Here is a 68,720-nt window from a genome sequence, read left to right as displayed (position 1 = left end):
CCTCAAACCAAGGCTCTGATACCAACTTGTAACGTCCCAATATTCAAGACTAAAAATTTCATTTAATAAAACATTACATAAAGCAAATTCATCGTTTTCAAACATAAACAAAGTATTAGTTTCCAAAATACATATTCGTTATCAGAGTAAACATTCCTAGGCTGTCTAAGCTATGGTGTGTGCCATGCGATCATCCCGAGCTCCATCATCCACTACCGGAAGTACCTGAAACCAAAACTGAAAACCGTAAGCACGAAGCTTAGTGAGTTCCCCACCCTACCACATACCATGCATAACCACATACTGCACATACTGGGCCGCGCCCGCTATCCTGGGCCTCGCCCCCTACCTCGGGCCTCGCCCGCTACAACGGCCCCGCCGTTCCAGGCCCCGCCTGGCTTCGAGCCCCGCTCGGATACAGATCTGTTTCACGTAGGCCTCGCATATCACAGGGCCTCGCCCACTAACATATAATAGCACATAAACATCTCACATAAGCTAAACACATACTAACGGATCTTGTCCTAAGGCCTCGCCTATCTCTGGGCCCCACCCCTGACCTGCTACTGATGAGTCACGGAACCCCGTCCATGCTCCTACTGGTAGTGAGATACGGGCCCAGCCCACACTCACTCCTTTCCTGACTTGGGCCTCGCCCCTGCTCTGCTGCTACTGAGATATGGAACACCATCCACACTCTACTATTGGTGAGATACGTGACCTTGCCCACACTCACCTCCCTACCAGGCACATACAAGTATCACACAGACAACAAGTATAAACTATCACATAAACCATTCCTTGGGCACCCGCCCTCTATCATTGGACCTCGTCCCGAATATCATACTAGCATACTGGGCCTAGGGCTAACCCCTGGGTCTTCTACTCATAACTACATGGGCCGGCATTATGGTCGTAGACCCATTCATACACAGGGAAACTCACCTGATACTGCTGAACTGCTGCTGCTAATTCCTTTGACCGCTACCTGACCACTGACTCCGGACTGCTGCTCCACTAGCTCCTCGAGCTACCAATATCAACATAACACTTAGTCTAACTGACCTTCAAAGGTCAACTAAGTCAACTCTTGTCAAAGTCAAAGTCCTGGTCAAAGTCAACCTTCCAGGTCAACCCTACTCGCCAAGTCTACTTACTGACTCGCCGAGTCCCTATGCTCAAGGTCCTTCCAATCATGACTTGACTCGCCGAGTCAGCTCCTGACTCGCCGAGTCTACTGATTCCCGAATCCTATCCTGTCCAACTCACTGAGTCCTTGCTCGACTCGCTGACTCGACTCTTAACTCGAAGGGTTTGGGACTGCGCGACCTGACTCGCTGAGTCTAAGAACAGACTCGCCGAGCACAAGTCAATCTTCATCCAACTCGCCGAGTTGTTCATCCAACTCGCCGAGTTCATGCCCATCTTCATCCGACTCGACGAGCTGTTCATCCCACTCGTCGAGTTCCTCCTCATCTTCAAGCTACTCGCCGAGTCCACTCGAAGGACTCGCCGAGTCCATTCAGATCTACATACATGCAGAGGACTTTCGAGTCATGCATGGACTCCAAACTGTAGATCTACCCTTCCCAAGCCTATCCCCCACGTAAAGTTGCAAACTTTACGTGTAGAGAGGGAGATCTAGGCAAAAAGCACCATAAACTAGGGTTTAAGGCTAAGGGGGCTTCAAAATCGACTCAAGGGCTGATACTTTATGCTTCCCTAGCTCATAACACACTTGGATCTGAAGTAGCAACTCCAGATCCGGCTCCTAACTCAACATAATATCATTATGGCTAAAGAGCCCCAACAACCACACATAAATCTAGATGCAAAAAGGGTCCAGGAACTAGTTTATACCTCCAAAAGCTCAGAAATGTCTTCCCAATCCCGGATCTACAGCCCCCTTCTTGCACTCTCAAGATTCTTCTTCTTCCTCCAAGCTAAATGCACTCTTGAAGGCAATAAATGGTTTAAATAGAGGATATGGCGGCTAGGGTTTAATATCCAGGGCTTAAGAGGCAGTAAGGAGCCCTAGGAAGAAGATTAAGACGTTTATATAGGCTCCAAGTCCTGAATTTAGGGTTTTCCACGCACAGGCCAGACTCGCCGAGTCCACTTGGCCGACTCGCCGAGTCAGTCACTTACTCCTCGACTCGGATCCCGCTCGGACTCGCCGAGTCCCTCCTTGGACTCGCCGAGTCGACCCTTAAACTTAGGGTTTTCTTTCCGTTCTTGGCCTTCAAAACTTTGGGTGTTACAAGTTTGGCATTAATTATATTTATTTTTTGGATTTATTAAGACAAAAATTGTAGTGGACTAGTTAAAAAAAATAAAGTTTTAATATTGAAATAATACATAATCGTTTTTTTCTTTGTCAAAGTAGCATAATGTGTACGAAATTGTAAAAGCGGGTGTAGCGTCGCTATAGCGCTGATGAGGTTCACGGTAAGTAGCGTTCAATAGCGCCGCTAATAGTGTCATAGCTATTCGTAAATGGTATTTCAAAATAGCGGTTTGTTAACACCGCAAAACGCTATAACGCTGCTATAGCACCGCTATAGCGCGCTATTGATAACATAGCTGATAACCCATAGGGCGTGTTGTTTGCCCAGTGAGACTGCGGGTAGTCTCCAGGGCAGCTGATAACACATAGTTGTATTATGTGTTGTGAAATTTGTGATATTTTAGGGAACTTATGAAGCTTTGTGCTGACAGTTATTGATTATATGTGTTTCAGGTATTTCTAATGATCGTAAGAAATCGAAGGTCTGATTGTACACACTTGTTTGGAGATTATGTTATTGGACATTTTGGGATACTCTGATATTTAATGTGAAATTGTATTTGACATTATGACTTTTCTTGGGATGGTTTTTATGAAAATTGTTTTCTATGTGTGACAACCCAAAAATTTCCGTTAGTTTTAACGTCGAAATTAATTACGTCAAAAATTAGCCAAATTTATCCTGAAAATATTTTTGACCGGATTTAAACCCGTTGGAATATTTTAATTAATATTCGTCAAGCGAAAATAAAAACACGAAAATTATCTTTCCATTTATTTGGAAAAAGTTTATTTTTATTTGCGGCCATTTAACCGGGTAAAATTTTAAACCTCGTTAAACATAAGTATCGGGTAGTCGTATACCGGGTACAACAACCAAGCCCTATATAAGGGTGGGTGGACACTCCTTAGAAGCCTTTTCCCACCTTAGACTCTCTCTCTCTCTCTACTTTCTCTCTTTACAAATGGGTTTTGGTCAAAAATCGCCCCTCCGAGCCTCAAATCGGTAAGTAAACATTCCTAGCATGTTATCTAACTTATCTAGCTTGCAAATTCGTGACTTAATCATCCAAGAACCCAAAGAACATGAGTTTACGGTCTTGGGAGCATCCCAAAACCGTAAACCCCTTGGATGTGGCTTTTAATGCTCAAAAACCTTCCCAAACACTTCTCATGCTTAGCAATGGCTTAGAGGCTTACCCGAAAGGACTTAGAACACCAAAATCGGACCAAATGGGGAGTAAACATGAGTTTATGGTCTAAGGATGTTCTTAGACCGTAAAACCATCTTCATGGACCATAAACACTTGTTTAAGTGTTAAACTACCCCTCAAACACCTCCAAGGTCTTCCATGAACTTCCTTGAGTGCATATAGCCTTATTTTCCTTCATGATATGCACCAAAGCATACAAATATGTGTCACACTTGATTTTACAGCCCAAGAAGGTTCTTGGACCGTAAACACCTATTCTTAGACCATAAACAGCCCCAAAGGGTGTTAGAGTGCCCTTAACACTTTGTATGGCTTAGAATTGGACCTAGAACTTCGTATGCTTAACCTACAACCACCAAAACATAGGATTCATGGACAAAATGAGTTTACTACCGTAAACTCATGTATTTAAGGTAGTAAACTCCCCAAGAACATTTCCTTAGACCGTAAACACCTTTCCAAGGTGTTTAAGTGCCCTAAAAACCTTCCTATGCTCATAAAAGTGACTAGAACCTTACATGCATGAGTTAGAACAACCAAACAACAAAATAAATGGACCAACATGAGTTTACTACCGTAAACTCATGTGTTTACGGTCGTAAACTCCTCAAGGAGTAGTCTTAGGCCGTAAACTCCTTAAATGGCCCATTTTGAAGCCTTAAACCCTTCATAAGCCCTAGAATTGAACCTAGCCTAATTCCACAGGTGTTATAAGACCTTAATGCATCAAAGAACACACCATCCATGAGTTTACGGCCGTAAACTCATGGGGATAAGGTCTTAGGGCCGTAAACTCTATAAAGAGTTTACTCTTGAAGAGTAAACTCCCTAACTAGGCGATACACACCCTTAGATGTTACCCAGGACACTCCTAGCACTTGACCAAAGTGTTTTCCACATTTTAGGATGCGTATACATGTTTAATTAGTATTATATTTACTAATTGTATGTAAACATATGTCAACATATGTTAATAGGTCACTAAGTGTGTTCAAGTCTTTACTTGACACCGAGCGCCCAACAGGCACCTTCGTCAGATCCACTTACAACAGGTGAGTTCATACCCCTGAATTAACCTTTTAAATGTTTTTACATGATTTTATGGGGGGATACAAGTTAAAACATGCCAGTTATCATATCAATAACATGTGATTGATAACCCGCATGCACAAGGATTTACTACACTGTCAGCTGTTTTACAAGTATGATACTAAATGGTTTTCCAAAACGTTTTTACTTGTTTAAGTCTTTTCTCAAATAATTTCTCGTGCTGTTTTAAACCAAAGTTTTCTCTACCTATATTGTTTTATCAAGATTACAGTCAAAACGTGTTTATGAAAGGTTTTCAAAGGATTCTAAAGGTTTTCAAACTTATTTTACAAAGGAATACCACGTCATGATTTTCTTACGTATAAAGGTTTTCCAAAGTTTTCATCAAGGATTTCTTTCATGTTTTTATACTTCTACTTCGTTAGATACTACTACTTGTCTATACCTCTACTCCGTTAAATACTCCTACTTAGTTGAATGCTACTACTTTATTAAACGCTTCTACTTCGTGGAACGCTCCTACTTGGTTAATGCTACTACTTCGTAAACGCTCCTACTTGGTTAATGCTACTACTTCGTGAACGCTCCTACTTTGTTAATGCTACTACTTCGTAAATGCTTCTACTTTATTAATACTACTACTTCGTAAACACTTCTACTTTATTGACGCTTCTACTTCGTAAACGCTCCTACTTTGTTAATGCTACTGCTTCGTAAACGCTTCTACTTTATTAATACTACTACTTCGTAAACAATTCTACTTTATTGACGCTTCTACTTTGTGAAACGCTCCTACTTTGTTAACGCTTCTACTTAGTTAAATGCATGTCCGTACATGTATAGTTATATAAATAATGTTTAAAGGACTTAAGAAGGCTAGCTCGCCCTATTTCCTTTTCCTCGTTTGGATGTGGTCTGGTGGGATCGGATATCCGTCTGAAGGTCGTTTAATCATTAATTATATATCATGTATACATGTATAGACATGAAGGTTTACATCGGTCCGTTCAATTGTGAGTCTCTATCAATAGTCTAGTATTTTACATCAGAACTCACTATACGAGATGCATCTTCAGGACACGACCTTCTCCATTGTCTAGTTGGTAACCAGAGTCTCCTGTAGGGAGAGCATGCATTGTGTGTATAGATCTATACGGGATTGACACCCCACACCCTGACTGCTAGCTACAGTCCACGGCCTACCAAGCCACGGGGTGACAAATGTCACATTCTTTCCGACGCTTGCAGGGCGTCAAGTTCTCTAGTGTCTATCAGTATGGTTACGAGTATCTCGGGGTTACCTTATAATTCATGGCCTTAAGGTAACGGGAATTAACACTGTACTCATTGTTTTTAGACCTTGCTAGACGTATCATTCATTTGATACTGTTTGGGGTCTGTATTCACTATTTTTAGACCTTGCTAGACGTATCATTCATTTGATACTGTCTGGGGTCTGTATTCACTGTTTTTAGACCTTGCTAGACATATCATTCATTTGATACTTTATGGGGTCTGTGTCTCCTTTCGTTAGACTGAGTCAGGCGTGTTGTTCATTCGATACTCTCCTGGAGTCTATGATTTCTTTTGCCTTAGTCAGCAGTATTTCTTGCTGAGGCCTATGTTATTTTCCCTAATGCTTTTACTTGTGATATCCTTCTGCTTTCTTTAAAGTCAAATACCGTATGTTGGTAATGATAATATTTTAGGGAAATTCTCTTTAAAACATAACACTGTCGGGTCTTGGTAGAAAACTACTTTTATTTAGAAAATATAGGATTTTCTGGAAAGGACGCTAATACACTGTAAACTCTAAACTAGTACTTACTATAAAATTATTTTGAATAAAATGCTTACTTACACAAATGACACTAAATACTTATGAACTCACCAACATTTATAAAAATGCTGATACTCGCTTTCAAAATAACTTGTATTCTCAGGTTAGCTATAGATAGGTACATTCCAGGAGCTTTTGGCGAAGACAGTTTTGTACCAAGTTGCACCTATATTACTACTTTGTATTACTTTGATGTTTCTATGTAATGTAAACCATGTAAAACTATTACTATTAATGCAATGGTTGTTGTACTTTGATTACTATACTGCATATGTTGTGATACTTGACATGACGTCATCCACCCCAGAACGTTTCCGCTGTTCCGGTTTTGGGGTGTGACACTATGGAATTAGAAATGACAAAAAATTGGTTTGAAAATTTGGATGTTACAAAACCTTATAAAATGGGGTCTGAGCGCGGTGCGCTCTTCAAAAGCGCGAGGCGCTTTAGGGTTTTCAGCAAAGCGTTGGTTTTAGAGTATGGGACCGACTTTTTCATCCTATAATGAGCGCATAGCGCCCACAAAAAGCGCAAGGTGCTTGTTTGACTAGAATTTGACTTTGTTGACTTCTGACTAGGTTTGACTTTAGGTCAAACTTTAGGGTTGGGTCATTGACTGATGATTCATCTCTTTTGGTGTTAGTTGGTTAGCGAGATTGATCAGTGCAAGGGGTGAGATTGTTGATGTGCTTCTCTGGTTCTTCAGTCCAAGTGAGTTTCTTACTATGCCACATATCTCATTGTATATCCTTTGCATGGAAGGATATAGGTACTATCAAAGTACAAGCATGCTAGTTATGCATATGCAGTTAGAATACTCAGTGTCTTGGTATTCTAGATGAAACGTCCCAAAAATAATGACATAAAATTTTCGTTTTTAAATTAATAAATAGTTATTACATGTCATTTCCATGAAACCATGGTAATCAAGATTCAACAAAACATCATCAAATCAGAGTAATTCACAAAATGCGGAAACATGTGGTGTGTGCTCTGCAATCATCCCGAGCTCTTCTATTTGAAAACCGAAGTACCTGAAACATAAACTAAAACCGTGAGCACAAAGCTTAGTGAGTTTCCCAAGATACGACATATCAAAGATAAACTAATACCTCCTTGACTTATCTCGATGCCCCCTGGCTGCTTTCCAAAAGCAACCGAGACCTCCCAGGTCCCAATTTATCTGACACTAACTGAACACCAGATTCCCGCCCAAATGTTGAGTCAAAAGACACACACAGTTGCCCCACACGACTTCTGAATGAAAGTCTCATCCGACAATAATTACCCAATCTATCTTGCCACTAATGGCTACAACCGATCATAGCATCCCTAAAACCTGACGCCACCTAAACCAGTGCTAAAAGCGAATGCCACAAGACCAACTGAAGTTTTTTATTACAACCAGAAACTAACGACCTACCACTTCCTGGTTCCATACATGTTGTGGTCTTCCCACAGCCTTACGAACTGACCCACCTTGGTCTAAACCATTTGAAGAAATCCATGACCAATCATATAACGAAATCCATCCGAAAATCCAAAACCCATACTTGCCTGACCCCACATAGATAGATCCAAATCAAAACACAAGAGCTTGATCTGCCAATAAAATTGAAACTATCTCTTAACACTGAACCCTTCCATTCATATTCCTTAACTCATACCCTACAGAAGAGAAGGCCTTACACATAAACACCCTTGATTCCTAACGCAAATTCCCACCAAGAACCATCTCGGTACCCAACTCATAATCTGAGACCCAAAGATCTACACTTACATTTCATCCAAAACTATCACAACTAGCATTTTTAGCTAGGAAATTTCTTCGTGTGAAAATCAACTCTTGTATAACTTGTAATCTAAGTTGCTATCATGTACTATGCTTATTCAAAATCAACCATTTGAACCAAAATTTCTTGAGTGAAGTTCAAAACCTAATTCAATGCATTTCATATACTTAAATATGGGTTTGAAACCTTAATATACCGGTTCAAACTCATAATGGACCAGGATCCTATTTTTGGGCCTAATGGGCCAATAAACTCTCAATTTGGTTATTTTGGGTTAAGGAACCCTATTTGGGCCTTAAATAGACCTATATTCATTAAATAATTACATTTTGGGCCATAAGACTTCTCATGGGCCTTATTGGGCCTAAATTGTCTCATTTTGTCATCATGGGTCTTAATGGGATATAAATGGTTTCTTGAACCCTAATGGGCCGTAAACCCCTTTTTCCTTATCAATACTGGGTCGTAAACCCTTATATGGGCCCCTTGGGCCAAAAAGTTTCAATTTGGGCCTCATGATTTTGAAAATAAGCAAACAAGGCCCAAACCCTTTCCCTTCTCTTTACCTTCCCCCTTATTCTCGGTTTTGATATAAAAAAGGGAAAAGTCCATGGATATGAAAACTTGATACCTCATGTTTGTCTAGTGGATTCCCATGCATTACACAAAAAATATTTAAGCATTCTCATACTCTCATACAACCATCTTGTCACAACTTCTCTCTTCTCTCCCTCTTATCTATATCTTGGCCAAGGTTCTTCCCACCACCACCTTCATTTTAATTTCTAGTCACTACATTCCTCCAAGAACTCCAGGCAAAAATCCATCCATTTCTTCCAAATTTTGTGAGTTTGAGTGTATACAAAAAGATATCTCCAAGCTTCATACTTAGGTAAGATCATGTAAACTCAAAGTGATTTATTTCATTTTATGGTAGATCCATCCTCATGAACACATGTTTTCATGATCATGCTCTTAAAACTTCCTAGAATTTGAAGATCTCTTCAACGAAGTGAGCTAGGCCAAAAATTCTTCCAAATCTCCTTCCAAAACCGAAATCTCCAAAGCAAAGTGAGTTCATACCCCCTATTTTTCGGTTTTTACTATGTTTTAGGGGAGAATACAAGTTGTTTTATGTAGATCTATGTGTGTATGGGTGATTTTGTGTGTTTTCATTATATAAGTGTGTTTATGTGTTAGAAACTTCATAATCTTGAAGATATGTTAAAATATGCTGATATTTGTATAACATAACATTTATTGCAACTTATTATGCAAAGAAAAAGTTTTAAACACTTCAAAGTTACTTAAAACTAAGAAAATTGCATAAGAGGGCGGCAAAAAATTACAATATAACCAAAAATGAGGTATTTATATGTAACTCACGGTTTTAAGGGACCAAAAAGGATTTATTTTGATAAATATGAATCTTTATGGTATTTGTGATTTTAAAAGGGCTAAAAGTGTAAATTTTCACAAATGGGCCTCATCTTGGGCTTTCACGGCTTTTGGGCCAAAATTGCAAATTTTTGGACTTTTGGTGGGCTTAAGTGTCACTTTAAACAAAGTTGTGCCGAAAATGTAAATTTTCGATAAGAAGGACTAAAAATGTAAATTTATTAAAACTTGGGCCAAAAAGATAAATTTATTTATAAATGGGCCGAGAATGCACATTTTCATAAAACTAAGCCAAAAATGTTATTTTGACAAAAGTGAGTTAAAAATGTTATTTATACTTACAACAGCCTTAATTGCAAATCTTTGGTCTTAAAGGACCTAAAGTGTCATTTTTACCAAAAGTGTGCCTTAATTGTAAACTTTCGGTTTTAGGACTAAAAATGCCCTTTTACAAAAATCAGGCATATTTATGTCATTTTAATAAACAACGTAGCTTAAAACAACCAAAGTAACAACCCACGAATCGATTACGTCATTTATACTTTTATTGGGCCTGAAATATAATTTACATGCTTTGTGGGCCTTGGTTGTCCACGTACATGTTTATTGGGCATGGAATATACCTTATATGCTTATTGGGCCTGTAATATAATTTACATGCTTAGTGGGCCTTGGTTGTTGTGACAACCCGAAATTTCCAATTGTTTTGACTCCACAGTCAAGCACTTCAAAAATTAGCCAAATTTATCTCAAAACATTTTTGGCCGGATTTAAACCCGTTTGAATATTTTTAATTATATTCGCCAAGCGATCAAAAATAAGGAACTATAATTTAGAGTTTGCCGTGTGTCACATAAATTGCGAAACTCCAAAAGTTTGGAGTTTACGGACGTAAACCCCAAAGAGTATAAATATGACACTTAGTCATTTTTAGCTCATTTTTCACTTCCCCCTCCAAGAACACCCAAGATTCTCTCTCAACTATCATAAAATCTTTCCGTAAAATCCGCCAAAATGTAAGTGTTTTCTTCCTAGATTCGTTCATATAACACTTAATCTAGTTTTTTTACATCACTTTATCCATGGATTTTCGATTTTTGCTTAGATCTTCAAGTGTTCATCAAGAACACCAAGAACACACACTAGTGTTCTTGGCCAAAAACGATCATCCAAGCTCCTAGATCGTAAGTACACTTGCCCTAGCTTCTTGTGTGCTTAGTATGAACTTGTTTACACTCGAAAATCATCAAATCCCCATGTTCATATGAGTTTACGGTTTGGGGAGACCTCCCAAAACCGTAAACACCTTCTAAGGGTGTTTAAGTGCCCTTAACACCTTCCAATGCTTGTATAAGTGACTAGAACCTTGCATGCATAAGATAGAACCACCAAAACACGAAAGAAATGGACAAACATGAGTTTACGGCCATAAACCCATGTGTTTACGACCGTAAACTCCCAAGGGAATGGTCCAAGGACCGTAAACTCCAGAAAGTGTCCATTTTTAGCCCTAATCACTTCCATAGCCCTTGATTCGAGTCTAGCATAATTCCTTGAGTAGTTTAAGACCTTTGAGCACCCAATGACACCATTTCCATGAGTTTACGGCCGTAAACTCATGGGGGAAATGGTCTTAAAACCGTAAACACCCCTAAGGGCCGCCATTTGAGGAGTAAACTCCAATGTGAGGCCATACTCCCTTTATATGCAACCCTCGGTACTCCTAGCACTTGTGGTAAAGTGTTTTCATGCATTAGAACGTCTTTACTTGCATAATTAGTTATTAAATTACTAATTAGATACTTAAATGTATCATTACATTTTAAATAGGATCTGCGTGTGTGGTCAAGTCCTCACTTGACACTTAGCATCCTATACCGTCCGTTCATCCGAATCACCCACGTCAGTTGAGTTCATACCCCTTAATCAACCTTTTAAATGATTTTAAATGCTTTTATGGGGTGAATACAAGTTGAACTAGTAAGTTATTATATCAATTGCATGTGATTAATAACTGACTAGCAAATAGATTTATGTATGTTAAACTGTTTTCATCAAGCCAAAGGTTTTCAAATCTTGTTTTTATAAACTGACATTAAGTCATATATCATTATTTATAGATTTTTGCATAATAAGCCACTTCATCCGGTTAAAGGTTTTCAAATATTGTTTCCGAATCTCTTTTAAAGTGTAACAACCCCTTTTTAACTTATCAGATTCTTATTTATAAAGTTTTTCCAAAGGTTTTACCAAAACTTCCGTTATACTCTTGTATGGTTAAATGCATGCCTGTATATGTATAGTTATATAAGTAATATTTAAAGGACTTAGGAGGCTAACTCGCTTTAATTCCTTTTCCTTGTTTGGATGTGGCTTTAGAGTAATGGTTATCCGTCTGAAGGTCGTTTAAATATTAGTTATATATCATGTATACATATATAGACATAAAAGTCCTCTCAGTAAATTCATCACCTTTAGGTAGCAAAGGCTTCTAGATAATCTCTCAGGTAAACTATAGTTTAGAAACCCACTATAACACTCGTTAAGGAGAACCCACTATAACACTCATTAAGGAGAACCCACTATAACACTCATAAAGGAGAACCCACTATAACATTCAGGAAGGAGAACTTAGTTATTGTTGGATTAGTGTCTAAGTCCATAACTATTTTGGTATGTACTTGACCCGATTGTGCATGGTCCTTTTGGGTTGCCTTCACACTGGTGACTAGACAGGATGATTGTTAAGGAGAGAGGCTGGTTTATTGTTAAGAATAATAAATTAGGGTATAAATATGATTTGTTAATATATTATATGAATAATATATTAATTTGGAATCATATTATTAATTAGTATTTAATCAGAAATTAATTTAGAATTAATTTTGGGACTAAAGGAACTGACTGAAAGTGCAGCAGCTATTTTGTAATTATTCAATAGTTGAGGCTTTGGGCCATTGGATCACCTTTATTAAGGCTTGAAAGAAAATCCTAGAAGGATCTATGAGTTTTCGTCCAAGGGCTTAAGGAAAGGAGTCCATGGACTTGCTTAGGCCCTAAGCTAAGGGATTAGGGTTTACACCTTGAAACCCTAGTTAGCCTTAAGTATAAATAGCACCCTAAGGCACTAAGATTTGGTCCAACCCTTGGGAAACCCTAAAAGGGACGAAATATAGGGCAAGATACCCTTCTCTCCTCTCTCCTATATTCATCCTTTCAGCTAGTGTGTTTGTGAGCCATTAGAGGTGCTACACTTGTGGTACTTGCTTTCAAGAGCTAAGGAAATTCAAGGAACTAGTTGTTATTACTATATAACAACAAAAGGTATGTATTCTATTTTTCTATGTGGATTTTGTAAATAGTACTTGCATGCCAGGTTTCTTTTTATATTCATAAAAGTTGTATAACTAATAGTGAAAACATAGATCCAACTCTAGGGTTGCATGCACACATAGGATTGTTTGTATAAAACCCATCAGTGGTATCAGAGCCATTGGTTTTTGTTTTCAATTAGCTTTATTCAAATGTATGAACTTGACATATTAGGGTTTATGGCTAATAAACCCTGTAGGCTTGATTTTCGAAATTAGGGTTTCTAACCCCTAGATTTCGAAATTTTTGGTAAGATTTTCTAAACCTTTTTCTTTGGCCCCAAGATTTCGATTTTAGGGTTGTCTACCCCTAGAATTTCGAAATTGCCTCTTTCCCTATGATTAGATCCTAAATTTTAGGGATTTGGATATTGCCATATCTTATAATTATCATTTAAATGTTTAAATTTGGTCATTAAAGATTTTGAATATCCTATCCCATAATTTCGAATTCTAGGGGATTTAAGGGATTTGGTTAAATTAATTGTTTAATTTAAAAGATACCCTCACCAAAGTAAAAGATAATTGTCAAATTAATTAGATAATCATTTCCTTATGTGATAAACTTGATTTATTTGAATTATTTGATAGATTATCTTGCAAGAAATTAAATTAGGTCATATTTAGATAATTACTAATTAATTGGTTAATTATTATTATTTGTAATTTGATCTAGAATGTTCTTGCTTATGTTTTGAAAAGTTTCAAAACTTGCCCTCAAGTTTTGGAATTTAAATTGTTTGATTAAAAGGTTTAATTTTGAAAAATCTAAATTCTAAAACCCTAATTTTGAAAAGTTCAAATTACACCCTTATGGTTTTATTAAATTAATTAAGTGTATAATTAAAAGATAGTTAATAAATCCATAATGATATGGTTTATATTTAATTAAATTAAAATTGTAATTTATAAAATTAAACCACCTAGTATTTTAAAAGTGTAAAATACACCCTTATACTATGTATAACATTAAAAGTCTAATATTATATATGTATAACTTAAATGCTAGTCTTACCGTTAGTAGGCCTCATTAACAAAGCTGATCTATAAAGGGGGTATAAGGTTATGGCCGATAAAATGGCCGTTTAATGGGTGTCCACTCTCACCCACCGCTTCCTTGATTGGTGGAGGGTCGTTAGCAGAACGAGTAGGATAGGGCAAATCCTTTCCATTAAAAGTATAATGAAGTATAAAGTAACTAAATGTTTTTACAAAATTCCCAATCATAGTTACTTTACGCAAAAGTGAATTGATGCAATTCCATGAAATTACACTTTGTGCCCTTGCGAAGACGTTAGTGGAGCGCGTGTGGTTAACCGGCACACCAAATGGTTCTAAGCAAAGGTAGCAAAGGGTGACTCAATGTTTGTCATAGTTCGGTGGAGCGTGTGTGGTTAACTGGCACATCGAATAGGTGAATGTAACATTGGGGGTACCATGTAAGTTTGCATGGTTATTCAGACCCTGTTTTGTGATCCTCGGCATCCCAGTCACAAATCGAGGGGCATATCGAGATTTAAACACGCCATTGAAAAGTTCAATGAATCTCAAAAGATCTAGGAATTTTCAATAGATTTAAAACTTAAATTTCTTTTTCGTTTTTCATGGTGGAAATTGGTGAATCGTCATTTACCTACCTTCAAATATTCTGCAACTAGATTACGGCATCCCTCTTCTAGGTTGTAGAGTATTGTGTTGGATCCTAGCCTCAATGTTTCATTTGGGTGTGACTTCAAGGATTCTAACCAACTTAACTTGAATTTCTCCCATTTTGTAGATGTCAAAGTATGACAACTATGGTCTTCCCAAATCCCGTGGAACAAGCTTTCCACATGAAGATGATATTCCACGATTCGATCGAGGAACAAGAGATCATGCTTCACTTCCTCCACCTCCTCCAATTGTTCTCCCTACCCCACAAGTTCAAAGGCTTGAAAATTACAATCTCACTCAAGCCCAATTGGAAATTAAGCACGAAGATGGGAAACTTGTGTGCGCACACATCTTAGAGATGAAGTCACACATTGATAGGTTAAGGAAGTTGGGTGTCCAGATTTTAGGTGAGTTGGCTGTTGACTGGGTTCTTCAGTCGCTTACTGAATCATATAGTGAGTTCGTTAGAGAGTACTATATGATGGATCACGACGTGACCCTCATTGATCTCACCTATTTGCTTATAGCTGCTGAATCAGCAATGATTTGGCGTGTTGGTCAAGCAAATTTGTATGGTGAATCAAACTCCTAAACTGTAATGGACACTGGCAACATCAGAAGTCTAGAAAGAACTAAGTCTATGATTGTCTAATGTGTTGTGCCAAAGGAGTCCATTTGCTTTTATTGCCAAGAGAAGGGGCATTGGAGACGAAGCTGCCTTAACTACCTGAGAGATCTAAGAGATGGGAGAGTCAAGATGTATGGCTCTACTTCAGTTAAAATCCATTAACTAACTCTTTTAAGTTCCTATTCTAGATTCTTAAAACATATAATAAGATTACATTTTGATGTTTTATAGGATCAAAGAAAAGAGAGGAAGCTTAAGGGAAGAAGTGAGTTGAATCTAATCGTGAAGAAATGGATTTCGATCGCATTACTTGAAGATTAGAATCTTGAGCTACTACTTGGAGTTAGAATAGATTGCTATGAAATATGTATTAACATAGTTTTCAATTGAATTGCAAGGACATATTTTTCCGCAATAAAATAAATTTTGATTTTATATTATTTATTTATCCTTGCAGTGGTGTGTATGAAAAATTGATGTTTGTAAGTTTCTATTATTAGCAATAATGGATTTGATTCTTAATTATGTTAATTGTGGAAAGGTCAAGAATTTACCAAATAGGGAGAGTTTCTCATCGCCCAAGTTTCAATTGGACAGAGACTTGGAATCATGCAACTTGGTTGCATGATGAATGAGAACTTTTATATTTGGAAATTAGACTAATTCGTTGACAAAATGTCAAGTGAAGGACTAGGAGATCGAGTACACAAAGTTGTGTGTTAATCAAGTCCACCATAAGAGTAACAAAGATATTCGTCATGATTTACTAAGTTTAAGTAAATATGATTATACTTATAAGATTAATTGTAATTCCGAGTTGATTAAAAGTGTTTAAATCAATAGCAGAACGAATAAGAAGAATCAAGTAGGCAGAAAGATAAAAGGTTCTCCATTCTAAGAAGAAGGGAGAGTAGCTTTTATTCTTTATGATAGGTCTTAATGATTAAGAACCATATCTCAATTGATCCTCTAAGTGAGTCTTAGTATAATTGTATGTCTAAGAAGAGGAATCAAGAATTGAAGAAATGGTTAAATCAAGAGGTCAATCATAGTTCGTTCCAAAACAAGTCTTAGAGTTAAGATTGCGACATTGAGTGATAAATATTAAGAAGGTTTATAGCATTCATCAAATGTGGAAAAGTTGTGATGTCTTGGATAAGACAAAGACCAACTAGGACCAATTTTGTGAAGTGTTTTGTCTTGATAAAAGCTACACTAAATCTTGAATATTTGTTTGTTGAGAAATGTTTATTGACAAGAGAATCTTATATGTCAAGGAGTCAGTGGTAGTCTTAATGGTCTTGAAAAGTTCAAGATCTAATCAAGAATAAACATTATCGATAATCACTAGCACACGACTTGAGGTTCACAACCTATCGTGTTGATACTATCTTGTTTCTGTGCCGTTCCATTTGAGTTAATTATGCATGTGAGTTCTATGAGTTCTCATTTGAACGCATAAAAGGCAAACACCTTGATCAATGAAAAGTACATTGATACGAAAGGATGAGCTACTTAACTACTTGGAAGACATGGTGGGCACTCGTGTTACCATAAGGCAAGAAATCAAGATTGAGAAAGTTCGGTCCAAATGAGTTTGAATTTGTTGCAAAATTTGGTTTTGAAAAATTCGCATGGATAGGAACTCACACACCAATAAAATCTAAGTGTCATAAGATTCCCTCCTTCATGAAAATGACTGTGAGGAAATGCTTTCACCAAGAGAGATTTTAAGAAGATAGTGATTGTGAAAATTGTATTCTCGAATTCGATTGTGGTTACGGTATCCCTTTCCATGATTCGAATTGTGAGATTTGGCAATTAGTCTGAATTGTTTAGACACACATATGAGCTATCTAAGGCAAATATGTATAAGTTTGAGAAGCTTATATAAAGGATTATCAAAGCATTAGGTATTAGAAATATGAACTTAAGAAATTCAATAGGTATTGTTTTCTGGAAGTTAAGTTGCTTTCTGAATACATATCAAAGCTAGTGGGAGCATAAGTGTTATGCTTATATGATAATAATCATCATGATAGTGGGAGCATAAATGTTATGCTTGTATGATTATTATGGCATGTATTGCAAGTTAGCAATATTAATTATAGAAAACAAGAGTTATACTTTGCAAAGCCGTATGGGTTGAAAAGTTGTTTTGCTATAATTAAGGGAGAGAATATTATGCTTCATTTCAAATCTAAAGGCTTAGGTTGTGGAATGTTAACAAATTTAGTCAAGGATACATAGTGCGTTCTCAAAATTTCGATTATGATTATGGCATCCCTCTTCATAATTCGAATTATAAGAACGTGACACATAAGATATTATGGCAGAAGATTGATAAAGTATTGTATCTTTATGTAAGACATTATGCATCGTGTCCCATACGCTTCGGGTATAGGATCGATTGCAAATGATATAATATTTGACCATTCTAAAATTTTCCAAATGTCTAGCGCATTAAGAGGGAAAAAGGACAAGAATCAGTTTTGACTAAGATAGTTAAACATCTATCAAAGGACGATCCAAAGCTCGCTGAGGATTGGTCGCTTGTGAGTAGTTGGAAGTATGGTATTGGATGGACCATATCGACATTATTATGAATAGATAAGATTCTATTAAGAATGAGTTGTCATATGGCAAATATGGAAATGTTTCCATATTGGGAGTTTGATATTAAGAATCTATGTCTAGATTAGAAACTTTTATGCAAGAAGGATGTTCAAAGGAATGTACTTTGAGTGAGAGACATCATATCTATAGAATTGTTTCTGATAGAGATTGGCCAAGTCTTGATGATTTTGAGCTGTGACTTTACGAAAGAATCATTACATAAAAATGTTAGAATCTAGCATAAATAACAAGAATTTGATATTCTTATACATATGATAAGGATTGGGAGTTGTGAAATGAGTATGATTGGAAATGTGTTCATTTGATCTATTTCACAAAGTAAGGACCGTATGTAAACATTGTGTGCATGCTGAGAGCATGGGACAAGTGTAGTAATAATTCAAGTAATAAGTTAATTAACCGAAACAACAAATAATGAGTAATCGATATGGTGATAAATAAAAGGTGTTTTATTTATACTCAAAGTTTTGGGACCATATAGGATTAGTATTATTCTTGTGTTTCACTTTGCATATTTTGACTTCCTGAATAATTAATTATTTCAGAATCATCAAATTATTCAAATAGTCCACAGTCGTTCATATGTTGGAAGTAGGTATGAATGAAGACTGTCATGAATTGGTTTGTAGATTGTCTAAAGTGTATTAGACATAGCAAAGGTTTGTTGCAACGTTCGTGAGTGCTTATGAATATGATTTGAGCATTGGATTAATCCCACGCTCACAAGAATCACTTCATGGATTTTATCATGAGTGATTGGTGAGATGATAACATCCTATATTCTTGAAACCGAGATGTGTGAGTTGTATCTTGCGAGTCGGTTACACATTGATAATATGTAAACGCCTCAGTAACTTGGTGTTATAAAACATATTGTTGTGTGTGATTTGGTAAGTGAGTGCAAGCAAGCATTGAATAAAAGTTTATCCGTTCCTTTTATCCAAAGTAGGATGAAAGCGATATATGTGGGCCCCTCGATGATTTAGTGATGGCACATAACTGCTTGGCCAAGCCGAGACTAATTTGATGTGTTCAATTGTAGTATGTTGTCAGTCGTCATAAATCGGAAATCGGGAAACAGAACATAGACTGAGAGAATGATCAAAATCCATGTCTCAAGTCTATACGATATCAAGAATGGAGGAATATATGATCCCTTATCTAAAGGACACGCTTCTGATAAGATCAGAGTTGACAGTGGCTTTTGAAGGCTACGATTGCAGATTAGGATCTGAAGTCATACGCAGAATAGTTATTAGACTTATCCAAGTGGGAGACTGTTGGATTAGTGTCTAAGTCCATAACTATTTTGGTATGTACTTGACCCGATTATGCATGGTCCTTTTGGGTTGCCTTCACACCGGTGACTAGACAGGATGATTGTTAAGGAGAGAGGCTGGTTTATTGTTAAGAATAATAAATTAGGGTATAAATATGATTTGTTAATATATTATATGAATAATATATTAATTTGGAATCATATTATTAATTAGTATTTAATCAGAAATTAATTTAGAACTAATTTTGGGATTAAAGGAACTGACTGAAAGTGCAGCAGCTATTTTGTAATTATTCAATAGTTGAGGCTTTGGGCCATTGGATCACCTTTATTAAGGCTTGAACGAAAATCCTAGAAGGATCTAGGAGTTTTCGTCCAAGGGCTTAAGGAAAGGAGTCAATGGATTTGCTTAGGCCATAAGCTAAGGGATTAGGGTTTACACCTTGAAACCCTAGTTAGCCTTAAGTATAAATAGCACCCTAAGGCACTAAGATTTGTTCCAACCCTTGGGAAACCCTAAAAGGGACGAAATCTAGGGCAAGATACCCTTCTCTCCTCTCTCCCATATTCATCCTTTCACCTAGTGTGTTTGTGAGCCATTAGAGGTGCTACACTTGTGGTACTTGCTTTCAAGAGCTAAGGAAATTCAAGGAACTAGTTGTTATTACTATATAACAACAAAAGGTATGTATTCTATTTTTCTATGTGGATTTCAAAAATAGTACTTGCATGCCAGGTTTCTTTTTGTATTCATAAAAGTTGTATAACTAATAGTGAAAACATAGATCCAACTCTAGGGTTGCATTCACACATAGGATTGTTTATATAAAACCCATCAGTTATATCTATACTCTAAAACGTATACCCTTAGTAAAAGAAAGGTTTATAGAAATTAAAAATACGAGATGCATCCTCATGATGCGGATTTCACTGTTGTCAAGTTGGTAACCAGAGTCTCCTGGAGGGAGAGCGGGCATTGTTGTGTATAGATATATACGGGACCGACAATCCCACATCCTGACTACTAGCTACAGTCCCGGCCGACCAAGCCAAGGGATGAAAAATGTCACATTCACTCCGACGCCAGCAGGTCGTCAAGTACTCTATTGTCAATTAGTATGGTTACGAGTATCTCTAGAATTACCTTATAATTCATGGCTTTAAGGTAATAAGTATCATCATGATATTTTCTATATATAAAATAATCCTTATAATACATCTTCCTAGTTATACACTAGGCCACGTTTTAAATCTTTAAATAAACCTACTTAGGATTTAAAGATTCTTTTAGATTCTCCGAGGCGTAATGTTCGCTTAATACCGTTTGGAGTCTATACTTTATTTCTTTAGACTTTGCGAGGCGTATTGATTCATTCAATACCACCTGCAGTCTATGTTTTATTTACTTTTAGCCAGCAGCATTACTGCTGAAGTAAAATATTATTTTCCCTATTACTTTTACTTGTGATTTTCTCACATATCCTTTAAAGTGTGAACTATATTTTGATAATGATAGTACTTTTGGGTGAAAACACTCCTTAAACATAAAACAATCGGGTCTTGGTACAAGACTACTTTTAGTAGAGACACTCTTTGGCTTAAACATAAAACAACTGAGTCTTGGTAGAAGACTACTTTTTATTAGAAAATATGAGATTTTCTGGAAAGGATTCTAACACTCTGGAAATTCTAAACCTCTATATTTTATGTGATTATTTTGAAGGAAAACTTGTATTTATACAAATGTCATTAAATACTTATGAACTCACCAGCATTAAAAATGATGATACTCGCTTTCAAAATAACTTGTATTCTCAAGTCGTCAGTAAACAGGTACACTCCGTGAGCTTTTATGAAGACGGCCTTGTACCGAGCTGCACTCTATGTTATTCTCTACAGTTACTTTGATGTTATTGTATAATGTAACCTATGTAAAATTATTACTATTAATGTAATAGTTGTTGTACTTTGATTACTATACTGCATATGTTGTGATACTTGACATGACGTCCTCCACCCCAGAATGTTTCTGCCGTTCCGGTTTTGGGGTGTGACAGTTGTCCATGTATATGTTTATTGGGCCTGGAATATACCTTATATGTTTATTGGGCCTGGAATATAATTTACATGTTTAGTGGGCCTTGGTCGTCGACTTACATATTTCTTGGGCCTGGAATATACCTTATATGCTTATTGGGCCTGGAATATAATTTACATGCTTAGTGGGCCTTGGTTGTCCACTTACATGTTTATTGGGCCTGGAATATACCTTATATGCTTATTGGGCCTGGAATATAATTTACATGCTTAGTGGGCCTTGGTTGTCCACTTACATGTTTATTGAGCCTGAATTATACCTTATATGTTATTCGCGTAAATTCGATTAAGGATCTAGTGAGACGTTTCGTTTGGCACCAAATGAGTGTACAAATGTAGCCTATATTTATAACCAGAATCTCCCGGTGAGAAAGCGATAATTTGTGTATAGATCTATACGGGGGTGACACGCCACACCTGAGTTGTTCGCTACAGTTAGACTAGGCCAATCTAGGGTGACAAACATTACCTTAAACAAGTCGGCATCTGACAGACGTCATGACAGGAGAAAGTGTCATTATCAAGTATGGTTATAACGGCTCACTTAGAGGAATTAACACCATTATAAAATTTACGAGAAACAATCTTTTGTGGAAAACACGGTAACCTACACGCACTGGTACTCAACCTCGGGTGTTGAGATTCCAACATTTTCATAAACAAACAACATCAGGTTGTCTGGGGTCATTCTTTTTATATTCTCACAAATATTAACACACATGCATTAATACAAGATCGGACACAAACATTTCAAACCGTTTTCCATAAAATATTGGATTTTCTGGTGTTTACAAAGTAATACAAAACGTTTTTCTTAAACATGCTTATGAACTCACCAACATTATATATGTTGACCTTTTTAAATTAACTTGTATACTGAGGAAATCGTTGAACAGGTTGGTCAACAAGAATACATGGATATTTTGTTATGTTTTTTTTCATCATACTTTGGATATTTTGGCATGTAATATTGAATTACAGTATTTGATGTAAACCAATGACAGTTTTAATATTACATGTGTGATGATGATGATGTTATGTTTCAATTATATACACTATGATGATACTACAAGAATGAAGTAACCCAAGCCCCTGGATGTTTCCGCCGTCTGGTTCGGGGTGTGACAAAAACCCTCTGATTCACAGCAACCCCTCTCTAATCTGGGGTATAGAGATTCCCAAACCATCTCTGAGACTACCATTCTCACACCTGGTCCAGCCATCAGGTTCCCAAGAGTCCAAATGACAAGGCTACCCAACCCAAACATCCCTCTGCATCACTTAGTGACCACACACTCAATCCTGAAACCCAAGATCCAATAGCTTGACCCAACGGACTCTTCCAAGTCCCACCTGCATTGCCATAACAACACGAGCCTCGTCCACGGGTCCCACTATAACACCCCGAATCCCAGGTTGCACGTCGACATGTTATGTGGGTAGCGTTGAGGTTGCACTGCTTCGTGTGGTGACCAACAAACCCTAGTGTATGCCAAATATAAGATGAGGGCCAGGGAGGGCATGTTAGACTCATATTGAGGACTCCTAAGCATTCCAGATGCGAGCTGAAGGCCAAGAGAGCATACCAGACTCGCATTGAGGGCTTATCATTTCGTTACAGTCCTAGGACTGAGGAAGCAAGCCAGATATGAGTTGTGGACCTGTAAGGCAAGCCAGACTCATACTGTGGGCTCAGGGGTGATCCAGTCTATAGAGATGTGGGGACCCAATACATGTTATTATTGTTGGATTAGTGTCTAAGTCCATAACTGTTTTGGTATGTACTTGACCCGATGGTGCATGGTCCTTTTGGGTTGCCTTCACCAAAGCAACTTGATAGGATGAATTATGGAGAGAAACGATTAAATATGATTTATTAATATATTATGAGAATAATATATTAAAGGATAAATCATATTGTTTAATTAATATTAGTCAATAATTAATTGGTAATTAGTTTTGTGACTAAAAGAGATTAATTAAACTTAAGGGACTAGAATTGTAATTATAAGATAATTGCAATTTGGGCCATGGATTGCCTTATATTAAGGAGTGGACGAATTCTATGGGAAAACCCAAGAAGAAATCGTCCAAGGCCTTAAGGAAAGGGATCCATGGGTTGCTTAGGGCTTAAGCATCCAAATTAGGGTTTCCTTGTTAGATAAACCTAATAGCCTCACTATAAATAGACCCCTTAAGGACCAAAAACGTGGACAAGACTCCTCTAGGGTTTGTAGACGTTTTTGGGCAGCCTCCATCCTCTCTCCTCTTCATCCTCTTGCTTATGGTGTTTGTGAACCATTAGAGGAGTGACAATTGTGACTCTATGCTTTCTAAAGTCAATACAAGGAGATTTGGGATTGTTATTGCTACATAACAATCAAGGTAACATCTTAAACCTATTCTCATGTTAATATGATTACTTGAATGCTAGAATTAGGTTTTATAGTCTTGGATAACTTGCATGTACAGTAGAGAAACCTAGATCCAAGCATTAGGGTTTGTATGAGCACATAGGATGTTCTTAGGACCAAAACCCATCAGTGGTATCAGATCCTAGATTGGTTTCTATTGTATTGATGTTTTGTATGTTGAAAAAATTCGATTTTTGTGCTTCTGGGGTCAGAACTCGTCAAGTTTTTTAGATGAACTCGCCGAGTTCATGATCAACTCGACGAGTCCTTGCCTGACTCGACGAGTCGGCTGGTCAGTGAGAGGGAAAACCGGGATTTCCTGCTGTTTTTGCTTAAGGATAGTTGCCTTATCATATTAGATCAATATAAATCCGATTTTATGATATATTTGACTATATTCTTGATCCAATTGAATATATTTATCAATTAATAAAATATTTGTTTCCTTATGTGATAATTGATTAATTATTTTGATTAAATTGGTAAATTGTTTTGCAAGAAATCATTAAATAAATCAAATATGGATAAATATGTGATTAATTGTTAATTTAGATTATTTGTTATTTGATCCTTGTGCTTTGAAAAGTTTCATATTTTCCCCTTTAGGTTTTATAGTTTAAATTTGAACCCAAAAGTTTTGTTGTTTTGAAATTTAAATAGTTAAAACTCTAATGTTTTGAAAAAGCTTTCAAAATTTGCCCTCAAGTTTTGGAATTTAAATTTTGATTAATAGTTTTAATTTTGATGTATATTTAAATTCTAAACCCTAATGTTTTTGAAATGTTTCAAAACTTTCCCTCAAGTTTTGGAATTTAAAAGTTGATTAAATGTTTAATTAGGAATATTAAATTCTAAAACCCTAGTATTGTTTTTGAAAAAGTTCAAATCACACCCTTATGGTTTTATTAATTAATTAAGGTGTATAATTAAAAGAGGTTTAATAAATCCATAAAAGTTTAGGTTTACAATTTAATTGAACTAAAAGTATAATTGTTAAATTAGACCACCTAGTATTTTAAAAGTGTAAAATACACCTTATACTATATATAACATTAAAAGTTTAACATTATATATATGTATGAGTAAAAGTCAGTCTTACCGTTAGTAGGCCTCATTCACGAAGCTGGTCTATAAGGGGTGTTTAAGGAAATTGCCTATAAAATGGCGATTGAATGGGTATCCACTCTTACCCACCGCACTCTTGACTAGTGGAGGGTCATTAGCCGAACGGGTAGGATAGGACGAAACCTGCCATTATAAGTATAATGAATTATTAAAGTGACTAAATGTTTTCATAAAATTCTCAATCTTAGTTACTTAGGAAAAAGTGAATTGATGCAATTCCATGAAATTACACTTTGTGCCCTCGCAAAGACATTAGTGGAGCGTGTGTGGTTTACCGGCACACTAAATGGTTCTAAGCAAAGGTAGCAAAGGGTGACTCAATGTTTGTCATTGTTAGGTAGAGCGTGTGTGGTTTACCGGCACATCGAATAGGTGACTGTAACATGTGAGGGCACCATGTAAGTTTGCATGGTTATTCACACCCGCTTTGTGATCCTCGGCATCCCAGTCACAAACAAGAGGGGCATATCGAGATTTAAACATTCCATTGAAAGTTCAATGATTCTCAAAGGATCTAGGAGTTTTCATACATTTAAAACTTAAAATTTCTTTTTCGTTTTTCATGGTGGAAATTAGTGAATCATCATTCACTTACCTTCAAATGTTCTGCAATTTGGGTTACGGCATCCCTCTCCCGAGTTGCAGAACATTGTGTTGGGTCCTAGCCTTAGTATTTCATTTGGGTGATTTACTAAGGACTCAATCAATCAACTAACTTGAATTCGTTTTCTCCCGTTTTGTAGATGTCGAAGTTCGACAACTATGGTTTTCCCAAATCCCGTGGAACAAGCTTTCCACATGAAGATGATATTCCACGATTCGATCGAGGAACAAGAAATCATGCTTCATTTCCTTCACCTCCTCCAATTATTCTCCCTAACCCACAAGTTCGAAGGCTTGAAAAGTTCAAGATCACTCAAGCCCTTTTGGCAAGTAAACATAAAGAAGGAAATTCGGTGTGTGCACACGTCCTAGGGATGAAGTCACACATTGATAGGTTAAGAATGTTGGGATCTGTTGTCTGTGAAGAAATGGTTGTTGATTGGGTTCTTCAGTCACTTCCTAACTCATATAGTGAGTTCGTAAGAGAGTACTATATGATGAACCGCGACGTGACCCTTATAGATCTCACATGTATGCTTATTGCTGCTGAATCAGCAATGGTTTGGCGCAATAGAAAAGCAAAGTTGATTGGTGAATCTGCCTTCAAGACCTCTATGGATATAGACAATGGCAACGAAAGACTTGCTATGATCAAAAAGTTTGATCATAAGAGAAAAGCAATGTCTGAAGTAGTTTCATGTCCTGCTCCAAGAGAGTCAATATGCTTTTATTGTCAAGAGAAAGGGCATTGGAGACGAAGCTGCCCCATTTACCTAAGAGATCTAAGAGATGGAAGAGTCGAAACGTATGGCTCTAATATAGGTAAAATCCATTAACTAACTCTTTTAAGCTTCTATTCTAGATTCTTAATACATAATGTGATAAGATTACAATTGATGTTTTGTAGGATCGAAGAAAAGAAAGGAAGCTTAAGGAAAGAAGTGAGCAGAATCTAACCGTGAAGGAATGGATTTCGATCACATCTCTCGAAGATTAGATTCTTGAGCTACTACTTAGAGTTAGAATTAGATTGCTAAGAAAGATGTATTAGCATAGTTTTTCAATGAATTGCATTGTAAGGACAAATTTTTCCGCAATAAAATAAATTTTGATTCTATATTATTTATTTATCCTTGCAATGGCGTATATGAAAAATTGATGTTTGGATGTTTCTATTATTAGCAATAATGGATTTGGTTCTTATTATGTTATTTATGGAAAGTCGAGAATTTACCAAATACGGAAAGTTTCTCATCGCCCAAGTTTCAATTGGACAGAAACTTGGAATCATGCAACTTGGTTGCACGATGAATGAGAAATTTCACATTTGGAAATTAGACTAATTCATTGACAAAGTGTCAAGTGAAGGACTAGGAGATCGAGCACACAAAGTTGCATGTTAATCAAGTCCACCATAAGAGTAACAAAGATATTTGTCATGATTTACTAAAGGTTTAGTAAATATAATTATACTTACAAGATTAAGTGTAATTCTGAATTGATTGAAAAAGTTTAAATCAATAGCAGAACGAATAAGAAGAATCAAGTAGGCAGAAAGATAAAAGGTTCTCCATTCTAAGAAGAAGGGAGAGTAGCTTTTATTCTTTATGATAGGTCTTAATGATTAAGAACCATATCTCAATTGATCCTCTAAGTGAGTCTTAGTATAATTGTATGTCTAAGAAGAGGAATCAAGAATTGAAGAAATGGTTAAATCAAGAGGTCAATCATAGTTCGTTCCAAAACAAGTCTTAGAGTTAAGATTGCGACATTGAGTGATAAATATTAAGAAGGTTTATAGCATTCATCAAATGTGGAAAAGTTGTGATGTCTTGGATAAGACAATGACCAACTAGGACCAATTTATGAAGTGTTCTGATAAAAACTACACTAACTCTTGAATATTTGTTTGTCAAGAAATGTTTATTGACAAGAGAATCTTATATGTCAAGGAGTCAGTGGGAGTCTTAATGGACTTGAGAGGTTTCAAGAACAAATCAAATAAACCTTATCGATCATCACTAGCACACGAGTTGAGGTTTACAACCTATCGTGTTGACATTATTTTGTTTCTGTGCTGTTCCAATTGAGTTAATTATGCATGTGAGTCCTATGAGTTCGCATTTGAATGCATAAAAGGCAAGGCACCTTGATCAATGGAAAGTACATTGATAAGAAAAGGTGAGATGCTTAACTACTTGGAAGACATGGTGGGCAGTTGTGCTACCATAAGGCAAGAAATCGAGATTAAGAAAGTTCGATCCATATGAGTTTGAATTTGTCGTAAACTTTGGTTTTAACAAATTCACATGGATAGGAACACATACACCGTTTAAATCTAAGTGTCATAAGATTTCCTCCTTCATGAAAATGATTGTGAGGAAATGCTTTCACTAAGAAAGATTTTAAGAAGATAGTGATTGTAAAATTGCATTCTCGAATTCAATTATGGTTACGGTATCCCTTTCCATAATTTGAATTGTGAGGTTTGGCAATTGTTTAGACACTCATATGAACTATCTAAGGCAAAGGTGTATAAGTTCAAGAAGCCTTGATAAAAGATTATCAAAGCACTAAGTATTAGAAACTTGAACTTAAGAAACTCAATAAGTCTTGTTTTTCTGAAAGTTAATCTATTTCTGAATACATGTCAAAGCTAGTGAGAGCATAAGTGTTATGTTTTATAATAATCATCATGATAGTGGGAGCATAAATGTTATGATTGTATGATTATTAAGGAAAGTATTGCAAGTTGGCAATATTAATTATAGAAAACAAGAGTCATTCTTTGCAAAGTTGTATGGATGGAATAGTTGTTTTGCTATAATTAACGGAGAGAATATTATGCTTCATTTCAAATCTAAAGGCTTAGGTTGTGGAATGTTAATAAATTTAGTCAAAGGTATATAGTGTGTTCTTAAAATTTCGATTATGATTACGGCATTCCTCTTCACAATTCGAATTTTGAGAATATAGCAAATTAAATATTATTCGTCGTGTCCCATACGCTTCGGGTATAGGATCGATTGCAAATGCTTTAATATTTGACCATTCTAAATTTTCCAAATGTCTAGCGCATTTAGAGGGAAAAGGGACTAGAATCGGTTTTGACTAAAATAATTAAACAACAATCAAAGGAAAATCCAAAGTTCGACGAGGATTGGTCGCTTGTGAGTAGTTGGAAGCATGGTATTGGATGGACCATATTGACATTATTATGAATAGATAAGATTCTATTAAGAATAAGTTGTCATATGGAAAATATGGAAATGTATCTATATTGGGAATTGAATATTGGAAAAATCTATGACTAGATTAGAAACTTTTATGCAAAAGGATGTTCAAAGGAATGTACTTTGAGTGAGAGACATCATATCTAAGGAATTGTCTTGTAACAATCTCCAATAGATAACTTTGTAATATCATTGGCAATAGTCTTTGTGACTGTGGTGCTGTGACATTACGAAAGGATCATTGCATAAAATGTTATAATCTAACATATTCTATAAGTGGCAAGAATTTGATATTCTTACACTTATGAAAAAGGATTTGGAGTTGTGAAATGAGAATGATTGGAAATGTGTTCAATTTGATCTATTTCACAAAGTAAGAACCATAGGTAAACATTGTGTGCATGCTAGGAGCATGGGACAAGTGTTGTAATTCAAGTAAGAAGTTGATTAACCGAAACAACAAATAATGAGTAATCGATATGGTGATAAATAAAAGGTGTTTTATTTATGCTCAAAGGTTTGAGGCCATATGGGATTAGTATTATCCTTGTGTTTCACTTTGCATGTTTTGACTTCCTGAATTATTTAATTGGTTAGGAACAGTCAAATTATTCGAACGGGCCACAGTCGTTCATATGTTGGAAGTAGGTATGAATGAAGATTGTCGTGAATTGGTGTGTGGATTGTCTAAAAGAGTATTAGACATAAGCAAATTTTTGTTGCAACGTTCATGAGTGTTGATGAATATGATTTGAGCATTGGATTAAACCCACGCTCACTTGGATCACTCTATGAATTGTATCACGAGTGATTGGTGAGACGATAACATCTTATATTCTTGAAACCGAGATGTGTGAGTTGTATCCTGCAAATCGGTTGCACATTGATAATATGTAAACGCACTAGTAACTTGGTGTTATAAAACATATTGTTGTGTGTAATTCGGTGAGTGAGTGCAAGCAAGCATTGTATCAAAGTTTATCCGTTCCTTTTATCCAAAGTAGGATAAAAGCAATATCTTTGGGCCCCTCGATGATTTAGTGATGACAAATGTAAATGCTCGGCCGGGCTAGGGTTAATTTGATTTGTTCAATTAGTCAGTCGTCATAAATCGGGAATCGAGATATAGTACAAAGAGAATGATTTGAAATCATATCTCATATGATATCTAGAATGGAGGAATATATGATCCCTTATCTAAAGGACACGCGTATCTGATAGGATTAAAGTTTACAGCGGCTCTGGAAAGCTACGATTGTAGATCAGGATCTGAAGTCATACGCATAATAGTTACTAGAATTATCCAAGTGGGAGACTGTTGGATTGGTGTCTAAGTCCATAACTATTTTGGTATGTACTTGACCCGATGGTGCATGGTCCTTTTGGGTTGCCTTCACCAAAGCAACTTGATAGGATGAATTATGGAGAGAAAGGATTAAATATGATTTATTAATATATTATGAGAATAATATATTAAAGGATAAATCATATTGTTTAATTAATATTAGTCAATCATTAATTGGTAATTAGTTTTGTGACTAAAAGAGATTAATTAAACTTAAGGGACTAGAATTGTAATTATAAGATAATTGCAATTTGGGCCATGGATTGCCTTATATTAAGGAGTGGACGAATTCTATGGGAAAACCCAAGAAGAAATCGTCCAAGGCCTTAAGGAAAGGGATCCATGGGTTGCTTAGGGCTTAAGCATCCAAATTAGGGTTTCCTTGTTAGATAAACCTAATAGCCTCACTATAAATAGACCCCTTAAGGACCAAAAACGTGGACAAGACTCCTCTAGGGTTTGTAGACGTTTTTGGGCAGCCTCCATCCTCTCTCCTCTTCATCCTCTTGCTTATGGTGTTTGTGAACCATTAGAGGAGTGACAATTGTGACTCTATGCTTTCTAAAGTCAATACAAGGAGATTTGGGATTGTTATTGCTACATAACAATCAAGGTAACATCTTAAACCTATTCTCATGTTAATATGATTACTTGAATGCTAGAATTAGGTTTTATAGTCTTGGATAACTTGCATGTACAGTAGAGAAACCTAGATCCAAGCATTAGGGTTTGTATGAGCACATAGGATGTTCTTAGGACCAAAACCCATCAATTATGTGTACTATTTTTTATGTATCGGTATTTTGGGGGAACTCACTAAGCTTCGGGGTTACAGTTTTAGTTTTGGTTTCAAGTACTTCGGATGATCGCGGGAAGGCGAAGGCGTGATCGTACAGCTCCTCATATTTATGATTTTAATTTCTGGGATACTCTGACATGAAACTATTTTGAAAACACTTTGTAATAATTTATGGTTTTAATGGGTTGAAAAAGTTTTTAAATTGGCTTGATTTTTTATGTGTGTTACAACCACCCATCTAGAGCTACACATGCCCGACTCCGCGCCAGACCCTAATGATCCTCAACCAAAAACAAAGAAATATTCCTCGAAAATCCTAACAGGCGTGCCCAATGAACGAACTGATTCCCCCACTTACGCTCATGACCACCTCCAACGATAGTCTACCGCGACTGGTGAATGCTACGATCTCATCACAGTCTTACAACACTTCAGACCAACCACGGTTACCACACATGGCCTTACCACACCTTAACCATCACAACCCCACGCACCTGAGTCGAAACCCGCATCCAACCAGGTGTTCAGGTCATACTTCGAATTCCGAAACCCTCGGCCTGAACTCAACCATAAACATGCTATGCAAAAATAAAGAAGATGTCGACCAGTGGTTGGAAGTTTCACAAACTCCCACTTACACCACCTCAATCTAAACATACACTTGGGTCGTCTCTCTTCCTAACCAAGATGAGAAATATGGCCTAGTTCCATGTTGGATTAGTGTCTAAGTCCATAACTATTTTGGTATGTACTTGACCCCATGGTGCATGGTCATTTTGGGTTGCCTTCACCAAATCAACTTGATTGGAGAAATAAATAAAGAGAGAGGTTATTGTGATTTATTAATATGTTATAAGAATAATATATTAAAGGAGAAATCATATTTGTTTAATTAATATTGGTCAATAGTTAATTAAGAATTAATTTTGTGATCAAATGTAATTAATTAAACTAGAGGGGCTGAATTGTAATTATGTGATAGTTACAAAATATGGTAATGGTTATAATAAATATGGGTTGAACGAATTCAAGGAGATAAGGATCCTTGAAATCGTCCAAAGGATAAAAGATAAGGGTTTTCAAGGCTTATCTTATGGTTGCTTGGTGGGCAAGCAACTAGATAAGGATAAGGACTAAAACCTAATCTTTACACCTATATAAATAACCCTAAGGCCATAAGAATTCGTCCATGCCTTGTCTAGGGTTCCTAGAAACGAATTTTATACCTCTTCCCTCTCTCTCTTGCTTCTCCATTTGCTCTTGGTGTTTGTGAACCATTAGAGGAGTGACACTTGTGACTCTAAGCCTTCCAAAGTCAATACAAGGAGATTTGGGATTGTTATTGCTACATAACAATCAAGGTAATATTATAAACCTATTCTTATGTTAATATGATTACTTATATTCTAGAATTAGGGTTTCTTTATGTGTTCAGAATGTTGTGTATCTAATAGTGAAAACATAGATCCAATTCTAGGGTTGCATGCACACATAGGATTGTTTGTACGAATCCCATCATTCCACACCCGATAGAACTACCAAAAATTTTGATCAATTCTCCCCTTCTTGGATTCGACGAAGATCTTTCATCCCATAAGTCAGATGGATTTCCAACCCATCAAACCTCATATAGCATGAACCGCCTATGACCTGCGCTTACCAAAACTAACGTTCCATTACTAGCCAATCTCAACGATTGCTCAACTCCTGAAATCTGAAAAAATACTCTTGAGACCTTAACCACTCTAATAATCTGAATCACTTCCCATGATACCACACCAACTCCTTAAGTCTTTTATGTTGGGACTAAAAACCATAACCCCTACCCTGACTTACGAATCCTCACCCCAACTTCCATTCTCAAGGAATCATTGAATTCTAACTGTCTACAACCCATGTAAATACAAAACTCCCTTGACATTTCCAATGACCAACAACTCATGCAACTGACATCACCATCTTCCTGCTACCGCTCCTCTCCTAACAACGGTAGTGCTTGAACCCAAAGGTTCTTCCATAGACAACTGTCGATCATACCAGAACAGATGATAAAACCACTTAACCCTAACTGAGATCCTCCAAGCAATACCCCACTAACCAACTGTATGATATTATCGTCTAATGAGTTATAGCATATTAGTTGTTAAAGTATATTAGTTATAGTTATCACGAATAATGATAAGTTATCTGTTGAATCATCAAATCTTCCTATTTTCAGTTAGGCCAATGAAATCCACAGTAAAGATTATAGATCAATCAAATAAAAATAAGTGGACCTCACCCGTTGAATCATTACTATATCCGCTAGTGTGATATTCAAATTCAATAGAGATGAAATTGGAACAAGTTGACCTTATATTTATTTTCATTTCTTTGGAATCCGCAAGAATTTGTCGATATTTCCAATTCAATCGTCTTGTTCCTAGATGTTCCATATGAATAAATTGTCATTTGGTTCCTGATGGGTTTTAGTCATATAAACATTCCTATGTGCACATGCAACCCTAATGCTTGGATCTAGGTTTCTCTAATTGAACATACATTGAATCCAAGACTTCTAATGGCTAATAGAGTATAATAACAATAAGAAATCAGAATTAGAAGTTTACCTTGAATCACTTGCTTGATCTTCTTGTCCTTGAGGCTTTAGAGTCACAATTGTCACTACTCTAATGGCTTACAAACACCAACTAGCAAGAGGATGATTTAAGAGAGAGAGAGAGAGAGAGAAGAGGGGATCAAATCGGCCAGGGTTTCTTCTCAAAGCACAAGTGCCGATTTCCCTTGACCCCTAGGGTCTATTTATACTAGTTAGGCTCCTAGGGTTTCACCGTTAAACCCTAATTGGATAACTTAGGCCATAAGCAATCCTAATCCCTTCATGATAAGCCTTTGGACGATTTTAAGGCCTATCTAAAGTCCTTAAAACCGGCCACCCTTTATCCATAAGGGATTTATAGCCCAAAGTATAATTATCATACAATTGACAGTTTATGCCCCTCTATTCAATTAATCTCTTTAAGTCACCAAATTAATTCCTAATTAATTTATGACTTATATTAATCAAATACCAATATTATTATTCCTTATATTATTCTTATAATATATTAATAATATTGCTTCTCTCATTATAAATCACCCTGTCAAGTTGCTATGGTGAAGGCAACCCAAAAGGACCATGCACAACCGGGTCAAATACTTACCTAATATAGTTGTAGCCTTAGACACTATTCTAACAGTTCCTTCATGGAGAACCCTTTATTTTAAGTTAAAAGATAAGAAAACTTTTCACTATCTTTCTTTGGTTACAAGATCAAGATTAATTTATATCTATATAATATTTCTATATTTAGATTTATAGATATGAGCTCGTGGCTTGATAAAAAATTCCATTTCGTTGAATCCAAGATTTTTGTTCTGACAATCATATGAAGAATGGATGTGAGAAAAATACTCTCATTCCAAGTTTCCTATTTATTTTATTGAATATTGTTATTATATTGAGTATTGAAGTGAAGTAAAAAATTAGAAACTCTCTCTCTTCTAACAAAGAAAAAGAAATAGAAAAAGATTAGTAATTTACTATACATCAGTGTAGTAAAAATCGGTCTAGGCGGCCGATTAATCGGGTATTAATCGCTAAGCGGTCTTCAACCGAATAGGATTAAGGCTAATCGATCGTCTTAATCGGTTTTGGTCAAAGGGGTGAAAGTCGAAGCTAGACGGTTCTAATTGGTCCTAGGCGGCCTAATCGGCCAAATTTTCAAATTTTCGAATTTTTAAATATTAAACCAAATTTTTCAAAATTTCAAAAGTTCATAGTATTTCAATGTTCAACTAATATATAAAAATAATAATAAATTTTTAAAATAAATTTTAAAGTTTTTCCCCAAAATTTTCAAAATTTCTATGTTCTCAAATTTATAAATATCCAAATTTACTTCTTTTCTTTAAATATATTAAAATTTAAATAACTTTTCTTATTAAGTGGATGATAAATTGTTGTGTTTGTTAAACTTATTAGGCTGGAGGGTGTGGTGTCACCGAAACCACACTCCCTCCCCCGCCACATAAACGCCATGTCATTTTTTACCATTCAAGTGTGGTTTCTTGTCACACCAACAGAGTGGTGCCACACTTTTAGGGTTTTTTTTTAACTATTTTAATTTAATATAACTTATTTTTTTAATAAAAATACATAATTTTAAAAACATAATATTTCATTAATTAAAAATACAAATACCATACATTACTTAATTAAAAAAAAATAGAAAAACAAAGTAGAAACATAAAACCTGCAACTTAAAAAAAACACACGCACACGAAACGATTAAAAACTTGAAAAAAAACTAGAAATTAGCCACGATTGATGTAAAGGTTTTTCACTTCCTCTTTCATCGCCAAAACCACTTCAAGCTCGGCCCTGGTCATATTCGACGTGTCTATCGCTAGTATTCGCATGTCGCTCTCCCTTTGTTTCCGAAACTCTCTTTCAGAAGCAATTTTCAAAATCTTGTCTATTCTGTCTTTTATACCTTTCATGTTGGATCTCATTTCTTTCAAATCATCTGAATCTGACGCTTTGTCTTTGTCTTTGCTTTTTGATTTGTCTCTTCCCAATGGTCGGGAAGGTGGTGAAACTGGAACAGGTTCATCTTCATTCAGATCAAATTGAACACGAGCATCTGATGTAGTGTGGTCAGACTCAGATGTTCTGCTGCGTTTTGACCCACTGTCGATATGCTCGTCAGATGTTTTGCTACTCAGTCATTTCCTGTTATCATTCAAAAAATTCCAAGCTTCAAGAAACTTGAAAGCGTTCAGCTTTTTTTTTTATATACACTTTCAACGCTTTCTTCAAAATCACTTCATCGTTTTCTCCACTTTTCCATTGACGTTTCATGTTTTTCCACAAGTCATTAAACAACATGACTTCTTTGTTCATCTTCCCCCATTTGGAGTACACTTGATGTTTTGAACGGTATTCTCCACGGTTCATTCCTTTATGGAACCTGTGTAAAACGTGATTCCAAAAGCGGTCATGCTTTTGGTCTTTTCCAACTGTCGCATCTTCTTAAATATCGGATTGTGCCAACACTAACGCTTCCAAAGGTTCCCAACATCTAGCCTCCGCCTTCTGTTTTCTTTTTAGTTGCTGCTCGAGTGGGCTGAGTCTCTGTAACGAATTTCGATTCAGAATCAGAAACGACCGTTTCTGGTTGTGTTTGTGTTTGTTGAACAAACTCGGGTTGACATAATAAATCAAATAGATTAAAATTCGGGTCGGGTTGTGGTAGTGGTGGTGTTTGTGGTAGTGGTTGTGCTGGTCATTGTGGAAAATATGGAAGCATACCGCCGTAGTGGTAAAACGGAGGTGAGAAAATCGGTTGATCAAATGAAGGTATTGGGGTTTTGGTGTTTCTTACTGGTGTTTTTTCTTTGGTAGGCCTTTTGGAAGAAGACATTTTTTCAAAAAAAAATGATGAAAAGATTATGAAAATATTTGTTTAAAGATGGAGTGAAGGTGGTGAATGGTTAAAATGGTAACATGTGTATATATATATATATATATATATATATATATATATATATATATATATATATATATATATATATATATATATATATATATATATATATATATATATTGAGTAATGGTAATAAAAATAAGACAAAACTGCAAAAATAGTCCCTGTGGTTTGCATTTTTTCAGGAAACAAGTCCAAACAGTGACTTTTTTTTATTCGTGGTCCTTTTGGAGTGGTTTGTATGTGAAAATGGTCCCTCCGAAAATTGAAATGACTATAATACCCTTGGGGTATTTATTTTTCATTTTTCTTTCATTATTCTTAAAATTTAATATTTATTTATTTATTTTAGCAATTAAAAAAATAAAAAGGGCCCACCTCTCTCTCTCTCTCTCTCTCCTTCATTCATCAGGTAGAAGACATTCCTTCATTCCTTCCCATTTTTCTTCACCACCGACCAAGGAAGGTTGTCGGCCACCGGAGCTGCCTTTTCCTTCCTCTTCCGGCCGAGCAACGCCACCCAAACACCCCTAAAGATCGTCATTCTCTCCAAAAGATCCAAAAACACCACCTTGATTGGCGACTGCTTTGCTCCTCCTCCCCTTCGTGTGTTGTCGTGTGTTGCTACTGGGAAGCAAATGAACCATGGAGGGCTCACAATAGATCGACTGCCCATCCTTTGCTCGTGATTTCTCAGCCATCATCGGAGCTTCCCGTTAGCTGCCTTCGTTCCTTTCTTCCCGATCTGTCGAATCCCGTCGGCTGCCTTCGTTCCTTTCTTAATCGGCTTCAGGTAACATTTTATTTTATCCCCGATGATCAGATTTTGTGTTGGATCGAAATTTTGAGTTTATTGTTGTGTGATTGTTTTAGGGTATACTGGAGTTGGGGTTCTTTAAACCACGGGAAGCGATGAACCCATGTTTCCCTCTGCAATTTCCGACTTCCTATCAGCAGCGATACCACAGGGACCGTATTTGGTTGATGTTTGTTCTACGTATTCCAATCAACAACCTTTTTCTCAGTTTGGTGGCTTAATTTCGGATTATGAAGGTTGACGCCCCTTAATTTAGGTTGGTATAGTTTGGGTATTAGATGGTATTTAATTACTTTCATTTAGATTGCATCGAGATTGTAGGCGGAGGTTGCTCCGACACTCGAGTGGGGTTAGGATGGTTATTTCCTATAGCAATCAGGAGGCGACCTTGCTGCCCTGTTTCTATTATGCTGGTAACGAACATGAAAGAGAGGGGGGAGGGAAAGGAGGTGGTTTGGTGGTCGGAGGTTGCTCCAGCAGTCGAGTGAGGTTGGGATGGTTGTTTCCGGTGGAGAGAAGGTGGTGGCAGCAGGGGTGGTGTAGTGTGTGGGATTTACGGTGGCATTTTAGTGGCCGACGGGGTGTGGTGGCTGGCTCTAGATCACCGGAGAGAGAGAGAGAGAGAGAGAGAGAGAGAGAGAGAGAGAGAGGTGGGACCTTTTTTATTTTTTTAATTGTTAAAATAAATAAATAAATATTAAATTTTAAGAATAATGAAAGAAAAATGAAAAATAAATACCCCAAGGGTATTATAGTCATTTTAATTTTCGGAGGGACCATTTTCACATACAAACCACTCTAAAAGGACCACGAATCAAAAAAAGTCACTGTTTGGACTTGTTTCTTGAAAAAATGCAAACCACAGGGACCATTTTTGCAGTTTTGTCTAAAAGTAAAAAAAAATAAAAAATAAAAAAGAAGAAGAAAAATACACGAATCTTCAGCCTTCAACGGTTAAAATTGACCAACCAATCAGAGGACGCGATCTTCAATGGCCGCAGGAAACTGTGCCCTGGGGGCGGTGTTCCCGGTCTACGTGGCAGAAAACGCGGTTCCAAACCGCACCCACACCGATGAGCCTTATTAAATTTTTATGTTTATTTATTTATATTCTTACAATTAATGTTATATTTATAAATTTTTGAAATAATTTTCTTATTAATTAATGGTCTCTGATTAAACCCCGTTAGCCGATTAATCCCTAGACCACAGTCTACCGACTAGCTAACGTCTAACGTTTTCTGCAACCTTGCTATGCATAACATAAAAATTAGAAGAATTTAGAAAGAGAGTTCTTTTTCTTAATCTCATTAGCAAGATCTAAGAATCCATTTAGTTGATAGAAGAGGGGGAGGCCTAAGGATCAACCGGTAGTGGGCAAGGGGATTGCTTTTTCCTTGACCAGTTCTTTCAAAAAAAGATTTAAGGCCCTAGCCATTGAACTTGCCAAATTCTAGACTTTTCAGCACCAGTAAATTTAAAACTAGAATGGACACCACACCATTATCAGACGGATGTAAAAACAGGGGATCATCAAAATCATAATGATCCGGACTCTTGGAACCAGAAGCAGAAGCTGGAGTTTCTCCAACAATGACTGATAAACCTTATATAACAATTAAACTGTGTTCTTTTGGCAAACCCAACAATTGTACTAAACCAGATTTAACCATCTTTCTTGAGGATGACAAGTTTGTACAACCACAATACCACAGTCCTCTGTTATCAACAAGTTGTAAGAGTCACAAACAAAGATGTAAAACTAAAACAAACAAATATACGCTCAAGCAACACAGAAGCACCTTATATAAAAAACCTAAACAAACAAGAAGGCGTGTGAAAACCTTACAGTGATCCACTGAAATAATGCTCAACAAGCAACAAAGTAGTTTACCTTAGATCTGTACATAACAGACTCTAACACTGAAGGCATTCAGATGCCAGAAACCACCAAACCACTCAGATTGCACTGTTTGCAACCTTGACGTTGACCCTCTCTTAACACTTGTTGTTAAAGAATAAGACGTTAGATCTAACGGCAATAGTCAAGAAAACGTTTACTTTCACCGGCTCTGTCCATAAAAAAGAGAACCAATGGCCACTTATACCTTCATTTAGTTAAGAATGGAAAAGTTTCAAGAAAAGCTTTGGTTTCTATATCATCAAATTAAAATGTGTGAGTGACGAATTCTAAATCCCACAAAAAAATCACTAAATTTAATCACTTTATACTGTATGATACATAAAACAAACATAAAGAAAACACCCAAATACGATTAGTGATTTATACAGAAAAAATAGCACAGCAACGACAATCAATTTTTGAAATGAACAAGGCGTTTGTATAACAATATTCAGTTAATCAAATAAAAGTTTATGCCAGAATCTAAAACAAAGGCAGTAGATTAAATTAATATCATCCTTTTTAAGGATTGAAGCAATCGATTTACATAAAGCTACTAGATCTAAAAAATGGAAATTTTGTAGATAGAACCACTACAAGAACGAAAAGAAAATAGAACAGTGAGGGTACGAAGAACCATTTATGGATCTCAGCCTCCAAATCCGTAAAGAGTCCTTCCTTGCCTCTTCAGAGCGTAGACAACATCCATTGCAGTTACAGTCTTCCTTCGAGCATGCTCAGTGTATGTAACTGCATCACGAATCACATTTTCCAAAAAGATTTTCAGTACACCTCTGGTTTCTTCATAGATCAGACCACTGATCCTCTTTACACCTCCTCTCCTCGCTAACCTCCTGATAGCTGGCTTTGTGATTCCCTGAATGTTATCACGGAGAACTTTCCGATGACGCTTTGCTCCTCCCTTGCCAAGACCCTTTCCACCCTTTCCACGTCCTGACATTGTTGGAATAATGACTACGCAAACTGAAAAAAAGCTTCGGATTTCTATAGAGAGATTAATATGATTTGAATGTCGGAAAACGCGATTGGTGTGATTTATAAAGGGAGGGATAAATTTGGGGATTTTGAGTTTGAAGCGGAAGCGGGATGGTTTTGTTGGATAAGATCGACGGTGGAGATACCGATCCGTGTGCTTCATTTGTTTTGTTTTGTTACCGTTGATGAAGTTATAATCGATGGTTATAAATCGTTTACCAAGTATAATGGATTGATGACGTGGAATGCTATATTGTTTTAACTGATATATGCTTTAAAAATAAAATCGATTCTAACTTATTCATGTAAACTAGTTGTGAAACATGTATATTATACGGGTTAATTAAAACATAATGTTAAATAAAAGCGATTAAATGAGAAGTTTATTTGAGTTTGAAATATGAAATAAGTGAAAATTATGAAAAAAAAAAACATGCAAAAAATAAATTAATTAAAATTGTGTGTTTAATTGTTAGACCCGTGTACTAAATGAGTTATTATAATAAAATGTTAAATACAATGGTTTAAAGTGTAAATTTATTTGAAATTGAAATTGAAATTTTAAATTTCAAATTTGGAATTAATAGTTATTATAGTAGGTTTAATTTATGGAAACTAAATTAATGATATAGTGGAAATGAATAATGATGTAATTGACAAGTGGAAAATAAATATATTTCAAAATTATAACAAAATGACATGTGACAAATTAAATGAGAGAATGACAAGTGGCAATAACATTTTCATTTATTAGGGTAGAAAATCAATCGAATGTTTTTATACCAACCAATATTTCAAACATCACATAAAAAGTTCATCGATTATAATATTTATTTCTAATAATCTTAAAAAAACAACATTTAAATCTATTTAACATTTTTTTACTATTATGACCTACAAGTTATATAAAAATGCTACTGGGACATCAAAGTTTTATGAAAAATATGGTCTTGACGTCCAAGTTCTACGATGCATACTTCAACAAGAAAGTTTTATGAAATGGGATGAATAATTGTTAAAATAAATTTTACTATTTTGGACGACATGTTAACATTTAATGAATATTATGTTCAATGACTTTGATGGATCCAAACTTGAAACAATATTCTTTGCAGCCAAAAGAATCTTCTTGATCTTCAAGCTTCATCAAAATATGACCAAAATATGAGAGAGGATAAGGGGTGAGCTCAAATCTTGAAGAGGGAGATCATGGTTGGTCCTAAGGAATTCTAGGTGTGATGGAGGCCAAGAAAAATACCCCAAAATAAGAGAGAGTAGAGGGGAGGAACTCAAATCGAAAAGTACGTTTGCATGCAGATTGTTATTTAGGTGCGTACCAGTGACCACAGTTTGGTTATGGACAGAGTCCATTGATCTTGTGGAAAATTCCCTTTCATATGGAATTTAATTCTCGTCCCTTGAACTTCAGGTAGTCTCTCTTATACTTCCCTACCTCCCCGCATTCATAACAATTTTTGTTTCCTGCTGGTGTTGCGGCTCCTTGGTTTCTCACAGGTGTTGGTGCTGGTGTGGGGATTCTTCACCTTTGAGTAAGGTGGCCCTTCCTGCCATAATTGTTACATATCCAACAAGCATTGTTGTGATGATATCTGCATTGATTATACTTTGGATTATCTCCTAAATATTGTTGTTGTAACGACATGTCCCAAATCGTTACCCATTTTGGTGTGGGTGATGTAATGTATATGATTCGGGCATTTGGATTTGGTTTTGGAATCAAGGGGTTTTTTGGTAAAATGATAACGGACTTTTATGGAAATTGGGTTTTGTTTGGGAAATTTTATGGCAAGTATGAGTTGATAAAAGTGTAGAGTTTCTCGTCACCTTTTCACGGATATAACGATCATCAAAATCAAATTTATAACGAATAAGTCATTGCCTTCGGTGTATTTTATGGTTTAAGAGGATACCCTAATACGTGAGGCGTACATAGGGAGTACGCAAGGCGTACTAGTGCGAAGGGCAATATGTTAGGCGTACATTGGTGTATGCTTAGCGTACCCATAAGGAAGGATCGTGAAAACTCGGCCTCGTACGTTGGGCATACGATGGGTGCTAAAACCCTAGTTTTTTAGTAAGTGTCTATTTAAGCATCTTAAGACTTTAGTTTGGCCTCTTTACCAACCCCCAAATATTATAAAACCCTAAATTGACACCTTAGCCTCTTGGTGGTGTTCTTTAGCTAATAAGGAGACTTTGGTGCTCATTTTTCCCTTTGTGAAAGGAATTAGATAATCTTGAAGTTGCCTTGCTTGGTGAAAAAGTTTTGGATCCAAAATCATCATCTCGTAAGAAGGCTTTTTAAGGTATCAAGTTTGCATATTGGTTTGTATATGTTTTGATCTCTTCATAATTAGTTTGTTATGCTTTTGGTCTCTTCGTTTGAGTAAGCTATGATTTTTCTAAGATTTAGCATAACAAAGCACAGCTTGGAAATCATATATTAGATCGATCGATTTTTAGCCGACACAACCTAAACGATAATTGAAGATCTCGTTAATAGGAGTTCAACGATATAAAGACAGTGACCTTTGGTGCAACAGTAAAAATGGCAACTACTTTGAAGATAGTCGTCAGAGCAGCCAAAAATGTGGAGACCCAACTTAAGGAAAAGGGTGTGGAAAGAGCTGAGGTAAGGGAAAATAGGAAGTTTGAGGGTTCCTCGAGATCCAAAAAGAAAAATAGGTGCCCAAGTCCGACCCCAACAACAAGAGGCATGGGATAACAACGAAGAAAAGTAGCTTGACAAGTGCACAAGGAAACAACTAAAAAAACAAGTTTAACATTAGGAAGGTTCCATCAATAAGATGTGATTCTTAACCTGACTGAATGTATCATCAAGACCAGATAAGAACTGCATTAACTTCATTAGTTTTGAATGATTTGTAAAATCAACAGAGGCATCACAAGTAAATTCATTCAAGTTAACAAGTCCATCAAATTCTTTCCACAAAGCATCAAGCTTACTATAATACTCAAAAACAGACATACCACTCTGAGTAAGACAATTTGTTTTTTTGGTGCATGTTAAAAACAACTGAACCATCAGCTTTATGATATGTTTCACTTAATTTAGACCAAATATCATAAGCAATTTCATTACAAGCATGATTGGCATACAAAGACTCGAAAAAAGAACCAAGAATCCAAGAACATACCTCAACATTAACACGATCCCATTTTCTAATTTTAGTTTCATCTAGAGATGGTTTAGGAAAAGTTTTATCAACAAAACGTAACTTATTTCTTCCTTTTTAAGGCCATAGTCATTGAACTTTGCCAAATTTTAAAATTTTCAGTATAAGTCAATTTAAAACTAATAATGGACACTGCACCATTATCAGACTGATGTAAAAACAAGGGATCACCAAAATCATAATGATCTAGACTCTTGGAACCAGAAGCAGGAGTTGGAGTTTCTCCAACCAACCATGATCGATACACCTTATATAACAATTAATATGTGTTCTCTTTGCAAACCCAACGATTGTACTAAACCAGAATTAAGCACCTTTCTTGGGGAGGACAAGTTAGTACAACCACAAGATTATACTAAACCAAATTTAACCACCTTTCCGCGTGTTTTCAACATTTCAATAAAAATTAGCCCAATCCCTGCAAAATAACAATAATGCAAAACATGCCCAAACTAACAAAAAAAACTTACACTTCATTCATAACTCACCTTTTTTCATGTTTACAGATTCTACCCAAACTCCAGTCTTAATCTCAATGAAATAGCTTAATTCTATTTTTAACAGACTTCTTGGAGAGTGATATTATACGGGTTTCTGATATCAATTTCAAAATCGATTTGAGTGAGTGATTTGATATGGATTTATGGATTCTATCAATTTCCAGATGTGGCGACAAGACTGTCTTCTCTGGCGAGACTGTAAAGAAAAGCGAGGGACCATCCATGTTATCGCTAAACTGATTCTCCAGCTAGACAGTGGTGGTGATCGGTACCAGTGATCCTAGGTTAGTTTTTGAGGGCCGATTCTAATGTTTTTAATTTGACGTTAATGCCCTATTAAGAGCATCTCCAATTGTTGAGTTAGTTATGACTTAAAACAAGTGACAAACCATCATTCTTTTAATTTTGAACTCTAAATAAATGAATGCTCAAATGGTTAAGCTTTTTTTCATAAATTTAACTAATTTACCGCCATCTTTCTAAAATGTTTTATAAAACTTCCTCATTTAATTAGTCTATTTTAAACACAAATAATATTTTAAAAACATTAAAAATTATATATTATCGCCATAAAAATTATATTTATAAATAAGATGTTATTAAATAGTTAATAGAAATAGTTAATTAGTAAAGAAATAAAAAATTATTTAAAACCAAATTAAAATTAAAGAGGTAAATTGAAATATGGTTAATGTATAAGGGGTAAAATGTATTAGTTGTAAAAGTAAATTGATCACTCAATATATATTAAATGGTCAAAATAAAAAAATAAAAAAACAAAAAAGATATCTACTCCAATGGTAATAAGCATTGAAAGAAAATAAAAAATATAGTAATAATCTATAAAAAAAATCTCCCACCGGAGATACTCTAGATAGAAAAATATTAAAAACACCCCCATAATATATAATATATTGTTTTAATTAATATAATATGCATTAAAATAAAATTAATTCTAAGTTATTCATGTAAATCAGTTCTAATCTTTTTATAGTCACATTAAAAGTTCATCGATTGTAATATTTAATTCTAGCTAGTAAAAACTCATGCACTACGTTGTAGGTTTGAAACAATTTATTGTGTCAGAAAACTGTAAAATATAAGTTTTATGCTCGATGATTTGTTTTTGCTAATTATTGGTTGTTCCGCAAGACATGTTTAAACTCTTTTGGAGAGCATGCAGTTCACTGTGAATAATTCATGGGGTTCAAATACATGCGCGATATGGTTAAGGATGTTTTGTTTGACATATTTAAGCGTGTCGAGGTTAATTTCCTCCAATAAAGAGGCACATATGAATTTATTGACGGACCCGATAGAAGGAATCTCAACCTTTAGACCGGCTGACGTTTTGATTTTTGGATGGGTTGGAGGTAAACATGCATGCGTGGACCTTACAGGGGTATCCCCTCTCATGGGCTTGAGGGTCAGGGGTTTCACGGCGGGACAGACTATTTTAAAAGCTGCTACGGGAAAAGTCACCAAATATGAGAAATCGCGAATGAAAAATCAACACGTGTTCATACCATTTACATTTGATACATTTTGTTTCCTCGCGTCGGATGCGGTAGAGCTTCTTAATAGAATACAACACATCATGCATAGCAATGTTATATCCCACAGGTCTATAGATGTAGTCTTCAAAATAATTAGTTTTACCATATAAAAAGGTTAGTGACACGACTTGTCGCCCATTTGTCATCTCACTCGTTGTACGATGATAACTATGATATATTAGTTAGTTAGTTTTGTATTCGATAAATAAAAATAGGGACTAAAACTGTCAAAACATGCAAAAAATGTGAGAAAAAGTGGATAAAAGTTGATGAGTAAGAAAATTGAGGTAAAAACACAGAAAAGGATGATAAGTCGGCCACATAGTCAGAAGTTGACAAATGGTGGGGCGAAAAGGTAAAAAAGGAAAATTTATTATTTTAAGGACTAAAACTGTCAAAACAGACAAATAAATATAGCAAAAGTCTGAAACATAAAAATTTTACTATTCTCAAGGCCATTGGGAATTAATTATATATATAATTATCAAAGAAAAATCTAAATCGATTTAAGACTTTTTACTATTATGATCTTCGAGTTATATGAAAATGCTAATGTGATGTCCAAAGTTTTATGAAACATATAGCCTTAACGTCCATCATATGAGTCGTAAATATATTGTTTCATGGTTGTAGCATGAGGCATATATGTTGGAGGAATATGGGTCAATAGGGTAAAGATGGTGAGTACCAAATTATTTTGTACATATCGTGTGATCACTTTATTTGCTAGGTAATTTGCCCTCTATGCTTAGGTAACAAAAACTCTCAACAAGGCTAATCTGCCCGAGGCAACACAATATTGAGACACCAAAATTGTGTTAACAACTTCTAAATATTTCGTTTATTTAAGTGAAAATTTCAATAAATCAAGTTTTCATCATCTTGCAAATAAACACATCTTCTCATTTTATAGTAAGTAGAAAATGTAATTTACAAGGTGAAATTATGGAGCTCATTAACTTCACAATTGTAACCTACTCCACTAAGGAGCTCATAAATACTAAATGTGTAACCTAGCTACATCATTAAGGAGTTCATTAATACCAAAGTTGTAACCTACACCATTAAGGAGGTCATTAACACCAAAGTTGTAACCCCAAGGTGTTAATTACATTTCATTAACAAGGGTAACCCTAACATATTAATTTATCTGAAGTTCATTAACTCACAGTGGCTAAGATATTTTAAGAAGCATTAATAAATTGATTTGTACATGATCTCATCGGTTTTAAGTATTTAACTTAGTTGATTTCATATTTCCCACGTTTAGTCGTGCTTAATTTTCCTTAAACATTTTAGATACATATTCTAGTTTAGGTTTATGCAAGTGCGTACTCTCCACCTCCTTGCTTGCATTATTGTTGGAATAATTTCTAAAGCTACAACTATATTTGACAAGTATTTGACCCGGTTGTGCATGATCCTTTTGGGTTGCCTTCACCATAGCAACTTGACAGGATGATTTATAACGAGAGAAGAAATATTATTTATATATTATGAGTATAATATAAGGAATAATAATATTTTTATTTCATTAATATAAGTCATAAATTAATTAGGAATTAATTTGGTGACTTAAAGAGATTAGTTGAATAAAGGGGCATAAACTGTCAATTGTATGATAGTTGTATTTTGAGCAGTGATTCCTTATGGATAAGGGGTAGACGATTTCAGGGTTTGGAAGAGCCTAGAAATCGTCCAAGGCTTATCATTAAGGATATTGGATTGCTTAGGGCCTAAGTTATCCAATTAGGGTTTTAAGGGTGAAACCCTAGGAGGATCACTAATATAAATACACTCATAGGGTTGAGGAAATCGGCACTCTTGCATTTGAAGAAACCCTGGCCGATTTCTCACCCTCCTCTCTCTCTCACTTATCATCCTCTTGCTAGTTGGTGTTTGTAAGTCATTAGAGGAATGACAACTGTGACTCTAAGCTCCAAGGACAAGACGATTCAAGCAAGCAACTCAAGGTATTCCTTTAGATCCGATTTCTTATGTTATGATTTGAATGTTTACACTAGATCTATCAATAGAAGTCTTGGATACATTGCATGTTCAATTAGAGAAACCTAGATCCAAGCATTAGGGTTTGTATGTGCACATAGGAAAGTTCTTATGGCTCAAACCCATCATTGGTATCAGAGCCTTGATTGGTTTCTATTGAATTGATGCATTGGTTGCTTGATTGTTGGTTGCAAAATTCGTTTTTGTCCTTCTGCCTGATGAACTCGGCGAGTTCCATAGTGGACTCGGCGAGTATGCCTCAACTCGGTGAGTCCATTGTGGTACTCGGCGAGTTCTAGCGTCAGAAGGAGCTAGTTTTCGGGATTTCTTGCTGTTTATCTTATGAAAACTTGCCTTTATCTTAATGGGTCAATATAAATCCGATTTTAAGATATATTTGAGTATATCCTTGATCTAATTCAAGATATTTACCAATTAATTGAATAATAATTTCCTTATGTGATATTAATTGATTATTTTAATTAAATTGGTAAATTGTTTTGCAAGAAACATTTAAATAAATCAAATATGGATAATTATGAGATTAAATGGTTAATTTAAATTATTTGTTATTTGATCCCTTATGTTTTGAAAAAGTTTAAAACTTGTCCTCAAGTTTTGAAATTTATGTTTTGTGATTAAAAGTTTAATTTAGACAATTTAAATTTCAAACCCTAGAATTTTACAAGTTTAAAATTCAACCCTATACTCTATATGATTACAAGCTTAATATATATATGTATAATTAAAATGCTAGTCTTATCGTTAGTAGGCCTCATTCACAAAGTCGGTCTATAAGGTGGGTATAAGGTTGTTGCCTATAAAATGGCACTTAATGGGTGTACACTCACACCCACAGCTTGCTTGATCGGTGGAGGGTCGTTAGCCGAACGGGTAGGATAGGGCAACTCTATCTCCTCATTAAAAGTATAATATTAAATACAAAGTAACTATATGTTTTTCAAATTCCCAATCCTAGTTACTTTAGGAAAAGTGAATTGATGCAATCCCATGAAATTACACTTTGCACCCTTGCTAAGAAGTTAGTGGAGCGTGTGTGGTTTACCGGCACACTAATTGGTTCTAAGCATAGGTGGCAAAGGGTGATTCATTGTTTATCATAGTTCGATGGAGCGTGTGTGGTTTACCGGCACATCGAATAGGTGATTGTTACAATGAAGGAACCGTGTACATTTGCATGGTTATTCACACCCACTTTGTGATCCTCGACATCCCAGTCACAAACAAGAGGGGCATATCGAGATTTAAACATGCCATTGAAAAGCTCAATGAATCTCATCGAAACCTAGGAATTATCAATACATTTAGAACTTAAGGTTATGTTTTAATGGTGGAGAATTAGTGAATCGTCATTCACTTACCTTCAAATTGTTTGCATGTTGGATTACGACATCCCTTTTCTAATATGTAAATAATGTTGTTGAATCCTAGCCCTGATTTTTCTTATTGGGTGATAATTAGGGATTCAAATTCTAATCAATCTTTGTCCTTTCTATTTGTAGATGTCGAACGCGAACAACGCTGCTGCTAGCTCATTCACGTTGATGAGCCTTTGCCAAAAAGTGACGTTCGATGGAACAAACTTTAGCGAATGGACAAGATACATTCGCACGATTGCTCGCTACGAGGACAAGGAGTATGTCCTTGACGAGAAGCTCGAGAAGATCAATCCAGAAATCGCTACTCCGACTGAAATGACTGCTTTTGAGACTCATGAGCGTGATGCAACGAAGGTTCATTGCATCATGATAGCCACAAGGAACGCCGAATTCCAAAAGTCCTATGAGGACATGTATCCGTACGAAATGCATCAAGACTTATTGGAGAGATACCATCAAAACGCGAGGCAGGAACGTTACGAGATCTTCACTAACATGATCTCTGCTAAAATGGGACATGGAAATTCTCTAACCGTACACTTGCAAAAGATGCAAAGGTATGTCGATCGTCTTCGCAAGTTGAATGTCGACTTTGGGGAAGATTTGGCTATCGACATGCTACTTCATTCCTTGCCTCCGTGTTACAACCAATTTAGGATGACCTACCACATGAACAAGGAAGAGGTCACCCTAAGTAAGCTCCAAGGTCTCCTTAGGGTTGCTGAGAGCAACCTCAAGGACAAGTCTGTTGCACCCACTCCCAATCCACCCACTGCTCCTGTTTTGGCTATTGGGCAAGGAAGGGGCAAGAAGAGGAAGGCTCCGTCTAAGAGCCACCACAAGGGAAAGTCCCAAGATGGCTCCTCTTCTAGTGGGACCAAAGTTGATCTTGCTAAGCCCAACCCTAACCCAAAGGAGGCAGAGTGCCACCATTGCCACAAAATAGGGCAATGGAAGAGAAGCTGCCCAGAATACCTGCAAGCCATCAGGGAAGGAAAGATCAAGCCGTCTTTTGCAGGTATTTACACAATTAAATCTAATGTTTCATCTCATGCTATTTCTTGGGTCCTCGATACCGGGTGTGGTTACCACATTTGTTCTGAATTGCAGGGACTAAGAAGAAATAGGGATGTGGAGCGTGGAAGAATAAATCTAATCATGGGGAACAGAAGATCGTCGCATGTGTCCAAGATTGGAGTGTATTCTTTAGTGCTTAGTAATGGATTAAGTTTAGATTTGAATAATTGTTGCTACTCGCCATATATGGCAAGAAACATCATTTCGTTTCATGGTTTGTTTAGACAAGGATTTAGATTTTCTTTTAATAATGAGAATGGTTCAATTTATGTTTATCTAAATGGTGTCTTATATTTTGAAGCAATGTCATGTAATGGAATTTATGAAACTGATATGATTGTAGATAACATAGGAAATGATGTTTTATGCATGGATTCTTCTAATAGTATGGATAGAGCATCCTTGTGGCATTGTCGTCTTGGACATGTCAACAAGAAGCGCATAGCCCAACTCCAAAAGGATGGAGTGTTGGAGTCATTTGACCTTAGGGAAGATGACACATGCGAATCTTGTTTACTTGGAAAGATGACCAAGTCACCCTTCACCAGCACATGTGAAAGGGGTGAGGGTTTATTGGACCTCATACATACCGATGTATGTGGACCCTTTAGATCAACCACAAAGGATGGGAACCGCTTCTATGTGACTTTTACCGATGACTATAGTAGATATGGGTATATTTACTTAATCAAGCAAAAGTCAGAAACGTTTGAAAAGTTCAAAGAATTCAAAAATGAAGTGGAGAATCAATTGGGCAGGAAAATCAAGATGCTTCGATCCGATCGAGGAGGAGAGTATCTAAGTCTTGAATTCCACGACTATCTCAAAGAATGTGGAATAGTTTCGCAATTGACGCCACCTAGGATACCGCAGTTGAATGGTGTGGCAGAAAGGTGTAATCGAACCTTGTTAGACATGGTTCGTTCTATGATGAGTCGTGCTTCACTACCTATCTCATTCTGGGGGTATGCCTTATAGACTGTCGCCCATATCCTTAACCGAGTCCATACTAAGAAGGTTGCAAAAACACCTTACGAAATGTGGACAGGGAAAGTGTAACACCGTGAATTTTCAAAATGATTTTTCGCAAATATAAAAACATTTCCCATTAACTTTTCATAAAAACATCAAGTTTAAATCTCAATTCACATTATACAAAATCCCAAGATCACAAGTATAACAAAATCCCATGCGTGTGTACGGATCAAGCCGGCGCCTTCCCACGGTCATCACTAGTACCTGAAACAACAACACTAACACTGTAAGCACAAAGCTTAGTGAGTTCCCCAAAATACCACAAACATATCACATATAATTTAGCCAGTCGAGGCTATAACTCTATGGGTCCGTGCACCCAAGCTCTGTGAACCCTCAGGTTCTAACTCTGGGAACCTTCCGGTTCCAACTCTATAATCATGCACAACATAAATCACATAGACATCATGCAGTAAAACACATAGCATACACATAACATACATACACTAACACATAACTCTGATTACCTACTCAAGTTAAAGTATAGTGAGAAGACTCACCTCGCGTATCTCGATGACTCACAAATCCTGAGATCCCTCGTGCCCGATCCTCCAAGCTATAATCCTCCTATAACATCATATGTCTCTAATTAACACTTTTAACACTAAGGTTGACTATCCCTCAAAAGTCAACACTCGTCAACTCTGGTCAACGGTCAACGGTCAGCTTTGACCGGACTCGGCGAGTGCACAAAGGCAACTCGGCGGGTCTAGACGTTTTCACCAACTCTCTAGGATTCCCTTTTTACACGTCGAGTACTCCCCCTGACTCGACGAGTTCCACCTGACAGAATCGCGGGGCCACCCCGACTCAACTCGCCGAGTTCCAAGAACAACTCGGCGAGTCCCAGCTCGACTCAGTGCACTTGACCACCCTTCCTAACTCGCCCTGACTCACTGAGTCAACCCATGACTCGACTGGACCACTCACTGGCCGATCTAAGGGCAATCTTCAAGCTACTCGCCGAGTCTGCTCATCGGACTCGGTGAGTCCATGCCATGCAATCACTCAAACTCGCCTCTAAGGTCAGATCTGTTCCATCAATTCATAGATCTGGCCTTCCTAGACTGATTCACCACGTAAAGCCCCTAACTTGGTGTACATACAACCTCTATATGACCATATATGAAGAATTATCAACAAATGCCACAACTCAAGGTCATAACCTCCATTGTTCTCCATAAAGCTTGATGAATGAGGCTCTCTGGACCTCTATGGATCCAGATCCAAAGCCTCATCACAAGCAAGGGACTATTTGGCCATCAAATCAACCCAACAAAGGCCACAAGAAACCCTAAATCCAATTATACTCCACAAAACAGAAGATGAGCCGAAATCATACCTCTAGATCGATGATCTAAGCTTCAAATCCACAGTATAGCAACCTCCTTTGCTTCCTCTTGGCTAGAACCTCCCTCTCCTTTGCTAAACAACACACAAAGGTCAAGAAATGCTTTCTTTCTCTCTCAAAACGTTCAAGCATTCTAGGGTTTCTCTCTATGGACTGCTGAGCACAAATGACGGCCATAAGGCCCTTTAAATAGGTCCTAAACCCGAGAAATTAGGGTTTCATTAAGTAGCGCGGACTCGCCGAGTCCAGGCGAATCCCGCGTCCAGAATCGCAATCCTACTCGGCGAGTCTGAGCTCCAACTCGCCGAGTCCCCTCTCAAAACACCAAAATCATAAACATAAAAGATACCTGGAAATCCGGGCTGTTACAACTCTCCCCCACTAGAACTAGACTTCGCCCTCGAAGTCTCGCTCTGAAAATAGCTCCGGATGCTGCTCCCGCATCTCGCGCTCTGGCTCCCAGGTCATCTCCGATCCCTTCCGGTGTTGCCACTGAACCAACACCAGAGGTACCTCCTTGTTCCTCAGAACCTTGATCTTCCGATCTCTGATGGCTACTGGTCTCTCGGCATAATTCAGGCTCGCATCCACCTGAGTATCCTCTAATGGAACCACTGCCGACTCATCGGCTATACACTTCCTCAATTGCGACACATGAAAAGTGTCGTGGATCTGTCCCAACTCTGCTGGCAACTCCAAACGATAGGCTACCCGACCTACCCTCGCAATCACACGAAATGGCCCAATATACCGGGGCCCCAACTTGCCCCTCTTCTTGAATCGAATCACTCCTTTCCAAGGAGAGACCTTCAGGAGAACGAAGTCGCCGACCTGAAACTCAAGCTCGGACCGGCGTCTGTCTGCATAACTCTTCTGTCGGCTCTGGGCGGTCAATAACATCTGTCTTACCTGTTGAATCTGCTCTGTCGTCTGAAGCACGATCTCTGTACTGCCCATCACTCTCTGCCCAACCTCTCCCCAACAAATGGGGGTCCGACACCTCCTACCATACAACAACTCAAAGGGTGGCATACCAATGCTCGAATGATGGTTGTTGTTGTTGGAAAACTCTGCCAAGGGTAAATACACATCCCAGCTACCCCCGAAATCCAACACACATGCTCGAAGCATGTCCTCAAGCGTCTGAATCGTCCGCTCACTCTGACCGTCTGTCTGGGGATGATATGCGGTACTAAAATGCAATCTAGTACCCAACTCCTCGTGAAATTTCTTCCAGAATCTGGAAGTGAAACGCACATCACGGTCCGAAACAATCGAGATCGGCACCCCATGCCGAGATACTACTTCTCTCACATATACCTCCGCCAACTTCTCCACTGAAGAACTCTCACTGATGGCAAGGAAGTGAGCGCTCTTTGTCAACCTATCCACAGTCACCCAAATTGCATCAACTCCTCTGGCAGTCCTCGGCAATTTGGTGATGAAATCCATAGTGATCTGTTCCCACTTCCACTCGGGAACCTCCAATGGCTGTAACTTGCCATGCGGTCTCTGGTGCTCGGCCTTAACCCTGCGGCAGGTCAAGCATCTCTCAACAAACCAGGCGACGTCCCTCTTCATACAGGGCCACCAATACTCTTTCCTCAAATCCAAATACATCTTCGTAGCCCCCGGATGGATCGAAAATTTCGACCGGTGAGCCTCTTCCATCAAAGTAGTACGTGTACCGCCCACAAACGGTACCCAAATCCGACCCTGAAAAGTCATAAGCCCTCGACCATCCGTAACGAACTCTGAAACCAAACCAACAACCCGTTCCCTCTTCTGCATCTCCGGTTGCATAGCCTCGGCCTGTGCCCCACGAATGGAATCCAATACCGGAGTTATCACGGTCAATCTCAAGCATACATCTCGCAGTGGAGTGCTCTCCGCCCTGCGGCTCAACGCATCGGCTACCACATTGGCCTTGCCCGGGTGGTACAGGATCTCACAATCATAATCCTTGACCACATCCAACCACCTCCTCTGCCGCATATTTAGGTTGGGCTGATCCATCAAGTACTTCAAACTCTTATGGTCCGTGTATATCGTACACCGAACCCCATACAAGTAGTGACGCCAAATCTTGAGGGCGAACACTACTACCCCCAACTCTAGATCATGCGTGGGATATCTCGTCTCATGAGGCTTCAGCTGCCTCGATGCATATGCTATCACATGTCCCCTCTGCATCAACACCGCACCCAGCCCCAAAATGATGCATCACAATATACTACAAAATCCTCCATCCCTTCCGGGAGAGCTAATACCAGGGCTTCGCACAACCTTTGGCGAAGTGTCTCAAAGGAGGTCTGCTGCTCGGGACCCCATGAGAATGCAACACCCTTTCGGGTCAATCTGGTGAGTGGCACTGCGATCTTGGAGAAATCCTTGATAAATCTCCGATAATACCCTGCCAACCCAAGGAAACTCCTGATCTCAGAGGGTGACTTTGGCACCTCCCAACTCATCACCGCCTCAACCTTGGCCGGATTGACCAATATCCCTTCCTGATTAACGAGAGGTCCAAGGAACTGGACCTCCCGCAACCAGAAATCACACTTGGAGAACTTTGCATAAAGCTTCTCCGATCTCAAAACCCCAAGGACCTCCCTCAAATGCTCCTCATGCTGCTCTCTAGATCTCGAATATACCAGAATATCATCGATAAATACAATCACCGACCGATCCAACATCGGCCTGCATACCCTGTTCATGAGATCCATGAACACAGCCGGGGCATTGGTGAGCCCAAAAGGCATCACCACAAACTCATAATGCCCATATCGCGTCCTGAACGCTGTCTTCTGGACGTCCTCATCCCGCACTCTCACCTGATGATATCCCGACCTCAAATCGATCTTGGAGAACCAAGATGCTCCCTGCAACTGATCAAATAAATCGTCGATCCTCGGTAACGGGTAACGGTTCTTGACCGTCAGCTTGTTCAACTCCCGGTAGTCAATGCACATCCTGTGTGAACCATCCTTCTTCTTGACGAACAGAATAGGTGCTCCCCACGACGAGCTGCTCGGCCGAATAAATCCCTTCCCCAGCAACTCCTGAAGCTGCGAGGATAACTCCTGCATCTCTGGAGGTGCAAGACGATGAGGCACCTTAGCGATAGGTGCGGCCCTCGGAACCAAATCAATACCAAACTCCACTTGCCTCACAGGAGGCACACCCGACAACTCCTCGGGAAAAACATCTGGAAACTCACGCACCACCGGTACCTCCTCAACTGAACTCGGTCTCTCGGAAATCGCTCGCGTATCCATCACATACGCCACAAAACCCTTACAGCCCTGCTGTAGACACTGCCTCACCCTAGCGGCCGAACAAAAAGCTGATCCTGAACGTGTACCCTCGCCGTACATTGAAAGAACTCCCCCACTAGGGTTTCGTATGGTCACCAGCTGACGCTCACAGTCGATAACCGCGCCGAATCGGCTCAACCAGTCCATGCCCACAATGACACAGACATCACCCATCGCAATAGGAATCAGATCAATCGGAAACTCAACCCCGAAAATCTCTAACACACATCCCCGGATAACCTCCGTGGCACAAATCACTCTATCGTCAGCTATGGAAACTCTCAGAGGCCGACTCAATGCCTCACGACTAACACTGATATGCTGACTAAAGGCCAAAGATACAAAAGACTGACTCGCACCCGAGTCAAATAACACTAAAGCAGGTACAGAGTTCACAAGGAAAGTACCTACGCATAACATAATATAAGCATAATATCTCAACATCAAAATAAATACACGAAAGGAAACATACCAGCCACAACATCGGGTGCAGCGCGGACCTCCTCTGCAGTCAGCTGGAAGGCTCTCCCTCGAGCTCTCGGCGCCTCGGCCTTCACATGCCGACTCTCAGTAGCTCTGATGGCGGCAGGAGCAGATCCCTGAGATGCTCCGCGTAACTGCGGACACTCCGCCTTCCGGTGTCCGGTCTGGTTGCAGTGAAAACACACTGCAAACCCCTTGGGGCAGTCCTTGGCCATGTGCCCCTCCCTGCCACATTTGTAGCAAGACCCCGCTCGGCAAACTCCATCATGACCCTTGCCGCACTTCCCGCAAGTGCGGCCCTTCTGGCTCCCTGGTTTGGGATCAGCGGGCTTGGCCCGCTTGGCTGCCAGCTGCGACTGTGCCGGTCGCCGATCCCTCCCCTGAGACTCCGCCTCCTCCCTGGCCTGAGTCTCAAGCTCAATCTCCCTCTTCCGGGCATTTGCCTGAAGCTCAGCAAATGTCCGGTACGAGGAGTTCGCAGCGAACTCCCGAATATCCCGCCTCAAAATGCTCAAGTAGCGGCTCATACGTGCCTGCTCAGTGGACACGTGCTCAGGGCAGAACATCGCCCTCTCATGGAACATCCTCGTGATCACTGTAACTGACTCACTACCCTGCTTGAGGGTCAGAAACTCCTGTGCCAAACGCTCCCTCTCCACCTGGGGAACGTACTCATCCCGGAACATGGTAGTGAACCTCTCCCAGGTCACCGCCGAAAGCTCAGCAGGCGTATAATGCGCCGTCACAAACTTCCACCAGTCCTTCGCTCCCAAGCGAAGCTGGTTCAGCGCGAACCTGACCTTCAAATGCTCAGGAGACGAGCAAGTGAAGAAACACCCCTCAATATCATATATCCACCTCATAGCTACCACCGGATCCTGAGTCCCATCAAACTCTGGTGGTTTGGTGTTGCTGAACTCCCGAAACAGCAACGCATCACCACCCTGCGGCCTCGCAGCAGCAACCGTTGCGGTAGCCACTGCAACAGTAGCCTCAGAAAGAGCGGCATAACGCTCATCAAACGTCTCAATCAGTGTGGTCTTTATAGACCCAAACATCTCCGGTATCTCTGCCCTGATGGCCGCATCCACCTCCTCCTGGATGATCCGACGGATCTCCTCCTCACTGGTACCACTGCTCTCGGGCATCAAACGTGTCCTCACCATGATCTACCTCTGAAATACAACATACGATAAATTAGAATCCACACGAGCATACTCACACTCGTCAACTCTTCCTTCCTTGATTCTTGGTATTCCAAAAATTCTTACTTGGGCTGCACACCGCTCCGGTGCTTCCAGTAGTACGGGCCCAATACTACTGTCCGCACTGCACCAAAATACACTCCAAGTCCTCCTCTTCGGATCCCAAATCTCAAGTACTCTATCATGCGTAGACCACTCTCTAATAGATCTCTCATAAGCCCCTCGCTGCTACCTACTCACTCTCAAGCATCTCATAGCAGCTCACCTCTCCCTAGGCTAAGGCATCACAAATCAGGCCACTCTAGTCCTAATAGCAATACCTAGCCTACTCTAGCATGCAGATACATCATATCAATATCACATAATATAAAGGTATTTTGGGAAATCACCGTTCGGGCACTGACTGATCGTACACACATCTCTTGCTCTGCGTTTTTCAAAAATCTTTTACTCTTTTTTGAAAATACATCTCAAATCCTCAGTTTGAGTTCAAATACGCCCGAAGGTGTACTCGAATCCCTCAAACCAAGGCTCTGATACCAACTTGTAACACCGTGAATTTTCAAAATAATTTTTCGCAAATATAAAAATATTTCCCATTAACTTTTCATAAAAACATCAAGTTTAAATCTCAATTCACATTATACAAAATCCCAAGATCACAAGTATAACAAAATCCCATGCGTGTGTACGGATCAAGCCGGCGCCTTCCCAGGGTCATCGCTAGTACCTGAAACAACAACACTAACACTGTAAGCACAAAGCTTAGTGAGTTCCCCAAAATACCACAAACATATCACATATAATTTAGCCAGTCGAGGCTATAACTCTATGGGTCCGTGCACCCAAGCTCTGTGAACCCTCAGGTTCTAACTCTGGGAACCTTCCGGTTCCAACTCTATAATCATGCACAACATAGATCACATAGACATCATGCAGTACAACACATAGCATACACATAACATACATACACTAACACATAACTCTGATTACCTACTCAAGGTAAAGTATAGTGAGAAGACTCACCTCGCGTATCTCGATGACTCACAAATCCTGAGATCCCTCGTGCCCGATCCTCCAAGCTATAATCCTCCTATAACATCATATGTCTCTAATAACACTTTTAACACTAAGGTTGACTATCCCTCAAAAGTCAACACTGGTCAACTCTGGTCAACGGTCAACGGTCAACTTTGACCGGACTCGGCGAGTGCACAAAGGCAACTCGGCGAGTCTAGACGTTTTCACCAACTCTCTAGGATTCCCTTTTTACACGTCGAGTACTCCCCCTGACTCGACGAGTTCCACCTGGCAGAATCGCGGGGCCACCCCGACTCAACTCGCCGAGTTCCAAGAACAACTCGGCGAGTCCCAGCTCGACTCAGTCCACTTGACCACCCTTCCTAACTCGCCCTGACTCACTGAGTCAACCCATGACTCGACTGGACCACTCACTGGCCGATCTAAGGGCATTCTTCAAGCTACTCGCCGAGTCTGCTCATCGGACTCGGCGAGTCCATGCCATGCAATCACTCAAACTCGCCTCTAAGGTTAGATCTGTTCCATCAATTCATAGATCTGGCCTTCCTAGACTGATTCACCACGTAAAGCCCCTAACTTGGTGTACATACAACCTCTATATGACCATATATGAAGAATTATCAACAAATGCCACAACTCAAGGTCATAACCTCCATTGTTCTCCATAAAGCTTGATGAATGAGGCTCTCTGGACCTCTATGGATCCAGATCCAAAGCCTCATCACAAGCAAGGGACTATTTGGCCATCAAATCAACCCAACAAAGGCCACAAGAAACCCTAAATCCAATTATACTCCACAAAACAGAAGATGAGCCGAAATCATACCTCTAGATCGATGATCTAAGCTTCAAATCCACAGTATAGCAACCTCCTTTGCTTCCTCTTGGCTAGAACCTCCCTATCCTTTGCTAAACAACACACAAAGGTCAAGAAATGCTTCCTTTATCTCTCAAAACGTTCAAGCACTCTAGGGTTTCTCTCTCTATGGACTGCTGAGCACAAATGACGGCCATAAGGCCCTTTAAATAGGTCCCAAACCCGAGAAATTAGGGTTTCATTAAGCAGCGCGGACTCGCCGAGTCCATATCCTGGACTCGCCGAGTCCTGGCGAATCCCGCGTCCAGAATCGCGATCCTACTCGGCGAGTCTGAGCTCCAACTCGCCGAGTCCCCTCTCAGAACACCAAAATCATAAACATAAAAGATACCTGGAAATCCGGGCTGTTACAGAAAGCTCCCTCGTTAGCACATATCAAGGTTTGGGGTTGCGAGGCTTTCGTAAGACGAGATACTCACGACAAGCTTGAACCTCGTAGTGAGCGATGTATTTTCATCGGCTACCCGCAGAAATCCTTTGGATATCTCTTCTATAGACCGAATGACAATGCTGTCTTCGTTGCGAGGAGAGGGGTTTTCCGAGAGCGAGAACTCATAAGCCAAGGAGACAGTGGGAGGCAAATCGAGCTTGAAGAGATTCAAGAATCAATTAATGAATGAACCTCTACCGCTGGTGCTCAACCCGAGGAGGAAACTCCGGTTGAACCAATTGACGAGTCCTTACCTCTTAGACGTTCCGAAAGAGTTAGAGTTCAACCCCAGTTTTATGGTTTTCATATTACTACCGAAGGGGACACGTATATTAGTGATGGTACACTAATAAATCTAGATGAACCTAATAGCTATAAGGAAGCCATAGAAGGCCCGGAGTCTGCAAAATGGAAGGAGGCAATGGACAGCGAGATCCAATCCATGCATGACAACCAAGTTTGGAATTTGGTTGATAATGTGCCTGGACGTAAGACCGTTGGGTGCAAATGGATCTTCAAGAAGAAGACTGACGTGGATGGAAATGTACACACATATAAGGCGTGATTGGTTGCGAAGGGCTTTACTCAAACTCCCAGAGTTAACTATGATGAGACCTTCTCACCAGTTGCGAAGATAAAGTCTATTAGAGTGATGCTAGCTATTGCTGCATTTCATGATTATGAGATTTGGCAAATGGATGTCAAGACTGCTTTCCTTAATGGGAAGTTGGCTGAGGATGTTTACATGGCTCAGCCAGAGGGTTTTGTTAATACGAAGCATCCAAATAGAGTGTGTAAGCTTGAGAAGTCCATTTATGGACTTAAGCAAGCGTCTCGCAGATGGAATCTTTGCTTTGATGAGAAAGTCAAAGAGTTTGGATTTGTACGAAGCGAAGATGAATCATGTGTATATGTCAAAGCCAGTGGGAGTATAGTCAGCTTCCTCGTTCTGTATGTCGATGACATACTACTCATAGGAAACGACGTCCTGACATTGCAGGAGGTTAAGTCCTGGCTCGAAGGATAGTGAGAGAACGAAGTAAGAGAATAATAGGACTTAGTCAGAACACTTAGATAAAGTGTTAAAACGTTTTAGTATGGAAAATTCGAAGAAGGGAGAATTACCGATACAAAGTAATGCCAAGTTGAGTAAGACTCAAAGTCCGAGTACCGAAGCCGAAATAGCAGAAATGAGCCGAGTACCATACGTTTCCGCAGTTGGATCAATCATGTATGCTATGACTTGTACTCGCCCTGATGTAGCCTTTGCTTTGAGCATGGTTAGTAGATATCAAGAGAACCCTGGCAGAGCCCATTGGATTGCGGTCAAGAATATCCTTAAGTACCTTCGGAGGACCAAGGAATGGTTTTTAGTCCTCGGGGGGAGTGATGACTTGAAGGTGCGAGGGTATAGCGACGCTAGCTTTCAGACCGACAGGGACAACTTCCGTTCGCAGTCGGGCTGGGTCTTTACCCTTAATGGAGGAGCAGTAACTTGGAAGAGTTCCAAGCAGGAAACCGTAGCTGATTCAACATGCGAATCAGAGTACATTGCAACGAGCGAAGCGTCAAAGGAGGCAATATGGTTGAAGAACTTCATTGGTGATCTTTGGAGTTGTGCCTGACATAAAGGAGCCTATGGAAATTTTTTGTGATAATGAAGGAGCGGTTGCCTTGAACAAGGAATCAAGGGATCATGGCAGATCTCGTCATATCGACAGAAAATATCATTTCATTAGACATCGAGTAGAAGAAGGACACCTCGTGGTCAGGAGGATATCATCAAAAGATAACCCAACAGATCCGCTTACGAAGGGACTGAGTAGGGTTAAGCATTTGCAGCATGCTAGGAGTATTGGACTGAGAGATGATATTCGATTAGATTAGATAATTTTAGAAACTTATAATAGATAAATGTAATTGACATTTGATGATTAAATAAAGGAGTATCATTTATAAGTAAAGTTATTGTCTTATGTTAATTGTTTAACTATTGTTTCACTTTGCATGTTTTGACTTCCAGAATAATATAGTTTATTTAGAATAATCGAATTATTCAATTAATCCACAATCGTTCATATGTTGGAAGTAAGTATGAATGAAGATTGTCATGAATTGGTGTGTAGATTGTCTAAATGGTATTAGACATAGCAAAAGTTTGTTGCAACGTTCATGAGTGCTTATGAACTAGTTTTGAGCATTAGAACAAACCCGCGCTTGCTGAAATCACCTTATGGAATGTGATAAAAAGGTTGATCGCAAGACGATAATATCATATGGTCTTAAAACCTAGATATATGGTTTGTTATTTGTTAATTGGTTGTATATTGATAATGCGAAACGGCATCAATAAATTGATGTTATAAAACGCATTGCTGTGTATAATTTATTAATGAATAAGTAAATGAATATAAGTCGAAGTTTATCTGTTACTTTTATCCTAAGAGGGTAAAAGCGATATCTCGGCCGCACGATGATTTGATTTGACTTATGTGCCGAGCCCGGTCAAAACTAAATTGATGAGTTCGATTAAGTTCTATGTCAAATAAATCTGAGATTGAGAAACCAACTGCTGGACAATTGGTTCCATATAACTGTCTGCATAATATCTTAACAGAGGACTATACGATCCCTTATCTAAAGGACAGGACTGATAAGATCAGAGTTTGACAGCGTCTTTGAGAGCTACGATTACTAATCGGATTATGCTTGTATATATAGTTACTAGACTTATCCAAGTGGGAGACTGTTGGAATAGTGTCTAAGGCTGCAACTATATTTGGCAAGTATTTGACCCGGTTGTGCATGGTCCTTTTGGGTTGCCTTCACCATAGCAACTTGACAGGATGATTTATAATGAGAGAATAAATATTATTTATATATTATGAGTATAATATAAGGAATAATAATATTGTTATTTGATTAATATAAGTCATAAATTAATTAGGAATTAATTTGGTGACTTAAAAAGATTAATTGAATAAAGGGGCATAAATTGTCAATTGTATGATAGTTGTATTTTGAGCAGTGATTCCTTATGGATAAGGGGTAGACGATTTTAGGGTTTGGAAGATCCTAGAAATCGTCTAAGGCTTATCATTAAGGATATTGGATTGCTTAGGGCCTAAGTTATACAATTAGGGTTTTAAGGGTGAAACCCTAGGAGGCTCACTAATATAAATACACCCATAGGGTTGAGGAAATCGGCACTCTTGCATTTGAAGAAACTCTGGCCGATTTCTCACCCTCCTCTCTCTCTCTCTCTCACTTATCATCCTCTTGCTAGTTGATGTTTGTAAGCCATTAGAGGAGTGACAATTGTGACTCTAAGCTCCAAGGACAAGAAGATTCAAGCAAGCAACTCAAGGTATTCCTTTAGATCCGATTTCTTATGTTATGATTTGAATGTTTACACTAGATCTATCAATAGAAGTCTTGGATACATTGTATGTTCAATTAGAGAAACCTAGATCCAAGCATTAGGGTTTGTATGTGCACATAGGAAAGTTCTTATGGCTTAAACCCATCAATTATAACCATGATTTCAAATATCATTGGCACAATATAATCTCCATAAGTCAAAATGAAACATGTAAATCCATTAGAGCCACCCCACCATGATGACTCTAAAATCACCAACAATCCTCCCACATTTTAGAGTTACCTTGAGTTTATGTTTTAACTTGTTAAACAAACCAAAAACATGCACATAGTGAAAATATCGAAACGATTGAATTCTCATTTAGTAATTTATATATCAAATAGTCGAGAATCGGGGCGTTCTTAAGAATTTAACCCTTCAACCCATTTTTACTACCCGGTTATAAACTACATACATGTTTTCCTACTTTAGAAGTAAAAGTTTGACACCATTGTAAAGTCGTATGTCCTAATCCTCTCATGATTGTATCAAAGGTAAACTCTTCAACCTTTTTTAAGCACGACTACACTTCACAATCACATAGGTAACTCATTTATATCATGTACCTACACATACATTTTCTTAAAGGAGTTATTAAAAAGTAAAACATCAACCTGACCACTTATAGAACCGAACAAATACCTTGGGATGATTTCTTACAATGTGTTATAATCTAATAACCATGATCAAACCACATTGAATTCAACCCCGAATGAATCATTCGATGGGAATTGGGCGTCTCATCATTTTAGATTAAATGGACTTTAATCCCATCCATATTCCAAACTTGTGCACTAGGTCTGTAGCCAACCCTTTAGTAAGGTGATCCGCCAAGTTTTTATGAGTTCTCAGAAACTCAATTGAAATAATTCTAACCATGATTAGATTCCTAATCATGCTATGTATAACACCCAAGTGTTTGGACTTCCCATTATAGACTTGGCTATAAGCCTTAGCTAAAGTTGCAACACTATCACACCTAATTTATATAGGAGCAGTAGGTTTAGGAATCAGTGGTATTTCAAACATCAAGTTTCTTAACCACTCAGCTTCCTTGCCAACAACATCTAAAGCTATAAATTCGGATTCCATAGTTGAACTTTTTATGCATGGCTATTTATTTGATGCCCAAGAAACTGCACCTCTTTCCAAGAGGAAAACCCAACCAGTAGTTGAAGAGTGGTCTTCCAAGTTGGAAATCCAACTTACATTCGAATAGCCTTCTAAGATGGAAGGATATCCCAAATAGATTAAGTTATGATTCATAGTACCCCTGAGATATTTGAGTACTCTATGTATTGCTTGCCAATGTTGAGAACTAGGATTACTAGTGTATTTGCTCAACTTCCCAACAACAAAAGTAATGTCAAGTATTGTGTTTGTCATGGCATACATCCAATATCCTGTGACATCCAAATACTCTAATTGTGAAACTGGTTTCCTAGCATTCGACATAATTTTAAACTGAGATCCATAGGAGTACAAACATACGAACAATTACTAAAATTGAATATTTTCAAGATTTTTTCTCGATATAATGAGATCGAGTCGAGGATAATTCTTTGTTCAACCTCCGGATTCTAATACCAAGAATCACATCCGCCTCCCCCATATCCTTCATATAAAAATTATAAGATAAAGGTATTTACCTCATCTACTTGATTTTGGTTTATTCTCCGAAAATCAACATGTCATAAACATAAAGGCATACGATGACACCTTTTCCATTAGTGTCAAACTTACTACACACACTTGTCATTTTGATTCAACACAAAACCAAAAGACAAAATCACTTCATCAAAAATTTGATGTCATTGCTTAGGAGCTTGTTTCAGGCCATAAAGTGACTTTACAAGTTTACAAACCTTATGCTCTTGTCCATGCATGACAAACCGTTCAGGTTGAACCATGTAAACTCTTCATCAAGATATCTATTCAATAATGTAGTCTTGAAGTCAATTTGATGGATAACAAGCTTATGTATTGAAAGCCAAAGAAATCAATAACCTTATAATGTAAATTCGTGCTACATTAGAGTATGTATCAAAGTAGTCAACTCCAGATTTTGTCTACAACCTTCGATGACTAACCTTGCTTTGAAATTTTCAATAGTTCCATCCACTTTGGCCCAACTCCACAGACTACCGAGTCAGGAATGAAGGGAAATAATCAATCCCCTTCCACCAATGCTCCTGTTCTCATCATTGGTAAAGGAAAAAGGAAGAAGAGGAAGGATGCTCCTAAAGGTAACTAGAAGAATAAGGCCCAATGTCACACCCCCAAACCTGAACGGTGGAAACGTTCGGGGGCGGATGACGTGATGTACGGTATCACAACAATTGTATAGTAAAGAAAGTACACACCACCATATTACTAGTAGAAAAGTTTACATGATTATATCAATACAAGTTCAAAAGTTGATTACACAAATCATGATTCAAAAATATGCAAGCAACGTCATCGCGTTAAGCTTCAAAAGATTTCTGACAACCTGCCTTAGTGATTGATATGTGCATAATTAGTTCATATTAAGTATACATTTTTATTCATTTATTAGTCTAATTATCGCATATTAAGGACAAAAGGTACTTAAAAGTGTTAAATTATGTTTTTCAGTCCAAAGATGAAGCTCGGAAGCGAAAGGAAGCAGGAGAAACAGTTAGAAGATCGAGAATGGAATAAAGAAGGAAAACACTTAAAAAGGCACCTACTCAGCAAGTCATATCGTCTACTCGGCGAGTCCAATCGAAGGATCGAGAAGATAATGACTCGGGATCCCAGAGAGTTATCGCAATAGGGGAATGTGAGAGGGACTCGACGAGTCACCACTTGACTCGACGAGTCGATTCGTATATTTATAGATAATTCCACAGATCGATAGGAGGGAGTTCTGGGACGATTCAGAAGTGCTTTGCTACGATTGAGAAGCCTGAAAAACCCTAGAAGACGACGAAGGAAGCTAGAATTCAATTCCGGAGAGTAATTAAGGCAAAATTTCATCATTACACTTATTCTTTTGTTTATTCATCATGATTAAGCAACTTGACTTTGTTTGTTTGCTGTTATTTACTTTAATTATGAGCTAAAACCTTTAGACTTCTGTTTGGGGATACAAAGTTGACAATATGGTTTGATTGATTGGTAGGATTAATTCCAAGTTGGTGAATTTTTGTTATTTTAGCTTGCTAAAGAACCTTGTGTGTGAATAATAATTAATTTTCTGTTAATAGGAAGATAATTGATTAGAATGAACATCTATTGATTATTGTCCTCATATGATATATTGTGACCACATAGTTATATGTCTAGGATTAATGAATATGAAACTAGAATTAATAAGAAAATTGAGTAAATTCATGTGCAAGCTTGTAAGATGACTATCAAACAAGAGGTTAATTAAAAAGACTAAATTAGTTAACTATTGCAAGTCTAACTTAACCCGAATAATTAATCTAGTAAATATAATTAAATTAGACAATTGGCCACTGTTTGAGTTAGTTTATTTGCTAAGGATTAGGGTAGTGAACACAAATCTAATCACTTGAATCGGTAACCAACGAAAGAATTAATCCATTGCACTATTACCTTGAAAATCAACCATAGAGTCAACCAAGTTGAACTAAAGAGAAGTTCCTTTCCAATTATTGAATCTAGTTAAATCGTTATTTTCTAGCTTTAAATTAGTAATAATTAGTAAGTTTCTAGTCTTGTAAAACTAGAGAAAAACCCCTGCTTTTTAATTAACTTAGATTAAATTAGTTTTTAGTTTAATTTGCCGTTCCCTGTGTTTGATACCCTGCTTATTTAGCTATACCACAATTGATAGGTCCACTGCCTTTTGTGTGTTATTTGATAATTAAAAGTAGGTTTAAAACTAGTGGGTTTTACACACATCAAGTTTTTTGCGCCGTTGCCGGGGACGGTTCTAAAATTAAAATTAAAGTCTAGTTTAATCGATCCTTTGTGTGGGATTTACCTTACACAAAGTTATTTACAAAGCAAATCAGTAAGTAGATTTAGTTTTATTAAACTTCCATTTTTTTTAACTAGAAATTTTCTTCTCTGTTTTTGCCTTGCACTCGCCGAGTGCAATCGTGCCGACTCGGCGAGTACATCGCTGTTTTAGTCTTTATTTTTTTATTCCGTTTTTGTTCCTTTTACGCGTTTTGTTTCTTTTGTTTCGTTTTTTTTCAGCTGTTTCATGACCTGAGGATCTGACACACCTTTGGTACCTCCTTTGGAAGACCCGGAATCCGCACTAAAGAGAAGCAAAGGAAAAGCCGTAGGAGAAACCGCAACTTCAAAGAACTCACCATTCAAGAACTTAAAATCCGTTTTCAGCAAGAAGAAAAGCAGCAAATCAGGAGCATCCAGTGCCTCGTTAACAATTGAAGAACCAATTCACGAAGATATCGAGTACGAGACCGAGGAAGAAGAAGAGCATATTTCCAAGCATGAAACCGATTCCGAAGAAGAGTTAGCTATCACTATGGCTAACATCGATGAAGTCCCCATGGGGGAGTGGAAGAAAAGGATGCGTGATGACACCGGGCCGGGACTTGTGCAACCCGCAATTCCCACAACCGCCACTTTTGAACTAAAAGGCCATATTCTCGCCCAACTCAAAGAGATCCCTTTCTACGGGGAGGATCATGAAGACGCTTACAAGCATTTGGACGAAGTGAATGATGTGGCCGATTACTTCAACGTGCCTAATGTTCCACGCGAGACCCAGCTTCTTCGAATGCTTCCTGTCACCTTTAAAGGAGCTGCAAAAGATTGGTTAAAGTCACTTCCTCCCGGATCGGTCACCACATGGGCCAAGATGAAAGAAGAATTCATAGACCATTTCTGCCCGCCCTCCAAGATAGCCAAGCTAAAGAAAGCCATTGCCAACTTCGAGCAACAACCCGACGAATCTCTTTATGAAGCTTGGGAAAGATACAAGAGCCTACTTAGAAATTGCCCACACCACGACCTTAATAGCCAACAAGAGGTCTCCATTTTTTATGATGGAGTCAATGTCACCACAAGGAAATTGCTTGATTCTCAAGGCCCGCTTACAAAGAAGGCGCCCCCAGTAATTAAAGAATTAATTGAAGAATTCTCTAAGCACTCTAGAGAATACCACAATCCGAGAAACGAAGTAAGTCGAGGGGTAGTAAACGCGGCAAGTGATAGCATGGCGGCGGTGATAGCAAAGCTTGATAGTCTAGATCGAAGAATGACAAAAATGGATCAAGCAATCCATGCTATTAGGGTAGGATGCGAAAATTGTGGAGGGTCCCATCTCGCAAGGGATTGTGATTTGGATGAGAATGGAAATAAGAAAGCTCAAGTCTTCTATTCAAGTGGTGATCGGTATGATGAAAATTGGCGAAAACCTAAGAAGGATTGGCTACCATACGAGGAGTATAAGAAGGAAAAGGAGGAGAAATACAAGCAGAAGGAGGGGGAACTATACCAAAAGGAAGAACCGGTAGAAAAGAAAGCCGATTTAGAAGAGTTATTCACTAGATTCATAGCCGCGTCCGAAAAAAGACACAATGATCACGATGTTGCCATACACGAGACCAGAAACATGCTTAGGAATCAGCAAGCATCAATTCTCAACATTGAGAAACAGCCGGGGCAGCTTGCGCATCAAGTGAATGATAGAAGACCGGGTCAACTTCCGAGTACCACCGAACCCAATCCAAGAATGGAGATTGTAAGTGTAATAGCCTCCAGTAGTGAAGAAAACGTTACAGAAGCACTGAGAACCTCCAAGAAGAAGGCAAAAAAGGAAGAAG

The 68,720-nt window shown here is 38.0% G+C and overlaps 2 protein-coding genes across 2 annotated transcripts; both read right to left on the bottom strand.

Moving 5' to 3' along the window:
- Window positions 1-35,122: 35,122 nt before the first annotated feature.
- LOC111885193 (uncharacterized) lies at window positions 35,123-35,765 on the bottom strand. The gene is made up of 2 exons (XM_023881472.1): window positions 35,608-35,765; window positions 35,123-35,525 (listed from the first exon to the last, which is right to left on the bottom strand). Exons 1-2 carry the CDS (start codon window positions 35,763-35,765, stop codon window positions 35,123-35,125), a joined length of 561 nt encoding a protein of 186 aa, XP_023737240.1.
- Window positions 35,766-39,498: 3,733 nt separating this feature from the next.
- LOC111885228 (histone H4) lies at window positions 39,499-40,052 on the bottom strand. The gene has a single exon (XM_023881504.3). It carries the CDS (start codon window positions 39,973-39,975, stop codon window positions 39,664-39,666), a length of 312 nt encoding a protein of 103 aa, XP_023737272.1. The 5' UTR covers window positions 39,976-40,052; the 3' UTR covers window positions 39,499-39,663.
- Window positions 40,053-68,720: the final 28,668 nt, after the last annotated feature.

Source organism: Lactuca sativa, chromosome 9, assembly GCF_002870075.4.
Source record: "Lactuca sativa cultivar Salinas chromosome 9, Lsat_Salinas_v11, whole genome shotgun sequence".
NCBI classification, from domain to species: Eukaryota; Viridiplantae; Streptophyta; class Magnoliopsida; order Asterales; family Asteraceae; genus Lactuca; species Lactuca sativa.
This window is presented reverse-complemented; position numbering and strand designations above follow the sequence as displayed.

Coding starts and splice junctions, on each gene's coding strand:
- LOC111885193 (XM_023881472.1), bottom strand. CDS start 35,765: ATGAACCGTGGAGAATACCGTTCAAAACATCAAGTGTACTCCAAATGG. Junction 35,526..35,607: donor TTGAAGAAAGCGTTGAAAGT/GTATATAAAAAA, acceptor ATGACTGAGTAG/CAAAACATCTGACGAGCATA.
- LOC111885228 (XM_023881504.3), bottom strand. CDS start 39,975: ATGTCAGGACGTGGAAAGGGTGGAAAGGGTCTTGGCAAGGGAGGAGCA.